The 68,333-nt window shown below is 57.1% G+C and overlaps 3 protein-coding genes across 3 annotated transcripts; 1 reads left to right on the top strand and 2 right to left on the bottom strand.

Moving 5' to 3' along the window:
- Positions 1–44: 44 nt before the first annotated feature.
- On the bottom strand, positions 45–7,728 carry ENDOU (endonuclease, poly(U) specific). Its single transcript, XM_033002914.2, has 9 exons — positions 7,559–7,728; positions 3,798–3,932; positions 3,542–3,577; positions 2,673–2,844; positions 2,314–2,513; positions 1,937–2,050; positions 1,747–1,853; positions 1,242–1,384; positions 45–488 (listed from the first exon to the last, which is right to left on the bottom strand). Exons 1-9 carry the CDS (start codon positions 7,614–7,616, stop codon positions 374–376), a joined length of 1,080 nt encoding a protein of 359 aa, XP_032858805.1. The 5' UTR covers positions 7,617–7,728; the 3' UTR covers positions 45–373.
- A 2,657-nt stretch (positions 7,729–10,385) lies between these two features.
- On the bottom strand, positions 10,386–26,696 carry RAPGEF3 (Rap guanine nucleotide exchange factor 3). The gene is given in 28 exon segments (XM_042796999.1): positions 10,386–11,710; positions 12,912–12,983; positions 13,079–13,133; positions 13,393–13,457; positions 13,598–13,685; positions 13,837–13,887; positions 14,262–14,352; positions 14,462–14,643; positions 14,730–14,855; positions 15,064–15,161; positions 15,261–15,407; positions 15,485–15,566; positions 15,703–15,742; positions 16,108–16,190; positions 16,280–16,430; positions 16,714–16,792; positions 17,439–17,527; positions 17,764–17,848; positions 17,851–17,872; positions 18,035–18,181; positions 18,320–18,396; positions 18,674–18,734; positions 18,927–19,011; positions 19,317–19,491; positions 20,381–20,502; positions 20,608–20,714; positions 21,046–21,099; positions 26,298–26,696. Coding segments are annotated over 28 exon segments (2,829 nt in total). The 5' UTR covers positions 26,574–26,696; the 3' UTR covers positions 10,386–11,591.
- A 15,308-nt stretch (positions 26,697–42,004) lies between these two features.
- On the top strand, positions 42,005–58,246 carry LOC122153796 (heme transporter HRG1). The gene is made up of 3 exons (XM_042796900.1): positions 42,005–42,188; positions 53,237–53,404; positions 55,317–58,246. Exons 1-3 carry the CDS (start codon positions 42,050–42,052, stop codon positions 55,451–55,453), a joined length of 444 nt encoding a protein of 147 aa, XP_042652834.1. The 5' UTR covers positions 42,005–42,049; the 3' UTR covers positions 55,454–58,246.
- Positions 58,247–68,333: the final 10,087 nt, after the last annotated feature.

Raw genomic sequence — 68,333 nt, 5'->3', positions numbered from 1 at the left:
TGGCGAGCAGCAGCTCTGGCACGGAGGAATTAAACACTCTCCCATCCAGGGTCAGTATTTACTTTGCTCGGGTGTGCTACTTTCCGCTGTGAGACCCCCCCTCCTGCTGCAGCTGGGGAACACGACACCCCACGGGACTGGGGAGGTGGTGGTGGTGGGGAGGGGGCGAGGCTGCCTCCAGCCCCTCCCGGCTCCCACGCAGGGCACGGCCACCGCCGTCCTGCCCAGTTCCCTCCAGCACCTTGCGCCGGTCCTGCAGAGCGGCCGTCCGCCTCCCACAGCCAGACCAGTCCTGCCCAGTGCCGTGGGCCCCTGGCGTGGGGCAGCCCAGGGCCCCAGAGTGGGGCTGCAGTCACCCCCTCTGCTCCCAGCCTCAGGGCGAGATCACGTAGGCGGTGGCGATGTACTTCTTGCCGTTGCCGTAGGTGGACTTGGTCCAGGCGTAGGTCTGGATGCTGAGGCTGTAGCCGCCCAGGCTCAGGTAACATCTGTGGGGACACAGCCCGTGTCATAACCCTGCTCCATCCCTGAGCCCCACAATCGCATCCCTGGGGTACTCCAATCCCTGAGCCCCACAGTCACATCTCTGGGGTGCTCCATCCCTGAGCCCCACAATCGCATCCCTGGGGTGCTCCAATCCCTGAGCCCCACAATCGCATCCCTGGGGTGCTCCATCCCTGAGCCCCACAGTCACATCCCTGGGGTGCTCTCAGTGGCCCCACATCAGCGCTGCTCCATCCCTGATCCCCACAATCACATCCCTGGGGTGCTCCATCCCTGATCCCCACAATTGCATCCCTGGGGTTCTCCATCCCTGATCCCCACAATCACATCTCTGGGGTGCTCCATCCTTGAGCCCCACAATCACATCCCTGGGGTGCTCTCAGTGGCCCCACATCAGCGCTGCTCCATCCCTGATCCCCACAATCACATCCCTGGGGTGCTCCATCCCTGAGCCCCACAGTCGCATCCCTGGGGTGCTCCAATCCCTGAGCCCCACAATCACATCCTTGGGGTGCTCCATCCTTGAGCCCCACAGTCGCATCCCTGGGGTGCTCCATCCCTGAGCCCCACAATCGCATCCCTGGGGTGCTCTCAGTGGCCCCACATCAGCGCTGCTCCATCCCCAGCCCTCCCACCCCGCGATGCCCCAGAGCTGATCGGGCTCAGGGGGGGCACTGCTGGCCCCATGGCCAGAGGACGGCCAGCCAGCCAGCCAGCCAGCCAGCCCCACTACTTACGCCCTGCCAGGACGTGCGATGAAGCACAGCGTGTACAGCCCAAACTCGAACTCGGGGCTGCAGCCGATGAAGGCCGAGCCCACCTCCTTGTAAAAGCCGTCCCAGCTGAACTGCAGCCCCAGCACGTCGGGGTAGGTGTCCCACTAGAGAAAGGGGGGGTTCGGGGGTCAGACCCCCGGCTCCGCTTGGCTCCCGGTGCAGCAGGGCCGGGAATTCGAGCAAAGCCCGCCTGCATGCGGAGCCAGGAATCCTCACACCCTCTCCAGGGACAGATCGAGCTGGTCTGAGGGGCCGCCAGACAGAACCCCCCCCCCCCCCCCTCAAATCTCTTGCTCGTGGTTTGGGAGCCCCTTTTGCCCGTTGCATTGTCTTTTCTGGACCTTCTCACCCTGCTTCCATCCCCAGGTCCACACAGGGAAGCAGAGGGGACGTGGCAGGGTGAGGAGCATCTCTGATTCTTCTGATTCACCCCGTTTTTGAATGCGGCCGACTTGGGGTCACCTACCGGCCCGTCAAAGTTGTGGCTGAAGTAGTTGACGATGCCCTGCTTCTCAAGGAGGTAGAAGCGAATCCAGTTGTGAAATCCAGACACTTTTCCTTTTTTCACCTCCCCTAAACACAAGCAAGACCCTGGGGTGAGCCCCCCCAGCCCGGTGCTGCCCAGCACCCCCCCGTCCCGCCGGTGCGGGCTCTACCTGAGAAGACGTGCTCGAAGCCGCTGGAGTCCTGCTCACCGTCGCCTCTGGAGTAGAGGCCGAACCACATCTCCTTCAAATCAGCAAGGAATTCCTGCTCGGAGCTGTAGCGGTCTGCAAGCAAGGCGGCGCGGAGAGACGGAGAGGTGGGTGCTGTGTCCTGGGGTGAGGCAGAGCCGAGGCTCCCCCCCATCCCTGACCCAGTCCTCTCCCTCGGGAACAATTCAGCTTTGCCCTGCTCAGTCCCCGCCGTGTCCTGGCCGCTCTGGAGAGCCCGCTCCCGAGCCTCCTCCAATCCTCCCACCCAGCTGACACTTTCCTTTCGGATGCCCAACACCCAGGGACCCCCGCTCAGCCCTGCCCTGCTCCGCACTCACTTTTTTTGTGGAGGAAGGCGAAGAGTTTTTTCATGAGCTCCGTTTTCATCACCTCCCTGAGGAAGTTGTCCTGCTCCCTCAGCTCCTCCGCCGTCACATCCTCCTCCCTGCCAGTTGCCCTCTGGTAGTTGTCCAGCAGTTTAATGAAGCTTGCGTAGGTGGGTTTGGAGAAGAGCTCCTCGTTGACGTATTTGTAGAGCCTAGGAGAGAGGGGATCCTGCACTCAGCAGGGAAACAGGGGTGTCGTGTCCCCCCCCCCTCCCCCCCAGCCTCAAAACCAGCCCTGCACCCTGCCTGGCTAGCTGGTCTCTGCCGTGGTGGCCCTTGGCCACTGCCGGGGGATGCCAGTGCACACTCACGGCTGCGGGGAGCGGTCCTCCTCATCGCCCGTCTCGTCGGGGGAGGCCTGGTACTGGGGGTTAATGGCGACGTCGGTCGGCCGGGCTTTGTTGTAATCCGCCCCGTAAAGCTGCTCCGAGACGCGGAGGAGGTCCTCGTCGGTGATGGCATCGCGGCTGCTGGAAAAACCCTCTGCAAGGAGAGGCAGGAGGCTGGCGGGAGCGGGCAGCAGCTCCCGGGGCTGCGGATTAGCTGCAACACCCCCCCCCCCCACCTCCCCAAGAAGCGAGGGCGATGCCGGCGCCCGATGCTGCCGGCAACAACACGGGTGTCACGATCCTGGGACACCGTGAGAGCCGGCTGCTCAGCACGGAGGGTTAAGGGGTGCCGGGCCGGGGGGAAGCCGGGGGGGGGGTGTCCCAACCCGTACCAACCCCACGCCCTGGGGACAAGAGCTGGGCACGGGGCTGCGGGCGCGGGAGCCTTTCATTAGGCACTGGGTGAGCTCGGAAGCATCAGCCCCCGTCTCCCAGGCACGACGCTGCTCTTCCGTGGGGATCGGCCCCGTCTCGATCTCCCACGTTTTTGGTGTGTGGTGACCAGGGGGTGCAAACGCCAGCTCGCCCCTGCCCCTGCCTGCTTCACCCGGCTCGGGTGAAGGGAGATAAAGCTGCTGGGGGGGGGGGGAACGGGCGGGCGATGCCGGGGCTCTCGCTGCACCGTCTGCTCAGCGACGACGCGCAGCGGCTCGGAGCGACGGGCACGGCCAGGAAGCAGCGTGACACCCCGATGCCACCCAAGAGCTGCGGGCGGCAGAGGGGAGAGCCTCCCCGAGCAGGTGGGGTGAAAGCAGGGTGGTGGTTCATCGCTCAGAAGCGGAGCTACTCACCGCGGGGGCGAGCTGCCCCCTCGGCCCGCTCTCCACCTGCAGGGAACCGAAAGGAAAAGGAGCTCAGGGTGATGGAGACGTGGGCTGGGGGCTGCCCAGGCACCACCCGCACAAACGCGCGTCGGACAGGCAGACACGTTTGCAACCCACCCCTTTGCACCCCACAACTGGGCTCTGGTGCGGCTGCAGGAGCGGGGAGAACAGCCCCGGCCTGACCCCCCCTCCCCGAACCCCCCCATCACCCGGGGGTGCTCACCGGGACGGCAGTGCCTGTAGTAATCCTCGCAGCAGTTGCGGTACGTCTCGCACTCGGCGTTGCAGTGGCACTCGTCCTCCTCGTTGTGGGGCTCCTCGCAGCGTCCCTCGCAGGAGTCGGGGGCCGTGTACAGGTCTTTGGGAGAGAGAAACAACAGCGTGGTCCTCAGGATGGACCCACCACCCTGCCCCGGCCGGCCCGCGACCTGGGAGCATCCTTCCTTCTGCCCACCTTCCCCTCCCGGCAGAGCCTGAAGGACCAAGCTCCTACCCTGGAGCCAATTGGGATCCTTTGTCAGGATTTTGGGGTGGCGTTTTGACCGGCTGAATCCTCAGGATGCGCATCTCCCCAGGTCACTCCTCTTTGGCCATGGATGTCCATGACGTCAGGGCCACTTCACACCGGGAGACACATTCTCAGCTCCCCACTATTAATTGCTCCTTCTGATTCACCCTTTTAATGTCTGGTTTAGCAAGAGAGCCCCAGGTCCTGCCGTCTCTGGGCCGGAGGCAGAGTGCCACATTCCAGACACCCTTATTTGCCACACTGTTCCTCTTTCTGCGATGCTGGGAAAACTGGGAATTCCTTCCTGAGCTATTTATATGATACACGCATCGCTGAGCACGTGCTTTATTACACAGGGTGGCAAAGCTAAAAATAACGCAGCAGCTCAAGCTGTGCCTTGAATAGGACAAGTGCCACATCTCGGATGATGGACACTCGCCATCAAGCAAAGAGGGGCCGTAGGAGACCAAAATGTTGGGTTTGTACTAGCCCAGAGACTGTGTGCTTAGGGAAGGTGCTCGTCAGGTCCTGGAGGGAGGAACGGGGCAGCAAGCAGCCCGGGCATGGCTCTCACAGCACCCTTGGCTCCAGCCAGGATGGTGACCATCTCCAAGGACGTGCTGAGAAGCCAACGTCCCAGCCAAGCTGGCAGCCGCCCGTAAAGGGATCGCTTGAGGAAGGGGTGTTGCTTTCCCTTGCAAACCTGCAATCACGCAACATCTTAACCACCTCTGGGCTGCCGGCCTTGAACTCCAGCGGGTGAAAGATACCCTCAGGGCAAACCCCGACACGGCAGCGATGAGAGTGACCTCCAAGTGGCACGCTTGCTGGCTTCCCTCTGCGCCCTCATTGCTTGCTCTGGCGTCTGGCATTTCACCCAAATTATTTGTGCTTTTCAGGATCACATAATCAAAGTCCCGCAGGTGATGATGACAGAGGAGGAACCTCTTCACCCCACCAGCCAACCCAGCCCAGGCTGGTTGACCGAGCTGCAAGGCCACGCTGCTGACTCCTGTTTGGCTTCTCATCACCGGGTCCTTTTCTGGAAATCCACTTTATAGCAAGCGGGGGGGGGGGGGGGGTGTTAGCAGGGAGGGGTTGCTTGAGGTGCTCCTGGAGGCCATCTGCCCTTGGTGCTACTTTAGTCCCACGTTTGCCTGTACCGGTGCGGGGAGAACGGGGAAGGGGCACCCGTGGTTTGGGTGCTGAGTGATGCTCACGGTGTCCAGACACTCCAGTCCCACCAGTCCACTCAGCAGAGCAGCCAGCTCCGGAGCTCCGATGGGGTTGGCAGCTGAGATCCCTGTCCCCAGGACGGCATCCCCTCTCCCTCCCAAAGCAGCGGTCGGGATAAGTCAGCCTGAATCACGCATTCGGGTTTTCATTTTCCAGCAGCCGTCCCGGAGGGATTGTGCAAGGCAGGAACTGCCCACACGTAAGTCACCGCGGAGACGCTCCCAGTCCCCGGGCACGTGCTGCCGGAGCGTGTCGCAGCAAAGCACCCATCCTGGGGCGTGCGGGGACTCAGCCGGGGCCGGGAGCTTTGCAAAGTCCTTGGAGGAGGGAGCTCAGCTCACCCCATTTCCCGCGGGGCTCGGCTGCAGGGTGCCGAGGCTTCGGGGAGCAGGGCAGGGGGGACGGCCGCAGGAGGGTTGTTTGCTTCTCATCCTCGCACAGCCGTGAACCTACAGAGCTGCAGAGCAGTTGGGCACCCGTGGTGGTCAAGTTTAGACGGGGTGCAGGAGATTTTGGGGAGCCAAGGGCTGCTGGGAGAGCTGGCAATGCTGCGGCCAAGGGACGGTGGCCAGAGCAGGAGGACGCAGCCAGCACAGCGCATCCACGCTCAGCTGCTCAGTCAATGCTTGGCTGGTCCAGCCAGTAAATATTTTCTGGCCGCACAAAGCCAGACAAATATTTCTCTCTCATTTTTAGCCCTTCAGCCAGATCCATCCCTCCCCGCGCGCAGCTTTTTGGACAAGAACAAACTCATTTTCGTTTCTGCCAAAAAAAGTTTTGACTGAGAAAACGCAGGCTATTTCCTGAGCAACTCCATTCTCCAAGGTGTGGGGAAATGTCCGAGACATGACGGAGCCCTCTCAGGGGCTCCCAGCTCGGTTTAATACATGAACAGGAGTTACAGCTCGTGTCAGAGCGGCCGCCACGAGCCTCTGGCCTGACTCAAGACCTCGCTGCGCTGCGCAAACACAGACCGAAGATCAACCCTGCCTCTAAAAGGGCCCGTTTGAAGGACAAATTAACTTGCACCAAAAGAGCTACTGGTGGCCTGAGCTCCCTAAATATTTAGTTACACACTCCTGGGCCCTGAAACCACATATAACCCTGGGTGCAAGCTGTCTGTGAGATAATCAGGCAAAATCTCCCACCACTGTCCTGCCTAGGCGAGGATAAGCAAAGTTACTACACGGTGGAGGTGTTACAGCTCAGACAGGTCCGTCACGGTGATGCTCTGGTAGCTCCTGGCTCAAGAACAGACCGTGACACGAGCCAGAAAAGCTTCCCAGCTTCCCAGCCACAGCCAGCCCAGTTATTCCTTCAAGCAAGAAGAACTTTGCACTGGCGTCAAACAAGACGAGATCATGGGAAATCCTCCTGTTTTCCGGGCAACCCAATGGCTGGTTTGTAACAGAAGCTGCTCCTCTTCTGCACTGCCCTTGCAAAACGCCTCATCGTTAATCCTCAGGAGGGTTATCTGCTCCGAAACACCAGATACAGCCCGCCAGCAGCATCAGAAGTGATGAAACGTCCTTCTTGCCAACAGATCACAGCTCACGTTTTGTGCAAGATGATGGCAATGAAGGCACCTACTCACATGCCGGATCCCGGGAGCCAAACCCTGTTGTCCACAAGCCACTCCTTGTTGTAGCATCTTCCTTAAAGACAGAGCTATTCTTTATCACCTCCCCAAGCCCGTCTCCTCTGATAACAACCACAGTCGTCAAGGGCAAACCACCCGAGTTCATGTTGCATTTTCCATTGCACCTGACTGGCTCCTCCGCTCACCTCCAGCGGCCACGGGGGCGGGCGGGTTGTGGATAAGGTATTAGAAAAATACTTCCCTTTGTCATCGCCCGCTGTGGGAGGTTGGAGGAGCCAGGGGAAGGCAGGCTTGAATAACGAAAACCCAGCAAGATGCACCAGGAAGCAACTGGTGGACAAGGCTAAAGACCAGGGGAAGTCTCAACCCATCAAAGAGAAGGAAAAAACCATCCTCAGCACCGGAGGAGTCCTCCAGAGCTCGAGGAACCCTCCAGCATGAAAACACCCCTCACCCTCTCCCCTGTGAAGCTCTGCTGGATCCAACCTCGCAAGGAACCAGCTGTCCCAGCACAGCCGAGCTCCTGGCTCCCGGCAGCACCCTCAGCACTGTCTGCTTTCAACCAAACCATCGTTGGTCCCTTCCCATCGGATCACCGACTGGTTTAGCCCCTTTTCCAAAGCCAGGCTCCATTACTCACGGCCAGACGCGCAGCTCAGGGCTGCTACTGCCCCGACAAGGAGGATCCAGGTCTTCATCGTCTCGCAGACAGCAGGCTTGGGCGCTTCGGAGCGTCCCGGAGAGCAAGTTGGCAGTGACGGTGCTCCCTGGCACTCCCTGCTATATGTGGGTCCCCCGGGGAGCACGGAGGGGAGGGAGGAGCCTGATGCCACCGAGGGCTTCACGGGCAGGCTGCACTCAAACTTTGCCAAACCTCATTACGTGTATGGCTTAATTATAGGCTGCCCGGAGTGGGAGGAGAGCTGGTAAATCCAGTATCCCGGTATTGCTCCACTCCTCGCGCACGTGACCCACAGGGGTGACTGAGGAGCACGGGGAAAGCTTCTCAGTGGGGGCTTTGCCCACCCAGAGCCCAGCAGGTCCATCGGAGATGCGAGCTGGTGACCAGTGCCACCGCTTGGTCCCTCGATGCGCCACGTGCTCCCACGCAACTGGTGCTAACTGGGGGCAACTTTCTGCTCCCCAGGGAATTGGAAGTAACGACCTCTCCTTCCTCAGCGACTATCTCTGGAGGCTGTTCCCCCCTTTCGGCACACACCAACCTCAGCTGAAGCCTCCAGGTTCTCCAGCAGCACAAGAAAACCCGGAGACGTAACCACAAGCCAAGCTTCAGCGTTGAGGCCGCTCAGGGAGTCGGTTTTGTGGGTCCTGGGGCAAGCCCAGAGCTGGTCCATCCCCTTCCCCAAAGAGCCTCCACGGCCCCAGGCGAGGCCGAGGGGGAGCTCAGCCCATCCCCGGCGTGGTCACCAGCCTCTTCCCCGCCCGCAGCAGGGCCAGCCCAGGCTCCGTTCAGCGCATCCCAGCGGGAGATGTTCCCAGATGGTGGGTGTTTTGGTGTATCCAGGAGGAGAGACAATTTTCCACGCTACCACAGCTTTGGAGGGTGGGGGGAGCCTGGCTCCCACTGCTTCCCAGTGCTGGAGCGTGTCATACATGCTGACCAGTACACCCAAAGGCATGGGAGTGACCAGACTGGACTAGGTCAGTGCCCATCCTGCCTCCAAGGGCACCTTCACGCTGCCCCCGAACTGTGGCACAACCTCCTTGTTTTCAAAGGGTCGTGGCAATCGTCCCTGGTCTCCATCCTCATCCCTCCCCTGCCCAGCTCCGCCGCTCACGGGGCCGCACTCAGACCCACATCAGGAAAATAACCCAGACCTAACACCCCATCCTTCTGGAGGTGGGTTTAAAATCTGTTATTCTCCCCTCCTGGTTTGGAGAGCAGCGCGCTGAGGCGAGCAAGGAAGGAACCTCCTCAACCCATTTTGCTGCTGGTGGGTGTTGGGGAAGCTCAACTCTTCCACACGTCTCCCCGTCTCTTCCCAGCCACGGTCATCCCTCAAGGGCTGGCATGGGCTGACCTCAACTCATCCGTCGTGGAGCACGGTTGTGTTGCCTGCAAGCACAGCACCCGAGGGTCCGTCGCAGGCACCGGCCGGTTTTTGGCCCCTCCTCGCACGGTGATGGGGTTTCTGAGGAAGCCTCATCGCCAGCCTTGCCCAAAGCCCGCAGGATTTACACCGGCCGCTCCTCCTCGCCGGTGCACTGCGACAGACCCGGGGATGGGGCTTGGGCTCTCCTGGGCTGCTAGCCACGCTGGCTACCAAACGGCCACGCTCCCGCTGCTTCCATCACCAGAACCAGCAGGTCCAGGGCTGGGTTGTTCCCACCCCTCCCTGGGCATCTCCACCTCGGCGGGTGACAACCGACCTCCGGACACCACCTGAGCCAAGGGGAGGTGATTTCTCACCAGCACCTGCTGGTCCTGCTGACTCAGCAGCCTTGCAACAGCCTTAATTCCCCGCGGCGCATTAGCTGGCCCAGGAGAGCGGCGTTTGGTGTAATAAGGACCAGGTTTGGCTTCTTTCTCACCCCTCAGTCATTTCCTCCCCTCGTCCAGGAGGGGTGTTGCAGGAGGGTGGTGAGTCAAGCGCCCCCGGGGCCGAGGGGAGAAGACAGGAATTGCACACACGCTGAGCTTCATCCCCATCCCCTCCTGCCATCCTCCTCTCTGCATCCCCCCGGACTCGTTGCCCTTTTCCAGAATATTTCTCCAAGTTTCCCCTCATCCTCAGGACATCTTGGGGCTTCTGCAGCTCCCTGGGAATTGCTGGTGGGGCTGGACCTTCACGCTCATGCTCCTGGGATCAATCACAGCTTGTGGAGGATACGGACTGGAGGGTTGCGGAGGAGCAGGGAGCACGGTGAGCTCCACAACGGGATGCTCTTCACAGCCTGCACCAGGAAAACCAGACGAGGGTCAAGTTTTCCATCTGAGTGGAGATTTCTCCAGCCAAGCCAGCCGACCGGGCCAGCACCCCGCCTGCAGCCAAGGGATGGGAATCCCCGAGGCGCATCCATCCACCCGGCCAGCCAACCTGCAGCCTGAAGGGAAGCTGCAGGCCCAGAAACATCTGGAAAATGTGCAAGTCTAGCTTAACCCTTCCTTCCCCACACATGAGCTCTTTCATTTCAAGGCTTCTTCGGTCCTTCGGGGCAAACATCCCGGGGAAGGTGACAGCAGGAGGTTTGGGCTGCCCAATTTGGGTCGAGAGGCCGAGGAATTGCCGGTGCCTCTCTGCTTTGTCCTAGCTGGACGTGCACGCTGCTGGGACCATGCATGGGGCTGGGGTTAGAGACCGGGTGGCAAAACCTGGACCTCAGGGAGCAGATTTGCAGGGGGGGGAGGGCAGGGAACCCCTGGGGGTCCTGGGGTGGAGGTGGTGCTGGGAGCTGCAGGGAACCCACGTCCCAGCTCATAGCGGGCTGCATCGCTCGAAACGTTATTTAAGCGTGATGGGGACTTTTATTGAAGCAATTCATTCAGCTGCGTGGTGAGATCGATGCTCTGGCTCCTCGTAGCCCAGCGGTAATTGGGGCAGGGCTGGGGGGGGGGGTGGGCTTTGGTGTGTGGCTCCGTGGAGTCCCGGCTGGGGTTGCGAGCCTCCCCCGCGCTGGTACCCTGCAAACATGCCATCTCCCCTGAACCCCGTAACTTCACCCAGGCCTGCTCCGAGCGTCAGGAAGGTCGTTGCCAAAACTGCTCTGTGCTCATACAGAGATGCTCAGGGGGGGCAGGGATGGGGGTCCCCACCCCTGGGGGCCCGTCAGCTCTGCCTCTTTCAAAGGCGTCTCTCCCCCAAACCCCAGCTCACGGCCCAGCAGCAACTGGTCACGGGCTGGGAACGGTCAGAGCGGGTCACCATCTCCATCACAGGGGCCACCACAGCTTCCTTCCGTGATGGATGATGTCCTGCCTCCGTGCCACGGCTGTACGTGGCTATTCCTGCCCCAGGCCGTGTGGGGAAACTGAGGCAAGGAGGCGGCTGGGATTAGGCAGCACGGGCTGGTTTAAGCCCCAACAGTTCTGGGGAGGATCAAGATACCTTCCCCGCAGCTGCTGGGGTTGTGCACCTCCCAGAGGCTGGGACAAGGGACGCAGCCAGCACCTCCCATGGGACACACAGGACAGAGGGAAGGGGAAGGTCCCCTCTGGGGCTGCCCCCCAGCATCCGTGGGGCAGTACTGCAGCACGAGCCAGACCCTGAGCTCAGCCTGATGGAGACAGTCGTGGTGCTCCCTGCTTCATAGGGATGTTCGGGCTTGAGTCCCTCCAGGAGGAAGAAGCATCTTCTAACCCAACATCTCCTGTCATTGGGGGGGCAGCCAGGGCTCCTTCCTCCCCCCCCGCCGGCCGGTGCAGGGGGTCAAACCAAGCTGCTGCACGGAGAAGAAAGGGGAGTGCAGCCTTGCATACAAAAATACCTCTATTGCTCACTTCACTGTCCATGGCCCTCACCTGCCCGCAGCCCACGTGGGCTCCCGGCTGCCTCGTGGTGCCGGCCCGGTGCCGGCGGCATGGCCAAGCAGAGCCTGCTCTTAGCCGGCTCCAGCACAGCCCAGCGCCCCGTGTTACTGGGAGCAGAGCAGAGCCACGGGGTTGCCCCCGTTGCCGGCAGACAGGCTGCCGCGTCCCTGACCCTCCGGCCCGGTCAGGACTCCAGGTCGCGGGAGAGCCGCAGCAGTTCCTTCTGGCTGTCGATGGCTTTCAGGTTCTGCAGGTAAGCCCAGGTGGAGACGGGGCTCCGCACGCTCAGGGACTGCTCCGAGCCTGCCGGGGAGAGCCGAGGTCAGGGCTGGGCTCGCCGATCCCCCTCCATCGCCTCCGGCTCCGCTTGCCAGCCCTCTCCGTCACCGCGGGCTCAGCTCAGGGATCCCCCTTCACCGCCTCTCTGCTGGCTCACTGATCCGCTTCCACTGCTGCTGGCTTGGCTCAGCGACCCCCTCCATCACTTCCAGCTCAGCTCATCGAACCTTTGTCACCTCCAGCTTGGCTCCTGGATCCCCTCCATCACCTCTCCTTAGATCACATATCCCCTCCATCACCTCTCCTTGGCTCACAGATCCCCCATCACCTCTCCTTAGATCACAGATCCCCTCCATCACCTCTCCTTGGCTCACAGATCCCCTCTGTCACCTCTCCCTCAGCTCACAGATCCCCTCTGTCACCTCTCCCTCTGCTCCTGGATCTCCTTCGTGTCTCCCTGGGCTCCTGGATCCCCCTCCATCACCTCTCCCTCAGCTTCTGGATCCCCTCCATCACCTCTCCCTCAGCTCTGGATCCCCTCCATCACCTCTCCTTAGCTTGCAGATCCCCTCCATCACCTCTCCCTCAGCTCTGGATCCCCTCCATCACCTCTCCCTCAGCTCTGGATCCCCTCCATCACCTCTCCTTAGCTCGCAGATCCCCTCCATCACCTCTCCCTCAACTCTGGATCCCCTCCATCACCTCTCCCTCAGCTCTGGATCCCCTCCATCACCTCTCCCTCAGCTCTGGATCCCCTCCATCACCTCTCCCTCAGCTCTGGATCCCCTCCATCACCTCTCCTTAGCTCGCAGATCCCCTCCACCACCTCCAAGAACCCGCTGGAGACGAAGGAGCAGGAGCAAGTGGGGACAGACTTGCTTCATGGGGCAAAGCAATGCCCCAACCCGCTGCCTAACAGCTAGAGAGCACCCAAAATGCTGGAAGCACGAGGAGCCGCCGACCGACCGGTGCCTCCAGCCAGCAGCGGGCAACCCACGGGCTTGCACCCCTCCGGAGAGGGGGCTCAGCCTCCATCCCTGGGCGCCCCGAGGCGTCACCAGCATCCAGCCCTGCTTGCACCCACTGTAGCCAGGCTGACGCCTTGGGGACACCCCGTGGGACCCCCCGCCCACCCAAGGGGTGCGTGCTCTCCTGGGTTGGCCCCGCGTAGCCCCGAGGAGTGGGGGTGCCCCAGCGCAGGGACACACGTGAGCCCCAGACGTACACGTGGAGATCCTGACGGCTTTGGGGTCCTCCGGCCGGTGCGGGGAGCGATTTCGCAGCGGGGAGAGCGGAGCTGGGTGAGGACAGAGAGCGGGAGCTCAGCCCCATCCCCCAAAGGGCCGTGGGTGCCCGGCTCCATCCTTTCCCCCCCTCCCCAGGAACACTCACCATGCGTGTGGCCCCGGCAGCGCTGCAGGACACGCACGGTTTTTGCCATCATGTGCTGTGGGCAATGCACAAAGGTCACTTGCTGTCACCTGGCCCCATTTTGCTCCCAGGCTGGTAAAACACAGTCCCCCCCTCCGGCTTCAGCGGCGGCTGCGGTCACCCCGTGCCCCCCAACGAGGGGACGGCCAGGGGTCCTGGCTGCCCTAATGCCGCGGAGATGCTCTGGATCTGCATCTCAGGGGATGGGGGGGGGGGGAAACAGCAGGGCCCCCCAAAGCGGGGGGGTCCACGGGGAGCCAACCCGCCCCACTCACCATCTTCTCAAAGTTGATGAGGTTCTCGGCCAGCGTGCGATTGCCGTCGTGGATGAACGTCATGTCTGGGGAGGGGGAGGTGGGCATGGGGGAAGATTTAGGGATCAGATTTGGCTTCCTGGTCCCTGAGGAGGGCTGGATGAATCCAAAGGGGTCCCGGCCCACCAGCAAGCACCCCCAGCAGCTCCCAAGCCGAGGTACCCACCTTTGAGGAGAAGGGGGACGAAGGGGATGATGGGGGGGCTCAGCTTGGCGACGGCCAGGCGATAGACCCTGTGGTTCCACGACGGGTCCTGGGGGAGGGAGCGGGACCTCAGCACAGGGCGGGCAGGGGACCCACAGCCCCGGCTGCTGCCTGCCACGGGTGACCTCGATACCTTTTGGGAAGCAGGGACACAGTGAGGGGGGGCGGGAATACGGGGTGGGAAAAGGGGCTGCGCTCACCAGCATCCGCTCCAGCGCCGAGTGCAGTTTTCGGATCTTGTGGGGCAGCCTCTGCGCACAGACAGGGTCACTGGCGCCAGCACCCCGGAGACCCCCTCCCTGGAGTGTGTGTCCCCCCCCCCCGCCTCAGCTCTCCCCGCTGCCCCACTGCACCTCTGTGGGCTCGGCAGCACCGCCTGCTCCGGGTGCTCGTGAGCAAGAGGCTCCGAGCCCGTCGCTCCTCCGAGATGGAGGATTTCGGCCCCTGGTTGGGTCTCTAACCAGACTCAGGGGCTCATCCTGCCCCTTTGCTCAAAGCTGATGGGCGCGGGGTCTGCCTGGAGCCCGGCACCCAGAGCCACCCTCGTCCAAGCCAGGGGACCCCGCTCCATCACTGCAGACCTCGGGGGACCTCGAAAGGTTGGCGGCAGCCCCCAGGCGGTTACCTCCCAGGTCTTGGCCAGGCGGCTGACGGCCGTGTTGCTCACACCAAACATCACCGCGAAGAAGGAATTCAGGTTCTTCTGCTCCTTGAGGCTGCAGGCGGGGACGGAGTCAGGCGAGGAGGCCACGGCCAGCTCCATCCTTGCAGGGCCAGGATGAAGGCTGGGATGGGGTGGGGCGGGGAGCGGGGGGGGGCACTCACTGCGCGGCCAGCTTGATGAACTTGCGGAGGAGCTGGGCTCGCCGGGCCACCTCGGGGCAGAGGCACAGCTCCGTGGCCACCCAGTACTGCAGCTCGTTGAAGCGCCGCATGACCCGTTCCAGGTTGGCCGTGGTCACGTCGTGAAACTTCTGCGGCCCCACGATGTAGTGGATCATTTCCACCTGCAGAGCCCGACGCGGTGGGTGAGGGGTGTCCCCAAAGCCACCCCGGAGGCGTCTCCCGCCGCAGTCCGGGTGCTGGCCCCTACCTGGTGGATGCTCTTGAAGAGGTTCCAGTCGTAGTCGGTGAGGTGGCTGGCCAGGTCCTTGGAGCTGATGAGGTCCAGGGTCTCTGAGGAGCCAACGTGGGGGCCCAGCTGCTCGGGGTGGGGGGTCTGCGCACAGGAGAGGATGCCCGACCCCTCCTGCTGTTAGCCACTGCAGCAGGGAAGGCAACACCAGCCCCTTCCCCACGGGAGAGGAGCAGGGAGGGGTGGACACCCCCAACCCTGAGCTGCTACAGAGGCACTGCAGCCCCAAATCCCTCTTGGCGGGGGGGGCAGGGGAGAGGGTCCAGCCTGGTCCCTGCTTCCCCACACTCACCAGGCCACCCAGCTCCTCCACGCTCACGGCGAAGAGCCTCTCGTTGAGCCCCAGCGCCGTGAACACCCCCACGGCGTCCAGCTGCAGCCCCACTTTATCTGCGGGGAGAGAGGACGGTCGGTGGCGGGATGAAGGGGCCGGATCCTGGCTGGGCACGAGGCAGCGGCCCCGTGGCATCCCCGGGAGAACCCGCTCACCTCCAGCCGAATTCACCTTCACCAGGATGTGCTCCCCGTCCCGGCCGAGCCGGGGGGCGAGGGACCGCAGGACATCCCGCACCGAGGCGTTGACGGGCAGCACCGTGATCAGGCACGAGTGGTCTGGTCTGTAGATCTCATAGGGCACTATTGGGGAGGAGGGAAAAGGACTTTAGTGTCCCAGCCACCGGGGAGGGGACAGTCCCAGCCGTGCGTGGCCCTACCTTTGTCCTGGGCTTTTAAGGCACAGCTGCTGTTCAAAATCGCCTCCTCCTGGCTTGCGAGCCAGTTCACTGAGCTCTGAGCCTGCGGCCAAGGTGGGAGAGAGCGGGGAGGATGCCACCCCACCGAGCACCCCTCTTGCCGGGGGTCCCTGGAGGGTTGGGGTGACCCAACTCTTCACCCTCCTCCAGCCCTGGTACTCCCCCAGGGCCACCCCTACCTTGGGCTGGGGAGAAACGCTGCCGTCTCCGTTCTCCAGCCTGCAGAGAGAGGATAAAAGTGGTGTTAGAGCCCTCCCTGTGCTGGAGAAAGAATTGGGCCCTGCAGCCCCCAGGATTCAGGCCACCACCGAGCCCCCCCACGAGCATCCCTGCCCCACCAGGGAGTCCCGGCAGTGTCCGACACCCTCCCTGTGGCTGGGGACAAGGTGGCATGAGAGCTGCTGGCATCATCCCCCCCCCCCCCCTCCCCGAGTCCTGGCACTCATGGCTTTGCTGGCTGCAAGCTCAGCCCCGTGAAAAGTGCAATCCCCCTGCACACGGCGGGGTGCGGGATCCGGGGACGTGAGTGACACTTTGGGGACCTGTTTTGGCTGGGGACACCCCACTTTCCCCAGGGGACTCACGCTCGGGGCCGCCGGCGGTCCTGCGCTTGCTCCTGGACCAGCCCACCCAACCGGGGGTCCCGGCTCGCCAGGTCTGCGAGGTTCTGGGGGAGGAAGGTGCCCAAGCGCTCAGCACGGGGTGCTCGCAGCCAGGCTCCCCCGGGGACATCCCCCCCGTCCCTGCTCCCGGTACCTGCAGCAGAGCCGTGGTGCTGCGGTCGCCCTGCAGCAGCCGCCCGTAGAGCAGCACCCACTGGCTCACCAGCCGCAGGATTTTCCGGCGTTTGTGCAAGGAGTAGGTGGCTTTTTCCTGCTCCGAACCCTCCAGCGGCTCCGCGCGGAAACTGGGACCAGTCAAGGGAACCAGCACGGGTTTGGGGGGGGGGTGGGGGTGGGATTCCCCGTTACGCATGCACCCAGGACAGGATGGGACATGGGGATGTGCCCTGTGCCCAAGAGCCTGGGGGATTTGGGGCTCCCTTGGCCAACCCCAGAAGTCCCACTGGGGTGACAGGGACTGAGCTGAGCGGGCTGGTCCCTGGTGGGGGATGCACGGTGCAGGATGGAGCCCGGTCGTGTGTGTGTGTCCCCACCCCCCCCAGCTCAAATCCAGCTGCAGAAGGATATTGGTGCAGCAGAGCTCTGCAGAGCTGCGAGGTCGGCATGAACACGGTGTAAGTCAGCAGGAAATCCCCCAGCAGCGTATCTGGAAGAGACCACGCCACCATCATTCACCCTTCACGGTGTCCCAGGGGGTTGGGGACACGGTGGTCACAGCCAGGCAGTGCGGCTGGCCGGGAAAAGGCCACCCGTGCCCTGAGTGGGGTTGGCCTGTGCTCTTCACCCCAGCGACCGTGCTCATCGCGGGTCATTTGTTCCTCCCGAACACCACAGAAAGGGCTGGCAAGGTTGCAGGCTTCGAGGGGGGGGTGTGGTGTGTGTGTGAAAAAAAGTCAAAGGGTTGCACTAAAAGTGCAGCGCTCGGCGGGGAGTTAACTCCAAGGCAGCCGCTGACGACACCAACTTGGCAGCTCATATTTTTTACCCTCTGGGGACACCTCCTGGTTCCCCTCTCGCCCAGTTTTGCTCCTCTCCGAAGGCAGAGGGAGACGGAGGGATGCGGGAGAGGAGATGCTCCCAGCCCTGGAGCTGCCTCCCTTTCCCAGCCCCAGCGGGGGATTTCAGGGTGAGAGGAGCAGCTTTTGGGGTCGAAGAGCGGGGATAAGGCAGCCTGCTTGGGGCTGGTGCCCTCCCTGGTGCCCTGTCCCCAGCCCCCTGCCCATCTCCAGGTGGCTCTGGGATGTGGGACCCAGAGCAGGGGAGAGACACCCCCCCCCCCCCCCCTTACCTACCCACGGGGTCATAGAGCGTGGCGTCGAGCCTCATGAACTCCAGCAAATGCTCGAGGATCTTCTCCGGCGTCCCGGCCATCACGAAGTACCTGGTGGGCACGTCAGGGAAGGACATGGCACCCCAGCTGTGAGCAGGGCCACTGCGCCAGGCCACCGGGCCACTCGACACAGCTGGTCAGCGTGGCCTGGCATCCCCGTGTCCCCTTGGGGACCACGATCCTCCCAGCAGACTCCTCCGCGAGCAGCCAGAGAGCGGCAGAGGAGCCGGGGGGACCAGGCAGCATCGGCACGGCTGCAAGGAGGGATGGGGACAAGCTGGTGTCACCTGCTGCTCCGCGCCGTGGCTGGCTGGCTGCTGCCACCCTGCAGGTTCTTCTGCAGGACGAGCACCACCTTCCCGTGCTCTTCAGGCGCATGGTGTTGGCTTCTACATCCTAGAGAGAGAAACCACCCATCAGCCAGGATCCCCCCGGCCGTGCCCGCACCCCAAAACCCCACACTGGCCTGCAGAGAAGTCTTCTCCCTCGCAAACGCCACGGAGGGTGCACGGCGCGTCCCGGCTGGCCCCCGGCACCCCGGCGAGCCCCCCTGCCCACCTTGAGGATGTGGTTGAAGTCCTGCTTGTCCACGCGGAGGAAGTGGCAGTTGTCCTCGCGCAGGATGATGGTGGCTGCCCGGGGCGCGTCGTTCACCAGCGCCAGCTGCCCGAAGTCGTCCCCCTCGTGCAGGGTGGCCACCAAACCCTGCGAAGGGAAGGGGATTGGGGGGCGGGGGGGGGGGCACGAAGGGTGAGGGCTGGGGTGGGAGCCCCCGTTCCCAAGGAGGGGGACAGCGATGTGGGGTGTCTCTGGAGAACCCCGCCGCCGCAGGCACGCCCCTACCTTCCCGTGGGTGACCACGTTCACCGAGCCCTTCCAGATGATGTACCACGACGTGCCTTTATCTCCTTGGCTGAACACTGCAGGGGAAACGGCGGCATCGAGCAGTCGAAGAGGGGGACCCCCCCCCCCCCCCCGCCTCCTTCCAAGCATTCCTCTCCATCCCCCCCATCCCGAGCCCCCAGCCCAGGCAAACGTGGTGAGTGCTCCCCGGTCCCCTCTATCCCTGGTCCATGAGGAGACATCAGGAGCATCCACAGGGATGGCGAAGGCTCCAGCTGCCCTCCCCGGGTTGCGGGACCCTTTTTTGGGGGGACCGGCCGGCCCTGCGTGGCTCCTGGGGCTCACGGTACTCACGCACGGTGCCTGCCCTCTGGTGAGACTCGAACATCAGCACGGATGCCAGCTCCCGCTTCACCTGCCCCAAGAAGCACCCACCATCAGGGTCACCCCGGTGCAGAGCTGGGCGAGGAGGAACAGGGTGGGAAGGGGGGGGGCCCCGGGATGTTCAGGGGGGGCCAGGAGATGCTCAGATGGGATGCAGGAGGATTTGGGGACACACTGGGGGGGGGGGTGGGGGGGCGGGAAGCAGGGGCGCGGCGGCGCTCACCGAGTTGGAGAGATGAGCCACGGCTTTGATGTGAAGGAGCTCCTCAAATATGAGCTCCAGCTCGTCCTCCGTGCGCTGGGCAGGCCTGGGAGGGGAGCTGGGGGTGAGCAGCCACCCGTACCCCCCCCCCTCCCCTCCCCACCCCAGCTTGGGGTGCAGACACCCCTCTCCAGGCACAACCCCCCCCAGCCAGGCAGCCTCTTTCTTCCCCCCCCCCCCCCCCCCCCCAAGCCTGACAGCCGTGGAAGAGATGCTCGGGTCACCCCATCCACAGCAACCCCTTTGGTACCCCAGACCCGCCTGGGCGTGGGGTCAAAATGACCCCCATGTGTCTCTGTTTCCCCCCCACCCCCACCCCCCCCAGCCCCTGGGGAGCACCCGGCCACTCACGGCTTGCGCAGGGCCATGGTGAGCAGCGCGTCGGGACCCAGCTGGGCCAGGAAGGCCAGTGCCTCCAGCAGCTCCTCCGCGTCCCGGAGCCCGGCCCCGGGCTCGGGGCTCAGCTCCAGCTCGGCAAAGCGGTAAAACTGGGTGTCCTTGTCCTGGAAATGCCACTCCTGCTTCACTGCGGGGAGCGGGGAGGGGGCGGGGGGGTGCAGAGCACGCGTGAGCTACGCTGTGCACCCACGGGGTGCTACATGCACCCACAGGAGGCCGGTGGGGCGCAACATGCACCCACAGGAGACCCGTGGGGGTGCCACATGCACCCACAGGAGACCCGTGGGGGTGCCAAATGTACCCACAAGAGACCCGTGGGGTGCCACTTGCACCCACAGAAGACCGGTGGGGCACCACATGCACCCACAGGAGACCAGTAGGGTGCCACGTGCACCCACAGAAGACCGGTGGGGCACCACATGCACCCACAGGAGACCCGTGGGGGTGCCACGTGCACCCACAGGAGACCTGTGGGGTGCCAAATGTACCCACAGGAGACCCGTGGGGGTGCCACGTGCACCCATAGGAGACCTGTGGGGTGCCACGTGCACCCACAGGAGACCGGTGGGGTGCCACATGCACCCACAGGAGACCCGTGGGGTGCCACGTGCACCCATAGGAGACCCGTAGGGTGCCACGTGCACCCACAGGAGACCCGTAGGGTGGCACGTGCACCCACAGGAGACCCATAGGGTGCCACATGCACCCACAGAGACCCGTGGGATGCCACATGCACCCACAGGAGACCCGTAGGTTGCCATGTGCACCCATAGGAGACCCATAGGGTGCCACATGCACCCATAGGAGACCCATGGGATGCCACATGCACCCATAGGAGACCCGTAGGGTGCCACGTGCACCCACAGGAGACCCATAGGGTGCCACATGCACCCACAGGAGACCCGTAGGGTGCCACGTGCACCCACAGGAGACCCCAGCAGCCCTCCCAGTGCACCCAGTTTCTCCTCGCGAGACCCCAGGGCCGCGCAGGGGGGGCTGCCCCTGCCCACCCTCACCGTGCGTCAGGACGCCTCCGTCCACCAGCACCTGGCAGATGCCGACGGCCTGGCTGCGGGTCTGGACGGCGAGCCCGGCGCTCAGCAGCCAGTCCACCAGCTCCTTCCCGGAGCAGCACTGCCTGCAAGGGGGGAGGGTGTGAGAACCATCCCCAAAAACGGGGCTGCAGCACCCCGGGTGAACCCCTTGCCTGGGATGCCCATGGCAGGGGGGGTCGCCGACCTACCTGTGGTGCCGTAGGTGATGCTTGTGGTCCCGGATGAGACCAGGGCGGGTGCTGGTGAGGTGGATGAAGAGGAGTTTCCCGGCTCGCCAGATCTTCTCCGAGGATGCCTGGGGGTGGGAGGGGATTTTACAGCTTGCAGGGGAAGCGGTGGGGGGGGGGGGGGGCATGGGTGGCGGGCTCTGGCTGACACCTCACAGGCTCAGCCGTGCCCCCAACACCCTGCCAAGGCGGGATACACCTGCACGCCCACCCCAACACCCCAGGATCTCCATCGCCCACCCGCAGGAAAAACCGAGCCCAAGGGGGTGACCAGCCCAGAGCTGAGCCAAGGACTCCGCAATATGGGGGTGCTCTGGCCCCCCACCCCTCACAGCCTTCGAGGCTCCATCTCCCACCTCCCCAAACTTCTGTCCTTGTGCGTTTTCCCAGCCCACCCACCTGGGTAAGGCTGTGTCCATACTCCAGGGTGGATTCAGTGTCCAAAAGCGGGGTCTGGAAAACCAAAAAGAAGGGGGTTGGTGGCTGGGGGGTGTCTGCTGAGTCCCCCCCTCACCCTGCACCCCCCAGGAGGGCTCCTGCCTCCCCCAAGGCACAGTTCAGCTCCGCACCAGGCGAGGAGGCAGGCATCCCTGCACTCTCCCCAGCACCAGTCTCCTAAAACCAGGGCAAAGCCTTTACTCTGCCCCATCCTTGCCGAAAACAGACGTGTAGCGGGGACCTAACCCCCAGAACCCCCCCGCGGTTACGTTTAGCTTCGGAAAGGGAAGTGCAGTCGAATGAGGGAGCTGGGAGATAAAAGAAGGAAGTTAAAAGTAAAATCTTTGCAAACAGGCATCAAAGACATCGTATTTGAGACATGGAGCTTGCTCACTGGAGGAGAAGGACTTCAGAAGGACCTGGGGAAGCTGGCACAGCCCCAGGGGAGGGAGAGGTGTCCAAAGCCCAGGGGTTTTCCTCCAGATCTGAAGCTGGGTTCAGACAAAGAGGATGGAAAAGATCCCAAACTCTGGCAGGTTACAGGAACAGCCCAAGAAAGCTTTGGAGAGCTGGAGGCTCAGCTTGCGGAGGACACCAAGGACAGGACCCTGTGGGCAATCTGTCTCGTGGCAGACGACGGGGAGCAAGAGCTCTTGCAGAGGATGAGGGTAGGAGCATGTGCCCAAACCCTTCCCTGCAGGCAAGGTGTTGGGGGACGGGTCTCAAATCACAGCATGGCCAGAAAAACTTATGCAATAAATCCTGAAAAATCAGCTGCAGCAAACCACCGGGCTGCGAGGTCCCTGGCGCCCAGAGGAGCACGGCAGCGAAAGAGCTGAACTGCTACGGGTGATGTGTAACCTCACGTTTCACTGGGTACCGAAGAGCTGGCGAGTATGAAGATATTTTTTCCAAAGGATTTTAGGGGAGATCCTGGAAACAATGGACCAGCAAGGCAGAAAGTCACCGAGCACATGCTGGGTATGGGGAAACAGCAGCGGGTAAAATTCAACAGAGACACGCCTAAAATAAGGCGTCTTAGAAGAAAACAAGCCCAAATTTCCCTCGCTCGTGGTCAGAGGCTCTGAGTTCAAGCAGGAGCCTGTGGCGGTCACTGAAGATGTGAACTCAGGCCTCAACAGCTGTAAAAAAAACGCAAATAGTGGGATGGCTGTCAGCAGGATGAGGGCAAAGCAGGAAACCTCACTGATCCATGGCACAGCCGGCTCACCGGCAATTCAGTGCACCCTTAGCCTAAAGGGGAAAAACGCACCCTTTGGGGACGGAAAACCCCAGTCACCCACCGAGTTTTTTTACTCTATTTAACTTCAATCTGCACGTGGCGAGTTGATCCGGTGCTATTTTCTAAACCGGCTCTTCCATGTCGCCGCTGTTTACCCATCCTAAAATAGCATCCCCCTTTCTGGCTCGGGGAGTCCCCCCCGGAGCGATCCGGCCTCGCAGCAGCAGGAATAGCTGGGGACGGTCCGAGCTGCCGCGGCACAACCCGGCACCGGGTTCAGCTCGGCGGGGAGCGATGCCGATCCCTGCCAGGCCACGCTCGAGCCCTCAGCTTCTCCACCGCCGCTCCTCCCTCTGGTTATCCCCCCCCCCCCCCATCAGCAGGGGCTTTTTAATCCCTGTGCTTATTTTTTCTCCCAGGTTTTTCCCCCCCCCCCCCCCCCGAGGTAAGGGATGCTCCGGGGAAAAGCAGAGCAGCGAAGGGATGAGCCACGGCCCACCTTGTCTGCACCCTAATCCCAGTGCAAAGGCGGCCGAGGTCCCATCCAGGCGCTGCCCAGAGGGATGAAGGCTCCCGAGCTCCCCCTGAATAAACAACCTTTCATCTCCGCTGCGTGTGCTGCATAAATCACGGCTAGGGGAAGCTGAGAGCACCCGTCAGACCTGTTCTCCACGCGCTGCCCGGGCCAAGGCAGTTAATGTACTTTGAGCATTAACCCCCAGACAGGGTGAGGGCCATCCTTCCTTGGGGGGGGCGGGGGGCACCTTGAGGGGAAGGTTTTGTGGTTCCCTCCCTCCCTGTTTATTTCTGGCTGTAAGAGGCCTGCAGCATGCCGGGCTGGTGGTGGAGGTGGTGGGCACTCGAAACACCAGCGGCTCCGGGGCCAGATCCTCCTCGGATCTGCTGGCTCCCGGCTGGTTGGCAAGGTTTGAGCAAAAGGGACGGTCCGGATGAAAGCTTCAATTAAGGAAGCCAAGGGCAGGAGTAATTAGCTGCAGAAGCCTTCTTTGCAAATGAATTCCAGGACAAAAACCACCTACCAGGAGCTGAGGGGAAACCGAGGAGCCCTGGCACCTCCTGGCCCAGGCAGGAGGCTGATGGAGGCGGCCACCCCGTGGGTGCTCAGGTGGGTGCTCTGCCCCACGCTGCCTGCTTGCCTGTCCCAAACCCTGCCTGCTCACACCCCCTGCCCAGCTCAGGCTGCTCCTTCATTTATTTCCTCCAGCCCTTTCCATACCCCCAGGGCTTCCCCATCCTCCTCGGGACAGCTCGGCTGAGCCACCAACCTGCCCCCCCCCCCCCCCCCAAAGCAGTTTGCAACTGCCTTAGGAGAGATTCGGGGAGCGGATGGAAAACAAGCGGCTCCTCGAACGCAGCAGGTCCCTGGGGACGTTGCCGACCCAGCCGCACCGCCGCTGAGGCTGGGACACCGCCGTGACTTACTCACTCTGCAAACTTTCCTGAGCCTCGTGACTGCCCCGTGGAACAGGAAACGCGCCGGCAATTGCAGAGCAAATGTTTGCAAATAGGAGCCGGGCTGTGGCCAGAGCGTGGAGCTGCCTCCCGTGGGACCCGGAGGGTGATGTCACCCCCTCGGGTGCAAGCACCAGCTGCTCTGGTCCCCAAACCGCCTTTGCTGTCACCCCATAAGTGAGGTCTGTCCTTGAGGCAGGGACGTGCCACGGTCCCGCTCCAAGCTGCGCTCACAAGGACACCGAAGGAGACTTGCAAAAACCCTGCCCAAGGATGAGTGCTCGGAGCAGCTTCTCCCTCCCGAGGTTTTCTCACTGCAAACAGAGGCCAAAATCTCACAGCTGGTCCCTAAAACCCCTTCCCGAAGCATCCTTGCTCCTCAGCTCCTGGGTCCAGACCCACAGGATGCCCTCCCCACCCTCGGCCCCTGCCTAATTGTCGCAGCATCACGGCCGCCGTCTCCAAACAGCTTCCTAAGGAGTTGCCTCTTTCCATCTTCCTGCTTACGGGACACGCGGATGCTGAGATCCTGCCTGTCTCCAGAAATCCGGCAGCGGCGGGCAGCTGGCCAAGGCCGGCACTGACCGTTCCACGCTCGCGCGCCGCTTTTGTTTGGGATCCCAAGGAAAACAACGGGAGTTATTTCAGGCTTTACGGCTCCGGAGAAAGTCCTCGCCCATCCGCAGCCTCCAAAGGCCCGGCAGCCAGCCAGGGGCTTGCTGTCCCCCCCCCCGGGAGGGGACGGGGGGGCGCTTGGGGGACCCGCTCTGTCCCTTCCGTCCTCTCCAGGGACGCAGTGAGAGCTGTCATGGTGGCACTTGTATTCTGGGAAGGGTGAAGGACCGGAGCTGCTTGGGGGACCTGCTCTGTCCCCTCCGTCCTCTCCAGGGACGCAGTGAGAGCTGTCATGGTGGCACTTGTATTCTGGGAAGGGTGAAGGACCGGAGCTGCTTGGGGACGCCGGGCTGCGATGTCCTGCTGATTCCAGGGAACTGGAGCCTGGCGGCAAAGAGCGGAGCCAGAAGGGATTTGCTGGCCCCAGGATTGGGCAAACAGGACCCCAGGAGGGCTGAGACGGAGCCAGGATGTGAGGAGGAGTCTCCAGGAGCCGTAGGCTTGCAGCGATGGGGACAAGGGTCAATACTGTTGCTCCAAGGCGCAGCCAGGTTTCCCTGCCATTCACCTCTCCCATACCTGCCCCGAGGAGTACCTGCAAAAAGTGGGGGAAAACACCCCCTTTCCCTGCAAAGATCAGCTCCACTCCCCTCAAACAGCCGGAGGTTGTCCCCACGTGCAGGGGAGCCACCCGGGGAGGGGACACTCCTGCCACACTGCACGTGCCACCGCACCACCAGATTTTATCAGGTTTCTCCCAGTCTGGCAATTTGGCACAGTAACGCTCCTGCCTGCTGCTTTCCTGACCTCCCTGGCTTTTTGCCACTCAAAAAAACCCTCCCAAAATCAAGTTTCTAAAAGTTCTGGGGAGAAAAAAAATCAGGAAGAAGGCGAAAAGAGAGGAAAGCTTTCTTATTTGTGAAGGAGCTTGCATGCTGCATAGAAATGCTGAAAGGAGGGGTTGTTCCCTCAAAGTAATTTAACTTTTTTCCTTAAAAACATGTCTTGGGTCAAGCAGTGTGGGAAGGAAAAGGTCATGAAGCTCAGCTGGGGCAGGTGAACAGGCTCCAGGGTCACCTCCCAGCCCGAAGGGGACAGGAATGAGACCAGAGAGAGCGGGGACCGCGTGCCTTTTGCACCCTGGGGACCCCCAAGAGACCAGCAGCTCGCGGCCAGGGGATGGCACGGACCCGGGGAGGGAGAACGTGATGCTGAGGCATCGTCCCGCTGCCGAGTGACAAGTTTCTCCTGTCGAAACGGCCTGACCCGGCGAGGAGGGAACGTTTGGAACCCCGTGTGCCTCAGGGAAGGTCTTTCCTGTTCACACGCTCGGGGTCGGGGTGCGCTGCCCGGCCGCCGTGCGCCGGAGCACAATAGCACGGGGCTTATTTCACGCCTGGCTGCCAGCTCTGCCTGGAGAAGGGGTGAGGGCTGCAAAAATCCACTCCCTGCACGCCTCACCTCGCTCCCTGCACGCCAGGCCCAGCAAACACGCATTTTTTTTTTTTTTGGGGGGGGGGGGGGGGGGGAGCAGGGTCACGGCTCGCAGCCCGCTGCCAGGCCAGCCGGGAAGGGCCAGACCTGCCCCGCAAAAGCCGCGTTCAGAAAGCGGGGTTGGAGGAAGCCAGAAGGCTGGAGGGGGGGGCCCCCGTCCCCCGAAACCCCGCAGCCGGCCAAAAGCAGACACACACACACACACACACACACATACACCGCCCCCCCCCCCCCCCCCGGCGAAAGGAGGGATGCTGAGAGGGGGCGGCGGGGCAAGCCGGCGGGGAAGGGGGCTCCTTAGCTCGGGGTCCGTCCCTCGGGGCTCTGGGTGGTGGGGGGGGTCCCCCAGCCAGGCTGTGCCCCCCACCCCCGCCCAGCCCGCACTCACCCAGCGGATGCCCTGGATGCGGGGCAGGCTGCCCCCCTCGCCTTCCAGCCGGATTTCGTAGCTGGAGCTCCGGAACAAGTGCATCTTCTTGAGGAGCACGGAGAGCCGGTTACCGTCAGCCCCGGGCCCTCCGGGGGGCGGCGGCGGGGAGGGGGGAGCAGCACCGGTCCCCGGCTCCAGCCCGGTTCGCCGTGGGATCTGCCCGCTCCGGGCTCCGGGCGGTCCCGGGCCCCGCCGCTCCGCCTCCCCGGTTGCCCCGGCCCCGCGCACCTTCATGCGGCGGAGCGGCGGGGCGAAACCATCGTGACCGCAAACCCGGTCGGTGCTCCGGTTGCGGCGGGAGCTCCGCGGGGCTGCCCGGGCCGGGCCGGGCTCGGCTCCGCCGCCGCGCCGGGCTGGGCGCGCTCCGCCCCCGGGCGGGCCGGGACCGGCAACGGCGACGGGAACACGGGAACGGGAACGGGGCGGGGGGGCACCCCGCCCGCAGCCCCTCCCCGCCGCTCTCCGGACTGGGACCCCCCCCTGTCCTTTTGGGGATCCCAACCCTGGACTGACCAGTCCGGGGGGGGGGGGATGGCAGCCCGGACCCCCACCCGCAGGACCTTCCCCCCCCCCCCCCCCATCCAGCCTGAGCCCTGTGGGTCCTGCTGGGACCCCGGTCCCTGGGTATTGGGGTGTTTCCAGGAGCCCCTGTGTACCCCGGGGGTTCCAGGAGTCCCCACGCACCCCACCAAGACCCTGGGGTTTGGGGTGCCTGTAGCAGCCCCCCCCACCCCTCCCCTGAGCACCCCACTGAGACCCCAGGAAACGGGGTGTCTCCAGGAGTGCCTGCACACCCCACCAAGGACCCTGGGGTTTGGGGTGTCTGTAGCAGCCCCCACCCTTCCCCTGAGCACCCCACCAAGACTCCTGGGATTTGGGGTGTCTGTAGCAGCCCCCACCCTTCCCCTGAGCACCCCACCAAGACTCCAGGGATCGGGGTGTCTCTAGGAATCCCCTGCACACCCCACCAACACCCTGGGGTTTGGGGTGTCTCCAGGAGTTCCTGTGCACCCCATCAAGACCCTGGGTTTTGGGGTCTCTATTGTAGCCCCTACCCTTCCCCTGAGCATCCCACCGAGACCCTGGGGTTCTGGGTGTCTCTAGGAAGTCCCTGCCTTTCTCCTGCTCACCCCACCAAGAACCCAGGGATTGGGGAACCACAGGGACCCCCCCCCCCAGCTCTGGCCAGTCCTGCAGGGCCCCATCTGGTGAGGGGAGAACTGGGCGCAGGGGTGCTGGAAAGTGGGAGGCAATTTGTACTGGGGAGGTGGCCCTGAGCCTCCGACTGGGGAGGACAGAGGAGCAGATCTGGAGTGTGGCCCAGCGGTCTGGGGAGTGCTTTTAGTGGGGCTTTTGGCTAAAAAGAAAGGATTTTCTGCCAAAAGAAGCTTTTGAAATAAATCCTATTTTTTTAACTAAAAAAAAAAAAAAGATTTTAAAATGTATATATTTAAATAAGGCCTCACCCCAACCAGCAAAGTGATGAGAAATGTCAGCTGGATACAAGCAGTTTGGACAAGCATCCTTGATGCACGCCCGCTTCTTCTCTTGATCAGGCACCCCAGGGGACTTTGGGGGTCACGCCAGGCTCCCCAGGCCTGTCACTCCTGGGGGCCACCCCACATGGGCCTGGGGAAATAGGATCTCCCAGCGTGGCCTTGGGCAGATCCTTGAGCAGCCGTGCAGGAAGGTGACAGCCTCCCCCGGTCTGCTTCTCCGGCGAGCTCTCGGCAGCAGAAAAAAAGGCATTTTCCTGGAGATCTCCAGGCTCCGGGTGCTGCTGCGGCTGCTGCACCCAGAGATTGCAGCACCCACCTCCCGCGGGGGTCACCCCGAGATTTGTCAGCCTTTACACCATGCCCGGAATCTGCGCTCCTTCGTGGTGATCTGGTCCAGGATTTTCAAGGCAAAGCAGGGGAGGGGCTGCGTAACCATCCTCTGCGCAAATCCACACCCCCCCCCCCCCCCTCCCCAGGAGCTCGCTAAAGGGCTCCCAGTCTGTTCCACTGGTAGGTTGTCACTGGTCCCAGCCGGGCAGGGAGCAATGTGGTGGGTGGATGAGGCCTGGCACTGTCTGACCACTTTAAATTCAATTTAAATGCCACATCAAATGGCATTTAAAACGCGCGGTGGAGCAGGTCCCCATCCTGCAGCGGTGCTGGTCGAGTTTCCCAGCTGAGGCCCCACGGACACAGCGGACGTGGGTGGGTTGGGTGGAGGCGGCAGCACCCAGGACTTGGGACGCTGTAGAAACGGGCGCAAAAGTCCCTATTTGATTATTCTGCTGCAAAAAATGCACCTTCTGCACCTGAGGCCAGCGGGGCGCACACGCAGACCGTGCTGGGGAGGTGGAGGCTCCCCCAGCCCTGCTCACCGCGTGGTTTCTGTATTTACAATTTTAAGCATATTTTGTTTTTCCAGGAAAGCACCAGTGCTGGAAGCTTCCCCCCCCAGCCCAGCCGCAGCCCCGTGCCGTGGGCACAGGCTGTGGGGGTTTGGGGGGGTGGCTCAGGGTCTCCCCAAAATGTGGCACCACGCTCCGGGAGCCCATTTGTCCCTTGGAGTGTACATGTGCCTTCACGTGCATGTGCTTGGACACGTGTGTGCCTGCATGTGCACCTCCACAGCCCATGTGTGCGTGTACCTGCGTGTGTGTGTGCCTGTGTGTGCATCTTCCCTGCGTGTGCATGTGCCTGCATGTACATGTATCTGCGTGTACACGTGCCTGCGTGTGCATGTGCCCATCTGTGCCTGCACGTGCATGTGCCCGGACACGTGTGTGCCTGCATGTGCACCTCCACAGCCCATGTGTGCGTGTACCTCCGTGTGCGTGTGCCTGTGTGTGCATCTTCCCTGCGTGTGCATGTGCCTGCATGTACATGTATCTGCGTGTACACGTGCCTGCGTGTGCATGTGCCCATCTGTGCCTGCACGTGCATGTGCCCGGACACGTGTGTGCCTGCATGTGCACCTCCACAGCCCATGTGTGTGTGTACCTGCGTGTGCCTGTGTGTGCATCTGCCCTGCGTGTGCATGTGCCTGCATGTATATGTATTTGCATGTACATATACCTGCGTGTGCGTGTACCCTTGTGTGTCTGCACGTGCCTGGACACGCGTGTGCCTGCGTGTGCACCTCCTCAGCCCATGTGTGTACGTGTGCCTGTGTGTGCATCTGCCCTGCGTGTGCATGTGCCTGCGTGTACATGTACCTGCGTGAGCGTGTACCCATCTGTGCCTGCATGTGCCCGGACCTGCGTGTGCCTGTGTGTGCATCTACCCTGCGTGTACATGTATCTGCGTGTGCAGCCCCTCACCCACATGTACACCCCTCCTGTGCGGCCCCAAGGCCCTGGGGGGTCCCCACTTCTCCTTTCCCAGGTGACCCCCCCCCCCCCCCCGGCTGACATTGGGGGTGCAACACACACACGCTCCACACTAAACCAGTCCCTGCCACGCTCTGCAGCCTCTCCCAGTCCCTGTGGTCCATAATAAAGGACCCCCCCGGGGCCACAAACCCCCCCACATCCCCCCCCCGACCCCCAAAGAGCATCGTGGAGGGAGCGTTTGGGCTGGGGCTGCGAGCAACGGAGCTGATGCTGGGGTGGAAATGCTGGCGGGGCAGCGGGCCAGGATACGGCCCTGCCGCCGCGCCGAGGAGGAGGATGCTGGCTCGGCTGCTGCAGGGAGGAACCTTTGGAAAGTTCCCCAGCCTGATGGAAAGTGCTTTGGGCTGCCCCGGCCAGGCCCCCCGGGGCTCTGCTGAGACGGGTGAGGGATCCCTGCCTTGCGCAGACGTGCCTCCCCCCCCCCCCCCCCCCCCCCCCCGGCCCTCCATGCAAATTAGAGCAAATTAAGAGAAGGAGGAAGAGGGTTGAGGAAGGCAGGAGGCTCTTGGAGCGGCGTTTCCCCGGGGGAGCCCCACCCGGGAGGCTGCGTGTGGATGCGGCACGACACGCCAAGGACGTGACACCTGCCTGGGCCCCACGGAGGACCGCGGGCGGTTCCTCTCCCTCTCCCTGCATCTTGGCGGATGCTTCCACCACCCCACCCCATCCCATCCTATCCCATCCCGTCCCACCCTGTCCCATCCCATCCCACACAACCCCATCCCCATCCCACTGCATCCTATCCCACCCGATCCCATCCCACACAACCCCATCCCCATCCCACTCCATCCCACTCCATCCTATCCCATCCCCATCCCATCCCACCCGGTCCCATCCCACACAACCCCATCCCACTCCATCCTCATCCCATCCCCATCCCACTCCATCCCCATCCCACACAACCCCATCCTCATCCCACTCCATCCCCATCCCCATCCCACTCCATCCCCATCCCATCCCCATCCCATCCCACCCCATCCCATCCCACACAACCCCATCCCCATCCCACTCCATCCCCATCCCACTCCATCCCCATCCCATCCCCATCCCATCCCACCCGATCCCATCCCACACAACCCCATCCCCATCCCACTCCATCCCCATCCCAACCCCATCCCACCCCATCCCATCCCATCCAACCCCATCCCATCCCACTCCATCCAATCCCATCCCCATCCCACCCGATCCCATCCCACACAACCCCATCCCCACCCCATCCCATCCCAGTTTAGATGAAGAGTGCCCCACCACCCTCACCAGAGCTCTCTCCCTGCCCCTTTGTCGCCGTCTCACTTCCTCAAACCCCCCCCCCCCCCAAACATTCCTGGAAACGGCCCCCAGCCCCGACAGAGCTCGGGAAACTTTCCAAGAGCGTGGCTGGCGCAGCCGTGCTGGCAGGGAAGGGCCCGGGGAGTGAGCCGGTTCCTGGGGAGCCAGGGTGGCCATCCCCCCACGCGCACCCCACAGCCGCTGCGTGCTGGGGGTGCTGCTGGAGGTCCCAATCCCTCAGGAAATTGGGCGTTAGCATCCCACAGCGAGGGCCAGCCCCTCCTGGGATGACGGTTTTGGAAATCCAGCCCGGTAGCCTGCCTGCACTGGACCGGGAAGATGCTTTAGGGTGGGGGGGGTGGGGGGGGGTGGGGGCGTGAGGGCATCCCGCAGCGGTGCTGGACGATGTACCCCCTCCCTGGGGTGACGGGGGGTGTCACTGAGCTACGCGGGACGTCGCTTACCCGACGGCAGAGCTCTCTGGGCCGGCGATGCCCAGCGTGGGACCCCGGTTGTGGAGAAACCCAGCACCCACCAACCCCCAGCAGCTGCTCCTGCACCCGGGCCCTTCCCCCTGCCGCTTTTGCAGGTGTGAACCAGGCGCAGGAACGCCGGAGGATCGCTGCCGTGCCGCGGCCCTGTGCCCAGCCAGCGTGCCGGGTCACCGGCTCCAGCCGCAGGGACAACGTTTCCAACAGGCTGCACCAGCTCCCCGAGTCTGGTGAGCTCCGAGCAGAGCGTTTCTGCCTTGCCATAAAATGCAAACAGAGCAGCTCTGCTTTATCTAACTCTTTATCGCTGTATTTAACTTGCTCATTTTATCTGCACTTGAATAATAATTAATCTCCCGGAGCAGGCAGGCCTGGCCCCATGGAAATGTGCGGAGTGTGTTCAGCTGATGGGACCTGCTCGAGCTGGGTGACTTTGCAGAGGGAGGGTTTTTGGCTGCTGCTCCCAGATCTTTTCCAGTGAAACTGGTGGTGCTGGTGTGGCTGCAAACGGCTGTTTGACCCCTCAAACCTCAGCAGTGCTCAGCCCTTCAGTGGCATGGCCTGGCAGCGACGCACAGCCCTCAACAAAATCCTCCAGGCTTTGATCTCTGTGTTTCAGGACTCGAATAATTCCTAAGAACAGCTGTTATCACCCAGGTTTTGGCCAAAAACCAAACCAAACCAAAATAAATCCCCATTTTTACGGGTAGTTCAGGACACAAATGATTTAGTGTTGCTTTGTCACCTCCCGTCTCCCCGCGATTTACTGGTGCCCCCGGCGCGGGTACCTCAGCCCCCGCAGACAGGCTGAGTCCCCCCTTGCAACGCTGGAGCCAAGGGCTCGCTGCTGCCCGCCGCCTCCTCATTGTTTTTTAGCACAAATCACTAATTTCAGGACTGCTCTGACACGCACCCGCCGCCCCCCATCACCAAGGGACCGCGGTGGCAGCCACCCGGAGCCGAGCCTCCAGCAAGACGTGCCCGTTCCCCGGGAGATGAGAAGCTCCCCGAGGTCTGCGAGCCGTGGCCAGCGCTCCCGCTCGGAATCTCTACAATAAACCCCATCGGCGGGATTGGGAAACCCTTCCTGGCCCCTTCCCAGGGGTTGTAAATCAGAGCAGGGCTTGCAGGGTGACAGGCAGGGCTGGCGTTTGCTCCCCGGGGGGGCTCGCCGCAGCCCCGGCGGACCCGGGGCAAAGCCACCTCCCTCCGGGGTGGAGATGGCAGCGGGGCTGGGGGGCAGCGGCCGCATTTCGGGGTCGTTTCCCTGGTTGAGGGACTCGGCCATTCCCAGGGCGAGTGTCCAGACGTTGCCTACAGCTTGAAGCTTTAAATAGCTGAGCATAAATAAAGGCGGCAGCAGAAATAGCCTATCCCGGGGGGATGTTGGGGACTGGGAGGACGGGTGGAAAGCAAAGGGCAAATTCGGGGGGTGCTGTCATGAGGCTGGGGCGCAGCTCTGCCAAGGGGAGGGGTCCCCGCTGAGCCCTTGGCTGTGTTTGCCCCAGGGGCTGCTGCTTCGGTGGGGACCGCTGGCAGCTCGGGCCCCTCCAAGCCCACCCCAAAAACCTCGCCGTCAAGCCTTTCCTGGGGTGTTTTCCCAGCTTTTCCCCAGTGCCTGCAAGATCTACGAGGCCGATTTTCAACCCCCCTTCCACCTCCAGGCTCCTCTCGGGTTCTTCCGTAAATCAAATTGGGGATAAAATAGCATTCCAGGAACGCAGCGGGCCGGCCCCGGCTTTCTGTGGGAAAAGCAGCAACCGCACAGTGTCAGCACTGAATAAAGCTCGGGAGATGTCAGGCTGATGCTCTTTATAGCTCCGGGGCTGGCCTTTCCCACCGAGGAGTGGGTACCCACGCCGGCCAGCCGCCCCCGGGGGACCCCCCACGGATGGCAGAGCCGTGTCAGCCCGGCTGTCGGGGTTCAGGTGTTTGGGGGACCCCGGCGATGGGTTTGCACGGGCAAAGGTGTGTTGCAACCTCGACAGGCGGGTGCTGTGGGATCGGGTTGATCAGTCGGCTTCGCCGCCTTGTTGGCCGTGCAAGGATGGGGTTTATTTCTCCTGGATGGAAAAACAGTCCTGGGTTTATGTTCAGTTTCCTGGCTGTGCCGCACACCTCCTCCATCCCGGGCATCCTGCACCATCCCCTGGCCAGCTGCGGGACGGGGAACCATCGAGCTCCCTCCCGCTGTCCCCAAAGCACATAGGAGATGGCAGGACCCCGTGTCCTCGCCTTTCAGACACAGCTTTGTGCTGGCTGACAAACAGAAATGAATTCTGCAGAAATGAAGGGCTAAGATACAGCCCCGGAATTGCTTATTAAATTACAGACTGTGATGCTACCCCCAAGATTATTTAATTGCAAGCGTTTTAGTGATGCGCTCGCAAACTGGGGCCACATCTCATCAACAACGTTCTCATCTCACCCCAAAACGTTGGGCATTCCGGAGCTGCTATTTCAGCTTCTTTTGCAGACTCAGGGTATTTGGTTGCCTCCGTGTTACCGGCGTGCCAGGCTGTCGCTGCAGCAAACCGGAGCCGGGTGCTAAAACCCGAAGGGGCTTTGGCAGATGAGATGAGGAGCTGCGAGCGTCGGGTTGTTTGAGGAAACGCCCGACAGGGCTCGGAAATGCTGAATCGCAGCATCGGAGCTGGCGAGATGTGTGTGGGGGGTGTGTGTGTGCTAATAACCCTGGGGCCATCCTAAAGAGGAACCGCAGATACACGGGGCAGCAGACGGCTGAAACCTGCTTCCCCTCCTGCGCCCGTTACCCGAAGGTCGAATGAGCTAAAAGCTGCTTTTTTTTTTTTTTTTTCATCACACCACCTATTTTGGCATCGTTTCCTGAAAAGCAGTGGTAGGGTCTAGTGCATTTGCCCAGAAGAAACTCAAGGAGAAATGGCTGAACTCTCTGTATCACTGATGAGTGTATTTGCTGGCAGATGGTTATAGAAGAAATCTTTTATATTTATCATCACTTTGGCTTACCAGGACAAGATAACAAATTGGTGTTGAAAATACGATTCTGGGGAAAATGGCTCTAAATTACTGCACTCTAAGCATGTTGTTTATTCTTTAATGTAGCTACTTTATGTATTTCTTTTTCTCAAACTATATATATTTCCTTTTTATTGGCTAAGCCTTTCCTAATTTATATTTTCATTACTTTGATTAATACTACTTCCACAGTGACATTATTATTCCAGCGCAGTTTTGCAAGCGTCTTACTGAAACACTTGGCGTTAAATAATCTTCGGATTTAGTCTGCATGATTTGTAATTTAATAAGCAGTTCCGCTCCTGCGTTTTATCTCCTAATTGGTACAGAATTAGCAGCTATTCTGGAATTAACACAAGCTATCATATGCTTTTTTTTGTTGAAAAGAAAACAACTATAGGTATTATTTTAGGCGTGGTCGTTTAGCTGTAACTATAGCTGTATTAGCCATTTTAGGATCATCAGTTGGATCGTGACTTGAGCAGGAATACGCTGCCATGGAAGTGATGCTGCTCTTTTAGGAAGGAGGATTTCAGTCTCCCAAGCGGTTGCATTTCATACTCCTTTAATTATCATTTGGTGAGCGTGATGCATCTTGTTCTCCTGGTATTTCCATACCCAGTTTGCTTCTTCCAATTCTTCCTGAAACTTGATTCCCAGATTTGCGTCTCTGAAGAGCTGTAAACACTTCAGATCTGAATCCAGCAAAGGCTTATCACCAGCCCTCCAGAAAACGATGGCTTTCACCTCCCTCTGCAGACGAAATATCTCTAAATCACTAACAATTAGCGTTATGGTTGGCCTAGAAGTGGCAGATTTCACCCGGGAAAAGCAAGATTAGATGAAGTGGCTGGCTGCGTTGCGTTTTGTGGGTGGGGGGGGCGCCGGGGCGATGCCGGGGGGGGCAGGCAGGGCTGCACGGGCAGCAGTGGCCATCAGCTCTGCAGCGCTGCAAGGTGCGTGTCTGCCTGGCACGAGGGGCATTTGCTAACCCAAAGCCAGCCCTAAACCCAACCCTAGCCCTGGCCCTCACCCTAAAGTTAAGCCTGAGCCTCAAGCCTAAGGCTGCAGCCCCTTGGGAATGTTGAAATCAAGAGGCTTTGCCTTACACAGTCCTTTAAATCCATGGAAGAGACACCGAAACACGGAGACGCCGAATCACCGGGACACCAAAATGCTGAGACAGGGAGACACTGAGACACGGCAGCTTGGTGGCATCTGGAGGACCGTGTCCCCAAGAGCCAGCACCAGCCGAGCTCATTGCAGACCACTGTGGGTTTCAGAGTGAACAGAGCCGGGTGGGAGCCCCAAGGAACCGGCAGGCAGCTGTGGCAGTGGGGGTTAAGGAAGGATTAATGAAAGGAGAAGGAAAAACAACAGTTTTTCCCAAAGGGCCGTTTTAAGGGAGCATTTGTAACCCTCCCTCGAAGCAGGAAGGGCTGGGACCTCCTCATTTCCTTAACTTTTCCTTCTTCCTTTTGCCTCTGAGTCTTTAACAGTCACGGGTTCTAAATCATTATTTTCCCCAGTTATTCCCATATATGAAACGTGCCTTTAAAGGAGAAAAAAAAAAAAAAAAGCCTCAAGGACAAATTCTCAAGAGATGAGCAGGATAAAATACCAGCCTGTTTCCAGCTCTTTGAAAACAAGCAGGGCTACCCCCATCTCGAATGATTTTCCTCCTTTTGTTCCCAGATCCAGCCACCATCCAGCTTTCCCACCTACAGCACGCGGGGCGGAGGGAGGAGGAGGAAGGCAATCCCTCATCCGGTAAATCCGGCTGTTTCCCAGCTGTTGCTGTGACTTTGCAAGCAGGAGCAATAACCAGGAGAAAGATTCTGCTCTGGGCAACCTGGCAACCAGGTGCTGGTGGTGGAGAAAAGGGCCAAGGTCCAAATCTCCGCAAAATTAAGATGCCATCTGGGGTTGCCCGCTTGTTGTGGGCAGTGCCGAGGAGCCGGGAAGCCCGTTTTGGGTCGAGAGGTGAGAAAACATCGTTAGGTTGAGAAATGCAAGGAGGCTGCTGAACGGGAACGTCTGTATTCGCGTCTGAAGCGGTTACTCCCCCTTTCCCTGCTCATTTCCATCCCATCCGCCCGTGCCTGCCGGAGGTTTCCACCCCTCGGAGCAGGGCCACCCACGGGGTGGGGGTGTCCCAGGGTGGGCAGCAGCCTCTGCCGTGGGCTCCTGCTAACACAGAGCAGCCATAAACTGCTCGGAAAAGGTCTCTGCCGGCTGCAGAGGGGCTGGCAGCCATCCCTCCCCTGCCCGCAGCTCCAGCTCTCCCTGCACTCAGCCAGGACACCCAGCTGGGTTTAACTGGGCCTCAGACCCTTCTCAAGGCAAAACGAACCGCTCTGCAATAAACCGGGCTTTAAAGCACCTGGCCCCCCCCCCCCCAGAAAACTGGGGCTCTTGCATCCCCAACGTGCCTGGAGGACACGGCTCCCACCCGGGAGCAGGGATTTCGTAATGATGCGATGTGAATCTTGTCCTGAAACACGACCCAGAGCAGCCCACGGGGAAATACAGAGCGAGCGCCGGGCTAGCTGCTCAGCGCCGGCTCATTGTGTCTGCTCAGTGAATCTTTAATTAGGCCATGCAAATTCCAGCAGCTTCTAATCATCTTAATCCCGAGGCCAGCTTGAGGTTGCTATTGCTTCCAACGTGTTGGTGAGTTGGCTGAGGGTGCTCCAAACTTGCCTTGTCCCAGAACGGACAAGGTTGTGGACAAGGGTGATGCAGAGGCTCAGGGAACTGTGGAAACCACGTCTCCTCTAGCTCAGCATCCCAAAAAAGGTCAGCTGGGCATGGTGCAGGACTCCTGTCCAGTGATTGCATTTGTCTCCTGGGCAAGGAAGGAGGATCTCTAGACCCCCAGGTTCCTCCATGCACACTCAGCTTCTCGTTACCCTCCTGCAGATTTGGGGTTTGTTGCTCCGTGGATGGAGAGAATTGCACTTGCTGAGGGGGATTCTGATCCTGGCGGCACTGCTTTTCCACCTGGGGATCAACTTGCTTTGGCACTGTAACACCGGGCTGATCAAAAAAGCAGATTGCTGCCCAAACCCGGACTCTTTCGGCACTGAGGTGCACGCTCACGCCAGCTGCCAGACCTGCTCGCACGGTGCTGGCAGGGATTTAAGGTGCGAATCGCTCCTTGGGCGCGATTCTCCTGAGCTGGCTGAGATCTTTAACTCGGGATGAGGTGACTCATGCCCCGAAGTGCCCGTTTCTCTCACCGCTGGCTGGCCCAGACACGCACGTCTGCATGGCAGCAACCTACCAAGGGTGATGTCAACCCCTCCTCGGGGGCATCCCGCGACCAGCCGCGCCGCTCTCATCCTCTTTCTGACGAAGGGACACCCGCACCGCTCTCTTCTTCCTCGGCTGTTGGTTGGTATCAGCTGCAGCCCAGGGCATTTCCACATGTTGATCCTGCTCCCGAGTCCTGTCGCACATCGGAGCTGGGACCTGCACCCTTGAGCCGAGCTCCCCGCCAGATCCACCCTCAAACCCTGCCCCGTATCTCAGCATCTCTCCAGGATCTCCCCGCGCCTGGCGCAGAGTGGGATGCACTAACACAGACCGATCTCCCACCAGCTCCTCGGTCTTGTCTGGTGGATGGTTATTAACGCAGGGGAGTTGTTTCCTTCCCATCAGCAGAGGTGAAGGAGCACAACAGAATGGATTTCTCTCGAAAATCAATGTACATTATGTCCACGAGGCCACTTTATTCCACTTTCCAAAGCAGCATTTACTCTTTCCCGCTATTTACCCATGTCGATGTCCTGTTGTTTTCTGTGGGAACAGCCAAAGGTCTCCCAAACCCATCACCCAGACTGGAGACAGACCTACCCACTTCTGACCTCCAGATGCCTCCTGCAGCCTTTTAAAAGACACATTGACCGTCTCTGAGGTTGTTTGAAGTCATAGACCTGCTCCCCATTACCTGCTCCCCTTATTATATCTCCCCAGATCCTTCTGGATGACTTTCTGCTTTGGCCTCATCTTCCCTAAATGATCCATTTGAACCTTGATCATCTATAAAAAAACAGACTTGTTTCTGCTCGGGTCAGAGAGGTTTTCTACCTGAAAAAAATCATTCCACAAAATCTTTTTGTCTCTGGCACCAGCCATTTGGGCAGACTCAGCTGAGTTGGAATGACACTACAGAAGTTGTCTCCAAATTTCTGCTGGGTAATTGGCAGAAAGTACGTGTGAGAAGAGTCTGGGAAGAGAGAACAGAGATGGAGCTCATTTTACCTGTTTTGACACAGAATAGCTGACTGGCGTTTGCTGACTCTGCTTATTGCGCTTTCAGGTACATGCACGCAGCATCTGAATTCCTGCAGTGGCTGCAGGAGGTGTCAGGGAAGAGAGTTTTTGCAGGTCTCAAGGATTTTATGCTAAAAAAAACACAAACAGCAAGTCCCTCCCCCAGCCAAAGGCACCCAGGACAAGCGGGTCTTTGCAGCCATCCATCCCAAGGGCACCAGGTATTTTATTAATGTCACCGAGTCTTCGGGACTGTGCTCAGGCCCAGGATACGTCAGGCTGCGACTCAGCGTTGCTGAACCCAAACGAGCTGCAAGATTATCCACGTTCTCACCAGTGACCGTGACCGATGCGCGTTCAGCACCTCAGGCGCTGAGGTGTGCTCGGAATAACGTCCCACGGTGCTGCCCAAGAAATGCCGTTTCTCCTCCGGGCCCTGCGGTGAGCTCCCCCGTGAATTTTTCCGATTCTTCAGCCAAGAATGTGATAAGGCTTTACGGGTCGCTCGCACTGCATAAACATTTTCTCCGCTCGCGGATCGCATGACCTGCTCTTGAACTGGTGGAGCTGGAGCCTCAGCCACGTCTCTCAGCCCCAGTGAACGTCAACATTTGCAGACATGCCGTGACTGTCCTCATCATCATGTCCTTCAAAAAATGAGGATCCTCCGCATCCCGCTCATGTTCTCCGACGGTTTGTCACTTGTTGCCCTCCGCCCAGCACTTGTTGCACCACATCTGGATGCTGTGTCCAGTTTTGGGCCACCAGCAGGAGACAGACATCAATGAACTGGGGTGAATTCAAAGGAGGGCCACCGAAAGAGTCGGAGGCTGGAGCACGGCTGGAAGCTGGAGCTTCTGCATGAGGAAAAGCTGAGGAAATGGGGCTTGTTCAGCCAAAGAAGAGAAAAGTCTTGGGGACACATAACAGCGGCCTTGAGCATCTAGAAGGAGGTTATCGGGAAGATGGAGCCAGGTTCTTCATGGTGGTTCACAGCAGGAGGCTGAAGTCAGAGAGGTTCACGTGGGATATATGGAGAAACTCCATCCTTGGGGGTTTTCAGGGTCTCACTGGATAAAGTAAGGAGGGAAGGGGAGATGTTGCTCAGGGCTATCTCAGGGAAAGGGAAGGAAGCTGCTGCCATCTAGAGCAGGGACTCCTCTGCGTGCGGTCACAGCAGCCAAGCTGCACTCTCCCAGGCCTGGAAAGATCATCTTGGTAGAGACTAAATCCGGAAAATTAAGGAAAAAACATTATGAGCTGGAATAGAGCAAGTAATGGATTCCCAGGCTCTGGGTAGAGCATCCGCCCCTGCCGTCCTTGAGCAGCAGACGATGTACCTCTTACATAAGTGCAATTAATAATTGATTCAAAATAGGTGGAAAAAGCCCATTCTCGTCTCCATCCCTGCTGCAAGTTTCTGTCCCCTGGGTTTAAGTGCAGCCAAACCCAGGCAGCACCTCAGAAAATGACAAAATGTTTTTTAAAAAAAAGGAGGGGGGGAGGGGGGAGGAGAGAAAGTGAGAATGAAAAAGCCCCAAAGTATTTAAGAACTTTTATGAGGTGTCCCCAAAGCCACAATGCCACAACCGAGCAGGATGGTGCTGGCTGAGGAAGGAAAACTCCCCGAGAGAGGAAGCAAAGGCCACACAGAGAATGTCCCCAACGCCACGTGCTCCCCTGTCCCAGTGCTCCCGTGTCCTCATGTCCCACCTAACCCTGTGCCTCCCTGTCCCCCATCATCTCCATGTCCCCCCCATGCCTCCATGTCCCCATCTCCCCATCCTCGTGTCCCTAACCCCTCCCCATGCCCTCCATGTCTCCCTTGTGTCCCTCCCATGTCCCCATGTCCCCACCCTCGTGTCCCCATGGCCCCCCATGTCTCCACTCCTCTCTGTCCACCTGTGTCCCTCAAGACCCCGTGTCCCATGCCCATGTCCTCCTGTGTCCCCACTCTTGTGTCCCCATGCCCCCCATATCCCCCATGTCCCCATGCCCCCCCCCCGATATGTCCTCACTCCCCAGGTCTATCTGTGTGTCATCCCCACCCCCCCACGTCCCCCCACTCTCCATGCCCACCTGTGTCCCCCCATGTCCCTACTCCCCATGTCCAGTGTCTGCCCCGTGTCCCCCCATGTCCCCACTCCCCATGTCCGCCCCATGTCCACCCTGTGTCCCCACTCCCCGTGTCCCCCATGTCCCCACTCTCCATGTCCGTCCCATGTCCCCCTGTGTCCCCACTCGCCATGTCCACCCCATGTCCACCCTGTGTCCCCACTCCCCGTGTCCCCCCATGTCCCCACTCGCCATATCTAATGTCCATCCCATGTCCTCCCGTATCCCCCGTGTCCCCACTCCGTGTCCCCACTCCCTATGCCCAATCTCCATCCCATGACCCCCCGTGCCCCCACTCCCCATGCCCAATCTCCGCCCCGTGTCCCCCCATGTCCACACTCGTCGTGTCCCCCCGTATCCCCTCGTGTCCCCACCCTCCGTGTCCCCCCATGTCTCCACTCCCCATGTCCCCCCCATGTCCCCACTCCCCATATTCCCCTGTGTCCCCCCATGTCTCCACTCCCTGCGTCCCCCCATGTCCCCACTCTCCGTGTCCCCCTGTGTCCCCCATGTCTCCACTCCCCTCATCCCCCCATGTCTCCACTCCCCGTGTCCCCCCATGTCCCCACTGCCCGTGTCCCCCCATGTCCCCACTCCCCATGTCCCCCCATGTCCCCACTGCCCGTGTCCCCCCATGTCTCCACTCCCCGCGCCCCCCACGTCCCCACTCCCCGTGTCCCCCCATGTCCCACTGCCCGTGTCCCCCCATGTCTCCACTCCCCGCGTCCCCCCACGTCCCCACTCCCCGTGTCCCCCCGTGTCCCCCCATGTCCCCACTCCCCGCATCCCCCATGTCCCCACTGCCCGTGTCCCCCCATGTCCCCACTCCCCATGTCCCCCCATGTCCCCACTCCCCGTGTCCCCCCATGTCCCCACTCCCCGTGTCCCCCCGTGTCCCCCCATGTCCCCACTCCCCGTGTCCCCCCGTGTCCCCCCATGTCCCCACTCCCCGCGTCCCCCCATGTCTCCACTCCCCGCGTCCCCCCACGTCCCCACTCCCCGTGTCCCCCCATGTCCCCACTCCCCGCGTCCCCAATCTCCGCCCCGTCTTCCCCCCGCCCCCCGTGTCCCCGCCCCGGGCCTCCCCCGGGTCCCCCCGGCCGCCAGGGGGCGCGCTGTCGCGGGGCGGGGCCAGCTGCCGGCGGGCGGGGCGGCGCAGCAGCGCTCCGATGGCGGTGAGCCGGGCGCTCGCCCTGCGCCTGGCCTACGCGGCGGCCGGCGCCCTCATGGGCCTCTCGGCCTTCTTCACCTGGAGCCTGGCGCCGGCCTTTCGACAGCCCGCCACGGCGGCGGCGGGGGGGCTCTCGGGTACGGGGCGGCGGGGGGGGCCGGGGCAGCCGCCTCCTGAGGTAATGCCCTCAGGCGGCGGGGGTGGGGGTGTGAGGGCGAGGAGGGTCTTCCCGTGAGGGTGATGGGCTGGGGGGTGGGTGACTTCACCTCAGTGTTGCTGTGGGGGTGGGTGACTTCACCTCAGTGTTGCTGTGGGGTGGCGTGACTTCACCTCAGTGTTGCTCTGGGTGGTCTCTAGGAGGGTGGGTGAATTCACCTCAGTGCTGCTCTGGGTGGTGGGTGAATTCACCTCAGTGTTGCTGTGAGGGGTAGGGGTCTCTGGGGCTGGGTGAATTCACTTCTGTTGCTCTGGGTGGTCTCTGGGTGGTGGGTGAATTCACCTCAGTGTTGCTCTGGGTGGTGGGTGAATTCACCTCAGTGTTGCTCTGGGTGGTGGGTGAATTCACCTCAGTGTTGCTGGGGGGTAGGTGGTCTCTGGGGCTGGGTGAATTCACTTCTGTTGCTCTGGGTGTCTCGGGTGGTGGGTGAATTCACCTCAGTGTGCTCTGGGTGGTGGGTGAATTCACCTCAGTGCTGTCTGGTGGGTGGGTGAATTCACCTCAGTGCTGCTCTGGGTGGTGGGTGAATTCACCTCAGTGTTGCTGTGGGGGTGGGTGAATTCACCTCAGTGTTGCTGTGGGAGGTGGGTGAATTCACCTCAGTGTTGCTGTGAGGGGTAGGTGGTCTCTGGGGCTGGGTGTATTCACCTCGCTGTTTCTATGGGGGGTCTCTGCGGTGAGAGGGGGGACAGGGACTGGGGGAAGCAGCGCTGCCCCAGGAATGCGGAGCCCTCGTTCATCACCCGTGAGGGCGGGTGAGCCCACAGCCCCCTGGGTCCCTGCCCGGGTGGGTGCTTTCACCTTCCCCAAAAAGCACCGAGTGTGGCTTGAAAACAGGGAGAAGCGGCAGTTTGTGCCTGGGGACGGCGTCGTCGACACCGGGCCCTTCCCTCCACGCTGCCCGCCTTGGATTTCTTTGAAAGGCGGTGGCAAAGCTTGCCAAACTGGGCTTGTGGCATGATGGGGTGGGGGGAGAAAGCTCTGTATGGCAGCTAGAGTAAATGACTACAATATATGATCTGGGGACTTGAGTGGGGTACGCTCTGTTTTGGAAAGTCTGCAGGTGATGTTTTCCCGATCAGCCCAGGAGCTTCCGACCTCCTGGAGGGGCTTGTTGCGCCGTGTGGGAGTGACTTTGAATAAAAACCGTTTGGGAGACTTGAGCTCATAGTGTCTGGCTGTATCTGCAACTTGAAATGCAAAACTGTGGTTTGTGGGACGAGTTAACTGCATCTGTTGCTCATCCCTTAGGAAAAAAGGAAATTAATTTGTGTATTTTATAACTTGGCTGTGAGTGAAGATGGAATTGTTCTAGACTCGTCCTGGGTCCCAAGAAGGTTTTTGCAATGACATCTAGCAAACTTGCTGTTCGTGGTGGAAAAGCTTTGGTTAGTGATGGTGTATAACTTGCCGTGTTACGGAGGGAAAATTCTAAAGTTTGAGGCTTAAATTGCGTGTGGCTGTCAGAGTAAGCCCTGTGCACTAGCTAGCATTCTTACTGAAAAGAGGATTTTATTTCAGAGTTACAGTTGAAAGCCTTGGTGGCTTTCCTAATAAAATTTTGGTCTGGCAACCTATATGTATAAGTGCTCTGTATTTTCAGGGAAGAAAAACTCCAGCCTCCTGACATTTAGACCTGCTGAAAGAATCTGTGTCAGACTCTCTGAAATAGGCGTTTGGGCTACTTGTTGTAGAGGCCAGGAGCTGTAAACTGCATCATAACTTTCACTGAAATCAGTGAGATTCAGATGCCTACATTGCTTGTGGATCTTAGTTAATGACTGGTTTGGGGCAGAACATAGTCCTCTCTCGGTTTGTCAGCTCAGCAACTCACAGGTTTCTCTGGCTGAATGCCTGGAGGAAGAGTAGAAAGTGAAGTTAAACTTTGTAAAGAATCTGCCTTACTTCTGGTGTGTGAGCAACACCAGTGCTCCCGTCTACCTCTTGGTGCTTACTGTGCTGTCAGAGCAGCTGTGAGGGGCAGGGTTGTGGTTGCCTCTCTGCTTCCTCTCTCTCCAAAAAGCTTAAATTCCAGCTGGAATTGGAATTAAGCAGAGAACTTCCAATACCTTCCTTTACTAGGTGATACAGGGAAAGCTGGAGTGTTGTACCCCAGAAATGCACAACAAAATAGCAAGTAATATTTTCTGCTGTATGCACGTGCTGTCTTTGTTTTTTTCCTCACAGAGGAATATCAGAAGTCGGTGTTCTAGGAGGAGGTTGGTGAGAAAGCAGAGAGGGAACCATCCTGTACTTTCTGTGCTGAAGTTGCTTAGATTATTGTCTGCTGGGAGAAAGAGGTTTGTGTGCTGGTTAATTGCCAGGTGATTCAAGCTAGTTAAGATAACGAGGAGCAAGGTAAGCAAGGAACCAAATTAAAATAATGGTCATTTGTTGGGTTGAGCTCTATGAATTCATGTGCTCTCAAACATCTGTTGAAATATACATAGGTAGAGTCATGGTAGGATCACAAAGCCTGAGCAACAGATTAAGAAGTGTATGTTTTGGTGTTAGACAAAGCTGATTTAAGGGGTTCCTGTCATCTGAAATTCATGGTTGCTTTTTCCTGTCCTTCTGCTTTGCTTTTCTACCCTCTCAGTGTCTCAGCAGGTGAAATACGCTCCAGGCATTTGAGATGAGATTTTATTTTAGGCTCTCACCCTTAACTGAGGGTATCTAGCGTGCTGTCTCACTAATGTTGCTATCCCCACCACGGAGGGGCCAGGAAGGAGGAGGAATAAAATCACTCATGTATGGGGAGGACCTTTTAAAATGGTTCTGCTGCCAGACATATGTTAAAGTCAAGTTGTGCTCTCAGTTCATTGCTAACCTTCACAAATCGACATTTCATGTCCTGCACACTGAAGCCTGCATGGGTAGAGAGCTAAGTGATCGCTTGTTTAGTTGTGGGGGAGTAGCCAAAAAAAAAAAAAAAAAGCCATATTTTTTTTCTGTACATTGAAAGTAAGGCTACTTGCTGAAGTAAGATTGTTCTAAGAAAAAAATCACGGTGTGTAGGAGGCTTGCATTATGCTCAGACACTGTGGATATCTCAGTTTCAGGTAAGCAGGGTGCTCACTTGATTCGTTTCTGGCATCCTTCATTAAATCATCCATTTTTTATTGTAACGTGCTAACTAGTACTTACTTCTACTGGCAGAGAATGGCAGGAAAGGAAGTGGGCGAGCTGCTGAAATTTTCCGCTGTGTAGATGTTGCAAAGTTAATTGTCGGGCATTGTTTTGTGCCCTTTAGTCTACTAGTAAACCTGTTGTGACTTTCTGCGTGTTGTACAGCATAACACACCGCAAAAAGGCGGCTTCTCCCCCAAAATGTGAGACACAGCTCAAGTGCTGGGGCGCAGCGTGTGTGCTGCTGCAGCTGGTGTCGTGAAATCAAAACCCTGTGTTGGGTGCGTTCAGTGTCTTTAGCACAAATGGGGATTTTTTTGGCCTGTTGTGTGCCTCTTTCATTCAGAAGCATCAAAAAGCAATCTGAGCACCTGAGAGCGGGTTGCAGGTTGGGCTGTTGTAGCTGGGAGCTCTGACACTGTGTGTGGGGGGCAGAAAATTGTTTCGGCTGGTGTATTTGGCAGCTTTGCAGCAGCTCCTCGTTAATATGCCTCTGATTAAGCCGAGGCTTTGCCTGCCAGCCTCCTCTGCGAGTGTGTGTTTGTACATGTTTATCTAGTTTTAACTATCTTTCTGGTTTTCCCATCGCCTCCTGTGTGTTTGTCGTTGCTCTCTTGCCTGTGTTGGCGAGATGGATTGCAGCCTGCTGCAGCTTTTGTTGATGTGCCTTTGGTTTGTCAGGGACATGTGTTTTAGGATGTTTATCCATCCACTTCCTCTCAGTAAGAAGTCCTACTGATTCCTGTCTCACTAGGAATCTATCTCTTTCTCTTTGTAATCAGTTTATTTATCTTTTGCTTATCTTTTAGAGAACCTTTCCTTCTACATTTTTCATTGAAATCTGCCCTCCACTGCTGCTTGTACTTTCACTTGCTCGGATACATTTCCTATAATTTAAAGACCTAGATATTTATTTGCTCTAAGTTCTAGTATTAAAGTTCTGTGGAGGGACAATTGCCACATACTGATGAGTCTGTAACTAGAGCCCTCAGTTACCTCTAGTTATGAAATCAGAAGTATGTAATTTAAGGTGCTGAGCAAACTACCTTTCCAGTCTTTCTGGCTGGCTTTCATAATAATAAACCCCACACACAATGCTTAGTAAAATCAGCTCGCTAATCCTTAGAATCTTAAATATGCCTCTGGGCATGCATACTTGGGAATTTGGGGATCATCTTAAATCAGATACAGACCTTGTGTATCATACCCTTGTTTTAAGCAGAAACACCCCATCGAGTGCTTCTGATAACCTGAGGGACAGCAGCTTAATTGTCTAATCACAGGACCCAGAAAGTCATTCCTGAGTTAATACTGGCTGTCTCGGTGGTTTGCCATTTCATTTTGAGCTAGTCACAGTGGCTTTTGTAATTTACTGCTTGTTTGTATGTTTGACCTTCTCCCCTCACTGCCTTAAATTATTTTTTTTTTAAGTAGGCCATGAATCTTGAAGCCACTCTGATGTTTTCATTCTGCCAGAGGCAGTTTAAAAGAGAAGAAAGCAATTCAATGTTTTCAGGATATATCCAGCCCTTTCCTGAGTGGTTTTTAATGTTCTTGTGTATGTATCTTCTCTTTCTAAATGTAATAGAAAGAGAGGGGTTTTTTTTCCGCTCCAGAGAGACTCTATTGGCTGTTTCCAAGCTGCTCAGATATTTCTGGCAAAATATAGAGCTTGTGCTTTGCGAGTATAATGTGGACCAGATATTAAAGCAGCTGCAAAGTAGATGAAACACAAAATGTACTCTTCAGACACTTGAAACTTTAAAAATATCTGATAAGTGAAAGTAGCAGAAGCTAGTTTATGCTGAACACCGTATCTGTTGCGTGCAAAAGTAGTCATTCTCTGAAGACTCTAACTAATCTACCTTGCATACACTAGATAAACTTACGCAAATTGGCGTGTTCCCTATCCAGGGCTGGAATAGCACAGCCAAAAAGCGTTGCAGTTGTGCAGTGAAGTATTTTTAAACGTTTGGATTTGCATATAAAATGCTACATACTGTTCGATTAAGGGTTCGCTCGTGTCTGCTTTAGCTCATCATCTTAAGGAATGGAGAAAAGGGAGGGGAAGCACACTAAAAAGAAAATAGAAGGAAGACTCCACATGGCTTATGCTTAATTGTCATTTAGTTCAGTGGCGAGGAGAGAATGAGTCCGTCGTAAGTGCTGCTGTTGTGCTGGAAAATGTGAGGTTGGTTTCCTCTTAAAAGTGAATGGTAGAGGCACAGAGCATCTGAAATCTCTACATCTTGTTTCCTGCTTCTGAAAATGGCTGAGCAGACCAACTCGGTGCTGAACAACAAGCTGAAACGCCAGGTTTTTCTTCTTGCACGCGTGCGGCCCAGTCTGCTTTCCTCCGAACCGAAACACGCTGGAATAGTGAAGCACTCGATTGCATGTGTCCAGAGGGAAACGTTGCCAAGTGAAAACCAGTTTTCACTAGAATGCTCCAAAGACTCCTCTCCTTCGAGAGCTGTTTTCCTAAAATATTTCAGTGTTGATCCCCAGCTATTTTGGCAGAATTGCTGTTCAAGAAAACCCATTTTTAACCTCTTCCAAAAGCAGCTGAGGCTGAGATAGCTTGGCTTTAGCTCCCGGAAGAAAATATTTTACCCTTTCTGGGAATCAACCAGACAAGGCAAGGTTTTTAAAACTTAGAAATGGCAAAATGAACTTAGGTTGGCAAAACTTGGGCTCCTTTTAGAGTAGGTATTTCTAATACTCCAGCTAGAGTAACAGAGCCTGTAAAAGAAGACTGTTTAGATGGAAAATGACTGAAGGCTTTGTAAGCGCTCTGAAAAAAAGTTTCTAATTGGTCAACATAGACTTCATATTTTCCAGAACTATGCAAGTAGTTTTTAATATTGTTTTTCATTTTTATTGTCGTTTTGTCTGCCATCATCAACATGCACTTGAAGCTTCAGAAGGCTGGAATACGAACGCTTATTGCAGAATAGCTGCTGTGTGTATGTGTTTGCTTGGGGTTTTGGCCTCCATTGTGCATTTGTTGTTTTTTCTTGGAATCTGTAACGCCCATTTGTGTCGTACACAGTGTCCTAGCGCGGCGTGGAAACGTGGCCTGACACGTTTGGCCCCGGGCTACTCTGACCTCAGAGAAGGCAGCTGGGCTGTTATTCCTCATCAACAATGCAACTTGTTTTGCTGGGACCCAAGAATTGGTCAGTGATGAGCGGGGGTCTGAGGAATCCTTTTGTTTGTCCCAGTTCTTGTTTTTATGTTTGGAGAAAGGGAGAGTTCTGTTTCACTTAAGCTAAAGTATGCCAAACTTTAGAAAGGGCTTACAAAATATTTATATATTAGTGTTTTTCTGTACCAGGTTACAGGCTGAGGGCAAGCCTGCTTTTGAACTTGCCTTCAGAATTTATTTAAGCTTGTTCCAAGTATGGTGCAAATTTTTGTATTTTAAATATGAATTAATCTTGTCAAAATACCTGTTAACTTCTGTTTAAAAAACCCCTGCCTCTGTCGCTCTTGTTTCAGATGTACTCATGGTTGTTTGATGGGCCAGTTTCCTTTTCCTGGAGCTTTGTGTACTTGGGATAATTAGTTTTTGATTTAGAGGTAACTTTCCCGCTCTGTGTCGGAAATCCCTTGATTGTGTCCTATTGAGCAGCTCCTATTTTAGGGTCATTCCAACCACGATGTGTTGGGTAAATCCACCAAGACAAATGTTTCTCTGAAAGGGGTGTGAGATTTTTTTGATGTTATTTTAAGCAGGTGATGTAACTGGAGCTGACAACTACCAGTGCAAGTCCAGGGTTACATCTGCAGGTTCAGGTTTTGCTTCTGTGCAAAGTGCGATTCTACTGGAGAACAGAACTGCGGTTGTGGAGGAGGAGGGGATTTGGGGGAGTCACTTGAGGTGAAAAGCAAAAACTGGAGGTCCTGCAGTTAATCATTCCAGACTTTAAATGAGACAATCATTTTTATTTCCTATTCCAGTAAAACCTGTTTCAGTTGTACAGCTGAAAGAGCTAGCTGTTCTGTTGTTACCTATATATAGCTAATAGGTTTTTGTTAAACCTGCAAAGGTCTACAAAGGGGGAGATTTCACATTAATTAAAAACACTAGTAGGGTTTTAGTTTCTCTGTGTGATAATGAAAGTCTCTTCTGTAAATCAGTACAACTAATTTGTTCTTTAGCACTTAGCTTATGTATATGGGTGAATAGGAGGTGACTTTTCTTTTCCTGAACCCAATTTCAGTTGAATTACACATGAATCAAACACTCCATTCAGCATTCACGGACACTTTTCCATTGGAGTGAGTTAGAACCAGCGGGGTTTTTCCTGCTGAATGCTGTGTGTTGATAGGCAGTTAGCTTAAAGAAGGCTTTTTAGCAAAGGTATGTATTTTCATGTATTTAAGCGTTTGGTTAGTCATAACTATGTTTAGCAACAGACTCTGCTTAAATTGAATTCCCTGTGATATTTGTGTGTTTTCATTGCGTATTCAGACTCTGAGCTTGATTTGCCATGCCCTACTTCTGTGTAGCTTCATCCCAATTGGGATGCTCTTTCTATTCAGATGTGTTTGTCAGCATCTGGGTGGTGGCTTTGCTTTCTTTGTGGCTGTTCCTTGGTTCTGAGCAGCAATCTCACAAGCTCAGGATGAGCAAATTAAAAATGAAAAAGCAAGTCCTGTTCTCGTTTCTCCTACCTGTCTCTGAATGCATGCCACCAATGTTTCTTATGCCAGTGCTGATGTTTTTCAGATGGTGGTGTGAGCTGATTTAACTTGTTGGAATGCTCTTCTGCCATTTTAGGAAAAAAACCAAAACAAACCGAAAGAAAAATCAACTGCTCTGCAAGCTAGATAGCCTAACCAACAGTTCTGAGTGGTGTAGAGATATAAGGGAGAGGAGGTGAACGTGCGGCAGGAGCTGGAGGAGACCCTTTCCCCTCTATTCCACGTGGTCATGAACATGATGTTGGCTGAGCTGCCTGTAAAAGCCTGCCTCGGCTTTCAAGAGCGTGTGACCAAACGCGTGGTGAAGTTGTCATAAGGCCTTTTTTTTTTTTTTTTTTTTTTTTGCTTAGTCATGTGTGAGGCAGTTTCTCTAGATGTTAAGGATTAACCGAACACAACCGTTTGCCAAATAGCTTCCAGTGCTGGGTCAGGGGAGGGTGCAGGGTCAGGCCTGGCAGTGGGGGGAAGAGCAAGTGAGAGCTCACACGCTGCCTCGAGTCTCCCCACGGAGGGCTCTGAGAGCATCAGCAGCAGTCGTGGTGTGGAAACACCAGCAACTTGACTCAGCAGTTCAAATAAATTGTGCCAAGTCATCTGAAAGAGCCTGAGGGGAAGCAGCTCTGTTTTGCTGACTGAAAAACACAAGTTCCCCATTTTTAAAAAAAAAAATGTGGGTTGAACTTGCTTGAGCACAAGCCGAAAAAAGGTAATATGAAGTCGAGGAAGTGGTTGTTTAGCAAGCTGAGCGATAGGCTTTTGCACCAAATCCCATGGCAGGCTTCTTGAAAAACATTGCCAATGCAGCTATGGTCTTCTGCATCTGCTGAGTATCTTGGGCCAGCTCTAACACGCGTGCGTAGTGGTGGCCTGTGTGGAATCAGTCGTGGAAAAGCAGTGTCTGTGGCTGACTTGATGAGAGCCTCAGAATTCAAATCCTGACTGCCTGGAGCCAGAAAACATGCTTAGATACTGTTGAGGTACAGCAGGTCCAACCAGTTAAAGTAATGGACTAATTCTGCCTTTCCTGTTCGCTGTGGTAAAAAGTGTGTGAGCTCCATCTGTCCTGGATATCAGCACTTTACCTTTGGGTTTTTAGTTCACTCTGAGTGCTTTTTCTTTTAATGGGGTTTTTCTCTTGAAGGTTGTCCTTTTATCCCTCACCTCTTTTGTGGGCCACCATGGAGGGTATTTTAGCTTTTTTTGCCCCATCCCAAGACACTGAAGAGGCAAAACCCATTGCTAGGGTTCTCCCATCTAGCCTGGAACTGACTTTGTGTATATTCAGCTTTATTTGGCGTGCACCTGCAGTGTATCTGTGGTCGGTGAGGTCAGAAAACCCGCTAGAAAGGAGTGGAGAAGCAAGTCCAGCGTGTTTGTACGGCGACTCTCAGCTCTGCTCATCTATCAGTTTTGACACAGCTGTTTTCCTCTCTGCTATAATACGTTCTTTTAAGCCTTGGGAAGCTTTGTGTATAATGATGGTATCCAGTAACAAATGAGCTCTGGCAAGACTTGTGGCTGTCCTTAGTATTAAAATGTTTATCTTGTAGTGGGCAAGGCTGGTTTTTGCTTCCTTTGATGTTGAGAAGTAGCCGCAGAGGGAGGTCTGTGTTATTGCAGGATACCATATAAAGCAGCCTGGTATTTTAGCAGTGGTGTCATTTTTTTTTTACTATTATTATTTTTTTTTCCCCTGCTGCCTTTAAAATAAAATCTGGAAAGGAGATGGCAGTGAAGGAGAAATACAAGCCAGTTAGTTGCACCACTGGAGGTTCAAATTTCAGAAATGCCGCTGAGGTCTTTGCCAAAATGAGTCAAATGTTTTAAGTCTGTAAAGTGGCTCTAACTATAGGTTGAGTTAGCAGCTTAAGGAGGTTTAGTCATACTCTTCAACGCTGCGACTTAAACAGAGGAACGGCTTGCTATAATTGGAGTTGGTGATGTTGCTTATAGTTGGGATTGTATAATGGGGAATGACAGGCAGCCTTGTTCTGGCAGGTCATAAAAACTTTGAGAAGCTTTAAACATGTGAACAGGCAGTTCTTATATTGAGTGTCTCTTCTGTTTTTTTTGGTGAAGTGTGGTAAAAAGCTAGCAGTTTTTAGAACAAGATTAGGGAAGGATGCATCAGTTTTGCCCTATATCAGAAACTGTTTACAGCTGTTATTTGGATGTGTCCTCTCTTTTTTTAACTCCTGTTTCTACCCGTTTGACAAGGGAGTTGAAACTTGGTTATGGACTAGTCACCTAAGCTTCGGGAAATGCCTTTTGCTGCTCCTATTATAGCTATAGTGAATTTGGCTGTTCTTAAAAAATTATGTATAATCTGTATATGCTCAGATACTTGTCTGGCTATGTAATCCAGGCGGTTTGGGTCAAAGCCAAAAGTATAGAGGTAGATTTAGACCACCTTAAACATTTAGTGAGCGTGCTTAGCCGTAGGTGGGAATTGTACATACAAATCATCTGGGAGCTGAACTTCTGTGCCCCTTTACTTGAAACACTTGAAGTGTCTGGAGGGGATTAATATAAATGCACTCTTTATGAAGTTAACTGGAGATACGTTGGAGCTAAAAGACATGGTGTGAAACTCTGAGACCTGAAGAGGTCCTGTGTATCTTGATTTAAGTGTCTAAAATCAGTGGTCGTGTAGTGGTGCTCTTCATCATCGTCTCCCTAAGCAAAAGGGGCTGCCTGGCCTCTGAGAAACGGTGCACTAATTCTTGCCAAGTGCCTGGCTTGCTACGTGTAAAGTCATGAAAGCTGTATGGAGAATTAAATAAATCTGCACTGAGTATGGATTAAATGGGCCTCCTCCAAACAGAGAAATGAACATGTTATTTAGGGGGAATCCGTTCAATGAATGAAGTCTTTTCTGTGCCAGCCTGTAATCAGCATCTCCGTTTCCAAGCCGTGTCAGAGCAGGGGGGCTGGGGTGGCTGTGGGGAGCGATGCTTGCGCAGGCAGCCATCTCTTCCAATATTTCCCCTCTCTCCAGGGGGGACACAGCCACGTTAGTGTTCCTGGGTGTTTCATGTGGGGTTTAAATGAGATGTATATTTACTAGACACCTTTCTGTGTCGCAGTGTGATGCCCGGTACTGATTGCCCTTGCTGTCTGATTGAGCAGGTGTTCTGGCGCTCTGGGCCCTAATCACGCATGTGATGTATGTGCAGGATTACTGGAGGACCTGGTTAAAAGGGCTGAGGTTCTTCCTCTTCATCGGGATCCTCTTCTCAGCTCTCTCAGTGGTGGGATTCTGCACATTCCTGGTTCTGGCCATCACCAAGCACCAGTGTAAGTACTTTGTTACAGCAGGCAGCTGGGAGAAATGACTAGCGATGCTGGGGTTACTGGGATTGGATTTGAAGGAACAGAAGAGCCTGCAAAGCAGAGCTGGGGGTCAGAATGTGAGGGCGCTTCTGCCATCTCTTCTGAGAGGTGTTGAGAGACTTTTGGGGAGGGGCTGCAAGAACACCATTGCATTTATTTTTTTCTGCTGTGATATCTTGATGACACAGGAGTAATCCCGCTGCCTGATGAGTGCTGCTCCCCTAGGGCATCCTCTCATATTTGAGAGCAGCCGTGATGGGCCTGGTCTGTAGGGCTGCTGGCGGGCAGGCCACATTTTCCAGCCTTGTTTCCTATAGGAACTGGCATTTACTTATTTCTATGACAAATAAAGGGAGTGCTCTTAAACAGTGTCTCTTCAGCACTCATAAAGCAGGTGGGTGAGGATATTAAAATCCAAACACGAGTCAGCAGGGTGAAAATGCCTTCTACACTTAGTCAGCATATAAAGCTGTGTTGCTATAAAATATTTAACACTGTCTAAGGAAGGTTCACTAATTATTTCCAGTATTTGCTTGGCAATAGACCAAAGAGAGAAAGTTTGGGGCTTGTTTTTTTTTTAGAAGTTGTCTGTGTTTGTTGCTTGCTGCATTTGGGCCGATAGCCACTAAGAGTCCTGTTGTGGTTGTACTCGTGGTGGTGGGCACGCTGTGTTGGGGTCGTAACCCACCGAAAGCCCTTGGCTTAGCCCTGATACGTTCCCCGTGGAGCTTCGAGTGCTTCAGCCTAGTGGAAGGGTATGAAAATACTCGTACGCAATCGTTAGAAATACAAATGGAAAAGAAAACCAAATATTTTTCATCACCTCCTTTCTTGGAGACAGGAGGAAAAACTGGTTTGGGGAATATTTGGGGTTTTTTAGGGAAAGCCCTAATTTGAGGGGAAACTAGAACATCTGCACAGGTGATTTATGTGTGGAAAGTTTAGAACTGGTATACTTAATGAGTGGGATTTACTGAGTAAGTATTGTTTTGTGTATTCTTCAAAAAAATTATCATCTTTATTTTTAATAATGACCAAGCAGCCTGTGCTTGGAAGTAGAATTGTTTTACGCATTAGGTTATGTAAGTGTATTTCAAAATCCTTGACATCTCTAGAACAAACAAAAAAAACTTTGAAAATAAAGACTGCTGACATGCACTCAGAAAGCAGAACCATACCCACTTGTCCTCAAAGTAATCCCTAAGTCAAGGCAGTTTTATGTAGATAAAGAAGAAATGTGTTCATTTGCAAAGATTCTCTAAAAAGAGGCTGTTCATGTCACTCCCTGATGTGTGATTATCACAGCACTGTATTGCAGACCTGCAGTACAGGTTGAAGTGCCCCAGTATTATATAAAATGTCAGTCACAATGATCAGTAAAAGCATTTTTAGAAGGAAGATACATTTTATCTCTTGTTTTCCCCTGAGATGTTCAGATTTCCTCTCTCCCTGCCGTGGTGGGGCAGAAGGGAGTAGAAATAAGGCAGGGTGAGAGAAATTCAGAACTGATGCTTGAGGTTGTTTTCTTGAGCCACATGTTTCTGCCGTCCAGGAATTCACACAAACTCCATCTGTTGGGCCCTAAGCAAGGAGAGTTTGGGGTGGCCGAGTGGGTGGCCTTACAGCTCTCAGGATCTGCCTCTGGAGATAATAATGACCTTCTTCAGACTGTGACCAAAATACTCTCCTGTGGCAGAGATGAGGAAGTTTTACAATGGGAAGAAGGCACTGATGAAGCCTTGCTGGCAGAACGAGTTCTTTAGATGCAGGCTGAAAGTCTCCCGGGAACTGGGGGGCTGAGTTGGGTTCTTTCTGGCCAGACTCCATGAGGGATAAATGGGATTTTTAAATGTGTCTGTATCCTTTTCTCTCCTAGCCCTGACTGATCCCAGAAGCTACTACCTGTCGTGCGTCTGGAGTTTCATCTCCTTGAAATGGGCCTTCCTGCTCAGTTTGTACGCTTACCGGTACAGGAATGAGTTTGCAGACATCAGTATCCTCAGTGACTTCTAACGCTTGGACTTCAACCCTGTCTGAAGGTGCTGGATGTTTGAATTGCCCTCCAGAGGCATGGTACATGCAAGAGATGTATGAGAGGTGGAGAAGGAACCCACCCAGTGCTGCTTGGTTTGTCTGTCTGCAGTAGGGGTTTTTCCTAATTGCTTTTACTCAACCATTTAAAGTTTGGCTAATGATGTCAATCTAGTCTTTCTGTAACTTCCCTGGGAGTCCTGTGTCTGGTAGTGAGGTGAAAGACTCCACGTGCTTACACGCAGCAGGCCTAGATCCACTCTTTGTGTTGCCCCGAAATCCAGGGGAGCTTTCAAGTGGGGAGGAAGTCCTGGGCCCTCGGGGTTGGTACCTCGCGGACGCAGCACCCCGACATCTTGTCCTCACGAGCGCATCCCCAGCCTGCTTCAGGTGGGTGCCCCAGATGCGGGTAGCAAAGAACCCTACTGTGTGAAAGTCAGCTCCTTTTGCACTGCCCTGCTCCTCAGAGGAAGGGAGAGATGAGCCCTTCCTTGTGGCAGAAGGCCCTACCTACCTCCCAGCCAATACCCCGCATCCTCCAGGATTTTCCTTTTACACTCTGTACACCAGGTCAGCTCACTCCTGGGGTCTGGAGGAGCCTGGAGGGATGGGCCAGCAGCAGAGAAGCACTAGTCATCTCAAGGCTCTGTCAGAGGTGGAGAGCGCTGTTTCTGGCTGCTTTTAACAAGGAACTTAATACCATATTTAATGCTCAAATTTATAGCATGTAGAATCACGTGTTTGGGTGAAAGATGCGCTGGGCAAAGGCATAAACCCCTGGAGAAACATGAATATGATTCTCAAAAAAAAAAAAAAAATCATCTTTTTGTAGGCAGTAGCATTTCCTTTTCTTTGCTCAGCTTCCCTGTAACAGTCAGCAGGACGAGAGAAGGGAGAAGACACAGTACTCAAAAATAAGAAAGGTATCCAGAGTCGGCTTCCAGCAAGCCTCTGTAACGAGAGCCACTGGCATAATGCAACCCCAGATAAATTGCTGGGCCGCTCGTGCGGCGAGTTAAGGGGTGACAGGTCTACACACCTGTGCTGGAGACAGCAGGGCTTGGCTGGCAGGTCTGTGCCCCATGGCAGCAGAGCCTCCCCTCTGCGTTCCAGCCGCGCGTGGCACTGCCCTGACGAACCTAAACCCCGAGTGGATTTTGTGACCCCTTTCATCCCCGTGTTTGCCCCCTGCCAGCAGCTACCTTGAGAAGCTTGAGACCGCCAAGCGTTTGCATCTTCCCTTGTTCTCTACACGTACTTCAAACCAGCTTAAAGGTTTCGGGCTGCTGCTCTGGCAGAATCCAGTTTTGCCGTGTCAGACAGACGGTGCTGGCTGCTACAAACTGGAGATGGCCAACTTCCGTGACTGATTCCGCGGGTGGGTGGGAACGAGGCAGGAGGAGCCCCCTTCCCTTGCAGCCCGAGGGAAGGTGAACAAGGTGGGTGTTTGAAGGAGCCTCCCAGACGCGGTTGTCCTGCCACGGCTCCAGGGGTGCTGCTGGAGCCTTCCCCCAAGTGCCGTTTTGGCAACGTGTGGCAGAGGGGGGGTGGGTGACGGGACCTGCTCAGGGCTTTGTGGCCACGTGAGGTGCGAGCGGAGGGTCCTGCGTGCTCTGTTGTCAGCCCAGGTTTCTCTCGTGCCACGCATGTCTGGTTTTGTGCAGCTGGCTGCTGGGGACTCTCTGTTCCCTCCTCCTCGCCGTGTGCTCTGACTTAGCTGTGTTTGAATCCCTCTCCGTGCTCAGAGGCTCCATCCACACCTTCGCTGTTCTGTGCTTTGCTTTGGGAGATGAGTGGTTCAAGCACGAGGTAGTTCACTTGAGCTGTTGAGGGGATTTTGGAAGTGTTTGGCAGCGTCTGTTGATGGCAGTTTCCTGTTTCTTGCGCAGGAAGAGCCTCAGGTGACTTAACTGGGTTGAGGAACATCTTTGGGTCAGTGTGTAAACGGAGGTTATAGCCAGCTTTTGCCAGGGGACCTGCTGGAGTCACTCAACCCAGAGAAAGGCTGCCAATGTGAAATGCGCTTTCTTATGAGACTAATACTCAGGCTTTGAAATACTGAAATCTCCCTTTCCGCTGGCGTCGGGCGGCCAGCGTGCCTGGCAGGGGATGGGAGGCCTCGCTTCACTTCCCTGCCCAGCTGTGGAGCTTGCAGGTGGTTTTAGCATCGGTCATTTCAATAAGCCATTTCTCATCCTGCCCCCCCCCCCCCGACCCCCCTGCCTGCGCCTTTGCTGTGCCGGTGCCGCTCGGGATGCGGGAATCCCGACACACTGGTCGGGCTGGGGGAGCTCTGCTACTGCCTTACAGCAAAACATTGTCCCCCTATGTCACTGAATTGCAGAGCCCTCCTGGCTGCACGCCACTGGCATCTCGTAGGAGCACATCAGGGGCTCCCTTCATGGGCACGTGTCCAAAAGTCCTATCACCTTACCCCCCCCCCCGGAGTTTTTTAAAGTTTATTTTTGTGACTGTAAATTTGCCTACAAGCAGCTCACTGAATCTAACCCATTTTCTCCCTGACGTGTTTTAGCTCTGGACTTTCTACTTGCATCTCAGCTTTTTAAAAGATGGTGTATGTAAATATATAATATATTTTTACATTGTTTATGCTTCGTTTGCACGCTTGGTGTAAGATTTGGTGCTGCGGTGGGATGATGTAATTCACAGTGGGGTTCATTTGCGTGTATCCCATGTTTCCTTGTACTAAACCACACTATAACTTGTATGTGACACCACAATAAGAGCAGAAATACAGTCGTCTTTCTCACCAAACCTGTGTCTGGAGTGATTTTCCCTATTAGGTTGTTAAAATTTGTCTCTCTCCCTCCCTTGATGACAACCTGCAGCATCAGCACTCCTTGGGGGAAGACAGGGGTGAATTGTACAAAACATTTTGCTTTTTGGGGTGATGTGGAGCCCCAGCGTTTAACTCTGCCGCGCTCCGTCCCTCGCGTTTTCTCGGCGCCCTCCCCATCTGGATCCACAGGCAGTGATGCCTCATGTGGGTTTTTCCCCCCCTCCTCACAAATCCCTCTGCATTTTGAGATTTTGGCACGGAGGAATTTTTAAGTGGCGGGGTTTTATTTGCCCTGTAGTCTGCACCGGCAGCAAAGGGCTGGGGGGGGGGGGCGGCTGGTTAATGTGCTGTGCTGGGGACGCCCCCCCGTTCCCGTCCCTTGTCACCCCCACCTCGGACAGGCCACCACGACTGTTTGCAGAGCCCAAACCGTGGCCACCTTCTTAGCAAACCTGGCTGCAACTTCAGTCTGTGGGGAGGGAATATTTCAGCTTCCTGTGCAAACCCATATGCTGACTGCCTGGGGCAGGGTGCTGACTTTTTTTTTTTTTTTTTTTTTTTTCTCCCCCCCACCCCTTTAGCCAGATTTTATTTTTGCTGTTGGAATGAGATCGTCCTTTAGCCGTCTTCCCCCTCCCAGTAGCTTGGCCAGAACTTGCTGTCGGGGTGTGTTAATTAGCCCGGTGTGACCCCAGCCACGAGGCAGCTCTTTGTTTTATGTTCCCCCCTGCCTTGTGCGCAGCCTGAAGGGAGGCTTACCCAGTCTTGATGGTGGATCGGACCCGTTTCGGCCAGGCTGCGTCCGAATGAATGCGGGGGAGTTTGGATTAAGCCATCGGTTTCCTCGAGGGCGGAGGAAAAAGGCCGCTGGCGCCTGCGAAGCCCCATTTTGGGGGGTTTCAGGCACCGCTGGCTGCAGCCGGAGCTTGGTGCCCGTGTAGCAGCAGGTGGAGAGAGAGGAGTTGGGGCGTTCCTCTGCCAGCGAGTCCTGGTGACAGGCGCGGGTATGTCCCTGGGCTGGACGGAGGACAAACAGCTCCGTTATTTAGCTACATTTTGGCCCAAACACTAAATATTAATGTAAACAAGGCCTGGCTCTTTTAACTGTTTCCCTCTGCTTGCTGATAGAAACGAGAGGAGAGTTTTTCCCTGGGGACAGTCTGCCCGTCTGGAGTATTCAAGCTTTTAGGGGCTGCTTTTCATCCTCCTCCCCCGGCACTTGCCTCTTGCAGGGCTGGGCTGCACGTTCACAGGTATATGACGTTGCTGATAATACTGAAACGAGCTGGCATTCATCAAGCATCGTGGATGAAGGCTGTCTTTAAAAAAGATAGGTGGGGGCCTATGCCATGGAAAAATGACCAGGTTTTCTAATCATCTAATTTAAAACCGTGCCTGCAGGTGAGAGTCCCTAAACCCTCTCCGGCCCTGGGTGCTGCCGGGGCTGGAGGAGCAAGCTGCCTGCCCGCCCCGGGTGGTCCCGAGGCTCACCCTGCGCAGATGAGGCGGGGGAATGGCAATCCTGCCCCTCTTCTTCTCTTCCTCTTAGGTTTTGGGGAAAGAAAAGGCAGCGTCGGGAAGCTGAGCAAGGAAAAGAAGCGCAAGGCGGTGTCTTCAGCGCTGAAGGGCAGCTGGAAGTTCGGCGGGAAGCGCTGCGCTGGGGATCCCTCCTCTCCAAGCTCGCCGCCGAGCTGGCCCTCGAGCGGCTCTTCCCCTCCCAGTCCTGCCCAGTGGCACAAATCCTGTCGCTGAGGCTGGGACCAGGACCCCGTGCCACCCCCCAAGTCCCCTGGCTCAGCGAGGTTTGGCGGGGGGGGGGACGACGACGACCCAGGCATCTTGATTCCCGTTCATCTGTTTGTAGCCCAGCCAGCGAGTGCAGCGGCTGGTGGGAGGCCGCGGTAATTAGAACATTTGGAAAAAATTTGGGAAGCGCTGGGACAGCGTCTCCCCTTTGATGCTTTTCCTGCAGGAGGGAAGAGTCCAAGGCTCCGCGGCGGCGTCGCTGCGCGGCGAGCTCCGCTCCGACTCCCGCTTACAAATGAAACGAGTTTGCCGGGCTCGGCCGCGTCCTCGGTGGCACCACTGGCCGCCTGCTCACAAGGGGCCCAGAGCGGCTTTGCTGGGGGCTTCTGGGGCGAGAGTGAGAGGTGTCCTCCGGGGGAGGGAAGGGGCAGAAAGGGGGGTGTGTGTGTGTCCCCCCCCCCCAAACCCGGCAGCAGCAGCTTTTGGCGGCAGCACAGGAGGGAGGGGTGTGGGAGATGGGGCTGAGCCCCCAGCCTGGCTGAGCACCCATGGGTGCAGGGTGGGCAGTAGCCAGTGGAGGGCAGCAGTGGCCTGGCCATGGCTCCTGGGGGGGGGGAAAGCTGGGGGGGCCCCCCCAGGAGCAAGATCTTCATCCCCGCAACACCCGCGTCACGGGGATGTGTGTCCAGCTGAGGGTTTTCTTGGAGTTGGGGGGGGGGGTGTGTGTGAGGCTGACCCCTTCGGGGACCGCCACCTCCCACCGCCCTGACCCCACCGTCCCAGTCAAAGCCGCCGTTCCCTTGCGGACTGAGCTCTGCAGAAATCCTCGTTTCGCACCTCTGCCCCAGCCCAGGGTGACGGGAGGGTCTGGCAGCCACCGCGGGACAGTTTGGGGGTTCCCCTTCCCTCACCGGGGGTCTCGCAGGCGGCTCTGGGAGCCGCTTCTGCACCGGGAGGTCGCTCCTGGCACCGTTCCCGGCTCGTTCGTGAAGAAATCTCAGCTGGTTTTGTTCTGCTGAGGAGCCACCGAGTCTCTGCCGTCGACGAGGAGGTGATGGGGACTGACAGCCCCGTGGCACACGCGCCCAGGGACGCCCACGTGAGCGAGCCCTTCCCGGGGGACTTCACCCACTGTCCCTGTTCCCTGGGTCGGGTCCAGGGGCTGAGCTCGGAGCTGCAGCAAGTCCAGCACCGTGTCGCCGAGCTCCGGGACGTCCCCTGGGCTGGAGGCCACCGAGGAGCTCAGCAGGGTCCTGCAGTGCCTCTCGCCGTGGGATGCGCAGGGGTGTAGGTACCCCCCTGGGCATCACCTGGGCCACAAAACTGCCCCTCGGGCTGGCTGCAGGGGCCAAAGTGGCACAGGTAGGAAGGGGAGGATCTGCCTTCTCCGCTTGGTTTGCAGTGGGGAATCCGAGTCCCCTGAGGCGCAGGCTCCCACCGTGCTACGGGATGGGTTCTGCAGCTTGGTGAGTCCAGACATCCTCCAAAGGAAGGGTAGAGCAGCTCTTGACTGCTCCGATCGGGAGGGGAAAAGCCTTCTCCTCCCTTGGGGAAAGGTTTCCAGCCCCTGCTCTAACCAGGCAAGGCAGCACCCCAGTCCAAATTACCTGCTCGTCCCTCTGGTGCTGGGACACGAGGGGATCAGAGGTCCCATGTGGATCTAAAGGGTCACAGCAACCCCCTGGGCAGGCTCCAGCCCTTCTCTACCCGCAGGCTCCCCACACTCCCGGCGATCCCAACCCCATTCCCAGGGCAGACCAGGCTTTACCATCCCACAGGACCTTTTTTCCTGCAATAACCCACTTTTTCGCTCGGAGCAGCGGCAGTGTTCCTGTCACCTGGCACTGGGCAGCATAAGGAAGTCTTCAGGAATCAGGCAGCCTGGGCTTGATTTGGCACATGTGTCGGGGCTTGCAGAGGACCTTTGGTGTTGGAAGGAGAGCGCCGTGAAGCACAGCCCGGCTTGCAACCCCCTGTCCCACCACAAGTGCAGGTCTCTGACAGCTTGCGGGACCCACTGTCGGGCTCTCAGCACCCTCCCAGAGGGTCCCACCACTCGCCCGCCTCGGCGGCCCTGAGCCCACCTTCCTGCCTGAGCGGCGCTTGGAGAGATCCAAAGCAGCATTAGCAAAAACAACAGATTTTTTGCATTTTAGCAATCTGCTTTCAAGATGTGGGGAGGACGGAAGCGGCGTTTCAAAGGCTTCGAGTGCTGCAGCCGCGCCAGACGCGGAGGCCTCGGCAGCTGAGCCTCGCTGGAGCTGCTGAACATGGGCCTTCAAAGGTGGGTTTGGGTGGAGAAGGATGCTCGATGCCTCCTGGCCGGGGTGACGCTGTCTTCGGTGTGTTGGGTCCAGAAATTCTGGCTGGGTGTCCTCTAAGTGGGCTCTGGGGCTGTGCTTGGGCTGGTCCAACAGCTCTAAGACACGGGGCAGAGCCTGGGGCTCTGTGCAGCCGGGGTAAAGAGATTTTCAGCCATCCTTGAGGTGACCATGGGTGGTCCTAAGCCGGGAGGGACCAGCCACATAGGTCAAAACCCTGCCCAGGTGCTGGGTCCTTGTCCCCTCGGGGATGGAACAGCTTGACGCGCCACGCTGGGTCTCATCCTGCCGCTTGGCCAAAGCTGTGCTTGCAGGACCCATCGCCCGGCCGCGTGGGTGCTGAGCAGGGGCGAACCTGCCGCGCAGAGCAAGGGCCGAGGGGGACGGTTTTCCAAGCCCTGCAGGGAAGGGGGGACCTCAGCCGCGCTCGGTGGCTCCGCTCTGGGAGCAGCCCTGCCGCGCGGAGCCGCCTGGGCGCAGGGTTTGCCGCAAGCGCGGTCCCCAGCCTTGCAACCGAGCCGGCCCGCCCTGCGAGGAGGAGCCGACTCAGCACATATTTGCTCTTTGTTTACTGGCTGTTGCTTGTTACAAAAAAAGCAAAAAAAAAAAAAAAAAAAAAAAAAAAAAATCCCCCAAATACCATTTTAATAACTGCAGCCCTTGCACGCAACATCCTGATCGGAGCGGGAGGGAGCTGTATGCCATCATGTGCCGGCTGGGGTGAGGGGGAGCAGGCGTGGGGTGTTTTTTGGACGCGAGTGAGGGGTTGGGGTAGCGCTGGAGGGGGCCAGTGGAGCGATGAGCTGGAGGTGGCAGGCGGGGGGGTGGCCCTGGGCACGGGGCAGTGCTGGACGTGGATGGGTGGGTAGAGGGTCATAGTGGTGGGGTGGGGGGGGTGGGTGGGGTGACCTGGGATGTGGCAGACAGGGATGGCATTTGGCATGGCCGGTGTTGGCTGAAAGCATCAAAAGAGGCTGGAAAGGGAATCTTTGGTCTGGCACCCTCCTCGCAGCAGGGGTAACTGCAAGGTCTCACTGCGTAGCCCGGCGTCCGGCCTCAATCCTGAGCGTGGCTCTGGGTCTGGGTGGGGTGGAGAGGACAGGACAACCCACCCAAGGGCAGCACGGCAGGGAAGGGTCCCTTCCCGAGGCCTCTTTGCTGGAGCACGTAACCCCCAGAAGTGTCTCCTTGCTTGCAAATGCCACAGCTCAAGCTGGACGGGCCCTGACCAGCGCTAAGCCCTGCCAGGCTGATGCTCTTCCCGAGGGAATTTGTGGTCCGTGCCTTGTGCTTCTCACAAGCCAGCCAGGCAGAGGTGGGTTTTGGTAAAAATTAACAGTGGGATTAAAAGTCCCCAGCTGAGCTGATTTAGTGTTGGGATAAGCTAACTGAAGCGCAGACGGAGCTGGGAGGCAGCCATGGTCTGAGGGGGGGGTTTGAGCATCACACACAGAACTGGGAGTAGTTATTTTTAGGACATCTTTCAGTTTGGAGAGCGACCAAGTGAGTAAAACGGTTCAATATGGTTCCAATATTTAACAAGGAGGCTGAAAATTGCCGGGTTGAAGTAGAGTATCGAGGAAGAGCCTTTGAGACAATATTGATGGAGAGCAATGAGGTGCAGCCAAAAGGAGCCAAACCACAGCTTTGCGAAGAGGTTATCGGATGGTCCTGGCACCTCTGTGGAGGTTACTCTGCAGTTTGGAGTTGGCTGGAGGGCTCTGCTCCTCTCCTGGGACAGCCCGTGCTGCAGGCTTGGAGCTGAGCTGGGCTGGCAGCAACTTTTCATGGAAGGCTCGTTGCTTATCTTCCTCCTAAACCAGGAATGAAAGAGCCAAGAAATGAAGGAAGGGCTAAGAAGCCACGAATGAACTGAAATAATCATTGCAGGGTAAAACACGACTGCAAACAAAAAGGCAAGCAAAGAAAAGGGTGGCCTTCCCCTCCTCCTGCAAGCGCTTGGGCTGCGAGATCCTCCACCAGATCCTGTTTATTCCACGCCTGATGTGGCTGGAAACATCTCGCTGAGCCAGCGCCGTGCCAGGACATGTCTCTTGGCCCACAGCTCCCTGACACAGTTCAGTGGTTTAAAGGCCTTGTGGGGGGAGAAATTATTCTGGGAATAATTATATTAAAAATCTTGCGGGTTGGTAGCTAGGTCCTGAAGCCGAGGGCTCCAAAGCTAAAAATCCACCCTCAAAAAATAAAAATTTCTCCTCTACCTGCCCAGTGCCTGGAAGGTGGAGTTGGTTTGGGATGCGCAGAGTTTGGGAGGGGCACCCCAAAGCCCACCAGGACCAGGCACACTCCTCCTCCTTCCCAAATAGGATTTTTTTTTTTGTTTTTGTTTTATTTTCCCACCCTGGGGAAGATTTGCTCGGTGGGATGGGATCAGCCAAATTCTGCTTTGGAGGCAGTTTCACCCAGCAAGAGGGTTGGGAAAAATGGGATGTCCACATTACAAGGGCCAGCAGTGGCAAGAAGACTTCGTCAAGAAGGGCTTTTTGTTCCCAAATGCCGAATTTACATTTAACTTGGTTCCATTTTTGTTACTCTAATCTTTTAATGCATCCAGGTCTTGCACTCAGATCCTCCTCTCTGCTGCCAATGCCTTTGCGTTGCAGTGAGTCTGCGTCACTTGCAGATTGCCTTGACCTCCCTCCTGGTTTTTAGGCAAATGAAAATATTAAGAAAGCCTGTCCCCAGCCAGTCGCCGAGGGACCCCGAGCTGGTGGCAGTCCCTCTTCCACAACAGCCCATTTGATTCGTTCCTTCCTGTCGTGGTTTCCCCAGTTGAAACCCCCTTTTCTCCAGTTTACCTACAAGTACCTATGGAGCAATTTATCAAGCGTGTTCATAAAGTCCAGATAGAGGAGATCTACTGCCTGGCCTTTGTTCAGAGAATAATTTTTCATCAAAGACAATTATTGAGTTAGCCAAGGTGAGCTTGTTCTGTGCCATTTTAATCCAATTATCTCCCCATCTTTGATGATTTTTGCCTTCTAGATTTCCTCCCAGCCTTGCGCACTGCCGGGGTCACACTCACTCACCCCTCTTGCCCTTCTGTCAGTAAAAGCTCCGTATTTGCTTATTTTAGTTGGTTTTATTTTCCACCAAGCCATGATATTTGTTACAGATCCGGGTTTCAGCACACAATACTCTTGGAGATTTGCCTTCGCCTCCAAGGTGCTCACTCCATAAACTCCTCCTGTTGCACTTTTCCTGTGTCCTCATCCTCCACACTGAGTTGTGGTGTAATCTGGGGGGAGATGTCCAAACTACCTTTAAACTCAATCCTATCTGCATTACACAGACATAAGCTTATTTTTTGCCCTCTTTTTTTCTGTATACATCTAAAGGGCTTTCTGTCTGACCTTCTTTAGCCAGCTTTAATTCAACCTGCCTTAGGACAGTTCTGAGTTTATCCCTACAGAGATCTCCAAGAAATAAATGTTTCCTTTGATTCTTTTTCTTTCTACTTGTAAATTGAACTTTCAGTGGGGTTTTCCCTCTCTCTCTGTCTCAAAAAAACCCAAAAACAAGACAAAAAAAAAAAAGCAAAATCCAGAAAGAAGTGGTTCTCTAGCGAAACACTTATACTTTAGCTATCCATCCAATTTAACCCACGTCAGCTCATGATCACTCATTTCAGATTACGTTTTATCACAGCCTCCCTTGGAAGATGGTCCGTTGCCCATGCCCCAACCACAATTCTCCCTCCAGCCCTCAGATAAACCAAAATTTGAGACTTTCCTGGTTCCCTTGAAAACACCCACCCTGCAGTGCTTTGCATCACAGACGCTCCTTTTCCATTACAGCCTGGAAGAAACCTTTTTTTTTTTTTTTTTTTTTTTTTCTGGTGATGGAGGAGAAGGTGAGGAACTGGAGGCTCGTTCCTTGATGGGGAGGAATCAACCCTTTGGAAAATCAGCTGCCCGGGCAGGAGGCAGAGCCCAGCCCAAGCTGCGGCGAGGCAGCGATGTGGCATCTCCTCCTTCAAGAGTTTTTCCCACCAAGATGATCTTTTCCTTGCCTTGTCTGGCTTTCATTCCCCCCCCCCCCCCCGGCTCAACCCTACGTGCCTGCACCCATCAGGTACCGTGCTTGGTGGCAGCTGGCAGCAGCTCAAGGAGACCTGCAGAGAGCAGCAGGTACGGCTTTTTGAGAAAGGCACAACCTACCGCGAGCCTGAACGCGTCTTTGTTGCTTGGTCTGGAGAAGGAACCGCTGAGAGAACACCCGACCATGGTCTTTGGGGGGGCTCATTTATAGAGGAGAGGGAGGATCTGCTCTTCTGGTCCAGCCCAGATAGGATAAGAAGTGATAAGCTTAAACCACAGCCCAGAGGCAGGTTAGATTTTGGGAAGGATTAGTGACGGCAGCGGGTTGCTGGGGTGGCCTGCCTGGTCCCCTTTGCTGGCAGGACAAACCGGCCAGGCATTTGCAGACGTGGCAGAGGCACAACCCATCCATCCTGGGGACAGAGGGACACACGGGTCGACCTCTCCAAGCCGTCTCAGCTGCAATTTTCCATGGCTTGACCTTTTATCCCAGCCAAAAGTGCTGAATTTGAACTCATGACTGACTCGGGAGGGGTGAAGCGGGCTGTGTCAGTGTAGGAACTGCTTGCCGGGGTTGGAGGGGCTCCGTCTGCCTCCTGATGCTCAAATCGCCTTCATAACATCCCTGATTTTTCCACTGCCTCGGGCTCCTCCGCTCAGGACCGCGCGTTCAGGTCTGCTTGTGTTTCCCCAGCTCTGACAATATTTCTCCAGACGTTACCCAGCTGCCCTGCCTTCTGCTCTGTCCCTCCAGCAGTCGCGCGGCTTAATCCGCGCTCATAAACCCCTTTGGTATCGAGTGTCTCTACGTTCTGGGCTCAGCTCAGCTCTGACGCCGGGTAACCCAGTCCCAAGGCAGCAGTGACACACAGGCACACGGTGGGAGGAGAGGGGGGGGGGAGCCCCGGGGTGCCTGTGGCTACCAGGGCACCTGACTCTGCAGCCCGCGTGGCCCCGAACGAGCAGCTCGATCCCTCCCTCCTCCGTGCTGCCCGCCACATCCCTTTTTTTAATAAACCCCCTTGAAGTCATCTCCAGATTTTGCAGCTCGTGCCCTTGCCTTTCCCTCCTGTAAATCTTACTTGGAAGCTTTTAGCTGATACATTCGCCCAATAAAGCCCAACAGTTGGAGAGAAACCCAATCCTACCCCCGCCCTGCCCCCCTTCTCCATCAAGATCAAACGGGTTTTAATCGGAATAGAATTTCCTTTGACAAAATGAGTAAAATCTGTCGCTCGCATCCGCCCAGCCGGCCGCCTCCTCAGCCCTGGGCTGTGTATCCGCGCTCGGAGCAGGAGCTGACATCTCCCCTTTCTGCTCAGCCCCGTCCTGCTGCCAGCCCCGGCTGGACAGCCCATCCTTGCCCGTGGCTTTATCACCCCCGAGGGACGGTGGGGTCCCGCTGAGCTGTGCGGGGAGCCCTCCCCTGCGGAGCTACAGAGGGTGTGAGCACCAGCCTGAGCTGCTGGAGCCCCCTCCTGCGGAGCCCGGCGTCCTCCCGACGTGCCCGGGGACGTGCCGTGGCCGATTTGGCCATCTGCTCCGGCGGCAGCCCCGTGGCTCGTTAGCGAAGTCCCTCTGCAAATGAAAGCTCCTGCCATGGCGCTCAGGAAATGGGCCTCAAACCCGACTCCAAAGCACCAGCAACTCGTTCCAGCCGCGGAGGGGAGAGTTTCCTTTCATCTCCAGCCAGGAGTTTAACCGGCCTTTCGTCTCTCCCCAGACAGGGCTTTGAAGGCTTGCAGGGTCCTCCCACATGTGCTGCTGGGGCTGGGAGTGGTGTCAGCTCTGGGACCGCGAGGGAGGAGAGGGTGGAAAGCAGCATGGGAGAAAAGTGTTCTTCCCTCGGGAGATGCCCAAATGGGGCAACTGGGAGGGCTCCTGCAAACCATCTTCACCCTGGCTGGTCACGAAGAGCAGGGGGCATGCGGGGG

The sequence above is a fragment of the Tyto alba genome, unplaced genomic scaffold (assembly GCF_018691265.1).
Source record: "Tyto alba isolate M040663 unplaced genomic scaffold, T.alba_DEE_v4.0 Super-Scaffold_23, whole genome shotgun sequence".
Taxonomy (NCBI): Eukaryota; Metazoa; Chordata; class Aves; order Strigiformes; family Tytonidae; genus Tyto; species Tyto alba.
The sequence above is the reverse complement of the archived record's forward strand: the minus strand, read 5'-3'. Positions and strand labels throughout refer to the sequence as shown.

Coding starts and splice junctions, on each gene's coding strand:
- ENDOU (XM_033002914.2), bottom strand. CDS start 7,616: ATGAAGACCTGGATCCTCCTTGTCGGGGCAGTAGCAGCCCTGAGCTGC. Junction 2,845..3,541: donor GGGGGCAGCTCGCCCCCGCG/GTGAGTAGCTCC, acceptor CTCTCCTTGCAG/AGGGTTTTTCCAGCAGCCGC. Junction 489..1,241: donor ATCGCACGTCCTGGCAGGGC/GTAAGTAGTGGG, acceptor GTGTCCCCACAG/ATGTTACCTGAGCCTGGGCG.
- LOC122153796 (XM_042796900.1), top strand. CDS start 42,050: ATGGCGGTGAGCCGGGCGCTCGCCCTGCGCCTGGCCTACGCGGCGGCC. Junction 42,189..53,236: donor GGCGGCGGGGGGGCTCTCGG/GTACGGGGCGGC, acceptor CTGATTGAGCAG/GTGTTCTGGCGCTCTGGGCC. Junction 53,405..55,316: donor GGCCATCACCAAGCACCAGT/GTAAGTACTTTG, acceptor TTTCTCTCCTAG/CCCTGACTGATCCCAGAAGC.